This window comes from Homalodisca vitripennis, unplaced genomic scaffold (assembly GCF_021130785.1).
Source record: "Homalodisca vitripennis isolate AUS2020 unplaced genomic scaffold, UT_GWSS_2.1 ScUCBcl_20;HRSCAF=552, whole genome shotgun sequence".
NCBI classification, from domain to species: Eukaryota; Metazoa; Arthropoda; class Insecta; order Hemiptera; family Cicadellidae; genus Homalodisca; species Homalodisca vitripennis.
The window spans coordinates 2,823-74,911 of record NW_025776140.1 but is presented as its reverse complement, the minus strand read 5'-3'; the positions used below and the strand labels follow the sequence as shown (position 1 = coordinate 74,911).

General features: G+C 37.0%; 6 protein-coding genes across 6 annotated transcripts; 2 read left to right on the top strand and 4 right to left on the bottom strand.

Moving 5' to 3' along the window:
• Positions 1-12,303: 12,303 nt before the first annotated feature.
• LOC124370123 lies at positions 12,304-15,117 on the bottom strand. The gene is made up of 2 exons (XM_046828414.1): positions 14,707-15,117; positions 12,304-13,162 (listed from the first exon to the last, which is right to left on the bottom strand). Exons 1-2 carry the CDS (start codon positions 14,918-14,920, stop codon positions 12,465-12,467), a joined length of 912 nt encoding a protein of 303 aa, XP_046684370.1. The 5' UTR covers positions 14,921-15,117; the 3' UTR covers positions 12,304-12,464.
• Positions 15,118-15,201: 84 nt separating this feature from the next.
• LOC124370122 lies at positions 15,202-18,182 on the top strand. The gene is made up of 3 exons (XM_046828413.1): positions 15,202-15,623; positions 17,197-17,353; positions 17,517-18,182. The coding sequence occupies exons 1-3, from the start codon at positions 15,452-15,454 to the stop codon at positions 17,542-17,544; spliced, it is 357 nt and encodes a 118-aa protein (XP_046684369.1). The 5' UTR covers positions 15,202-15,451; the 3' UTR covers positions 17,545-18,182.
• A 10,190-nt stretch (positions 18,183-28,372) lies between these two features.
• LOC124370130 lies at positions 28,373-28,990 on the top strand. The gene has a single exon (XM_046828421.1). It carries the CDS (start codon positions 28,373-28,375, stop codon positions 28,988-28,990), a length of 618 nt encoding a protein of 205 aa, XP_046684377.1.
• A 4,178-nt stretch (positions 28,991-33,168) lies between these two features.
• Positions 33,169-33,498, bottom strand: LOC124370129. The gene has a single exon (XM_046828420.1). It carries the CDS (start codon positions 33,496-33,498, stop codon positions 33,169-33,171), a length of 330 nt encoding a protein of 109 aa, XP_046684376.1.
• A 4,322-nt stretch (positions 33,499-37,820) lies between these two features.
• On the bottom strand, positions 37,821-43,082 carry LOC124370128 (protein enabled homolog). Its single transcript, XM_046828419.1, has 5 exons — positions 42,932-43,082; positions 41,065-41,265; positions 39,551-39,618; positions 38,758-38,859; positions 37,821-38,075 (listed from the first exon to the last, which is right to left on the bottom strand). Exons 1-5 carry the CDS (start codon positions 43,080-43,082, stop codon positions 37,821-37,823), a joined length of 777 nt encoding a protein of 258 aa, XP_046684375.1.
• A 6,516-nt stretch (positions 43,083-49,598) lies between these two features.
• On the bottom strand, positions 49,599-57,129 carry LOC124370127. Its single transcript, XM_046828417.1, has 3 exons — positions 56,076-57,129; positions 52,002-55,295; positions 49,599-49,750 (listed from the first exon to the last, which is right to left on the bottom strand). The coding sequence occupies exons 1-3, from the start codon at positions 57,127-57,129 to the stop codon at positions 49,599-49,601; spliced, it is 4,500 nt and encodes a 1,499-aa protein (XP_046684373.1).
• Between the last annotated feature and the right edge of the window lie 14,960 nt (positions 57,130-72,089).

Sequence of the window (72,089 nt, the reverse complement as noted above, 5' to 3'; positions counted from 1 at the left end):
GTAAACAAATTGAATTGGTATAACATTGCAAAATATCAAACTCTGTCCCCAGAGTTCATTCAAGAAAATATACATTATCAATTAAAAGATCATATGTCTGTTCTTTGTCTCTATCAACACTTGAGTATAAAGTTTTTGGATGAAAATAAAGATACAGTTGATTGGAACAATATTATAGATAGCGGTTACTATCCTGTGCAAATTTTATTGAAATATGTGACCGAGATCGCAAAATTTAAGGAAGAGAATCCTGAATATGACGAAGTAGATCATTAAAAATGACTCTAATCTTTTTAATTATTTTACTAAAATTTTATATCTTTTCTTATAAAAACGTACATTAGATCGATGAAAAAATGATACATGATGTTTAAAATTTCTAAATTTTCTCTTATTAAATGGCGGACTACAGAAAATATGCTAGTGATATTGAAAGGGCGGAGTTTAAAAATTTCTATCCAATTAGTAAACAACATTTGAATGAACCGAATAAAAGAACTGAGTTTAATATTGATTTTGGAGATAACTTTTGCTCGTCTAACTTCCAGTTTTATATTTCTGGAACTTTAACAAAACAAGATGGTCAAGCATATCTTGGAACTGATAATGTTAGATTAATCGATAATTTTATACAGTTTTTATTTTCTAAGATTGAAGTAAGAAAACACAATAAATTGATAGAAGAAGTCGAAAACTGTGGCCAATTAAGCACTATTAAAGGAACTATTTCGTATTCAAAAAGTGATGTTATTTCTCAAACTTCTAATGGCTTTGAATCAGATTTTAAATTTGGTGTTTTTGAAGCAGCTGGAAATTTATCTCATTTTGGATTAGGATTTTTTGAAAATGTTACTATTCCGATCTATAAAGGAGGATTTTATCTCAGTTTTATAAGAGCAGAAGACGATGATGCGATATTAAAAACAAAAACTGGAAATGATATGCCAGTTGATGGCAAAATTACAATTACAGATTTTTTTATTAGAGTTCCAATGATTGATTATAAAACCACGAGTAAAATTAGGTTGATTGATGAAATTACAAAAAGTCAAAACATTATGTTTAATTTTCTAGATTGGCAATGTATTGAGCAAAAAGGTATTTCCGGAACAACTTATTCGTTCGATATCACAAATATTTATAGAAACATCTTCAATCCCAAGTTCATTATTATAGGTTTTCAAACAGATAGACAGAATAATCAAGAAAAAAATCCTTCAAAGTTTGATAGTTTGAATGTAAAAAATATCAGAGTAAAATTGAACGGTTCTTATTATCCAGATGAATTACAAAACTTAAACATTTCAGGAGGTCTTTTCAGAATCATGTATCAGATGTATAAAGATTTTAAGAAAGTTTACTGTAATAATAAGGAAATGTATTACAATCCTAAAGAATTTTTAGCGAATAGACCTATTTATGTCATTGATACAACAAAGAGTTTGACAAATATTTCTGGTTCAAAGAACGATATAATTATCAATATGGATTTTCAGAGTGCGGTTACCAATGCGGTTTGTTATGTTGTCGTTGTCTCTGATAAATTGCTTGAATATGATGTAATCAGGAGTAATATAAGGGAGATACAATGAGAAAAACTCGGCCATACTTCCTACAATCAAATCTGTTTTAAAGTAATGGCCAAGTGATCCCAATTGAACCTAAAGAATTTTGAAACAAGATAATTTTGAAATAAGATAATTTTGAAACAAGATAATTACAGATTGTAATAACTTTTAGTTGGTATATATTCGTAGTTAAAATATGCCTTAAGTTTGGTATCGCTTAAATTTTTATTAAAAATATCTAATTCTATGTTACTTAAACTACTTACATCTATTTTATTTTTACGGGCTAATTTTATCCTGTTATATGTATATAAAGAATCTAAAGATATAATATTTTTTATCTTGAATCTAGTCATAATATGTTTTTGAATGTTAGAAAGGTTTGAAATATTTTTGTTACCCCAAATGGTTATTGCATAATTTAGAAAAGACATGACAAATGCTGAAAATACTGACTTTTTAAAGTTTTCTTCTTTACATACATATAACGGTTTCAAAGCTTTTTTAATTTGTTTTTCTATATGGTTAATATGTTGATTAAAATTTAAGTCTAAGTCTATGATACAGCCTAAGTACTTATAACATTCTACCTTTTTTATTGGTAATTGGTCATTAGTTCTGGAGAAATCTATATATTCTGTTTTTTGAAAGTTTAAAGTTAATTTATTTTGTTGTAGCCAATTATTAATTTTCGTCAGGTCCTCGTTTGTTTTTTTATATAAATCGTTACCTTTAACTATTAAGGCTGTGTCATCGGCAAAGAGTACTAATTCGCCATGTAAATTAAGGGTTGTTATACTATTGATATATATTATAAACAAAAGAGGACCAAGACAACTTCCTTGAGGAACTCCACAGGTGATTTTTTCTAAATTTGAAATTTTGTTGCCAATTTTTGTATTACAGAACCTGTTATCAAGATAACTAGCAAATAAATCTAAACATTTACCTCTAATTCCTAAATGTTCTAATTTGTATAGTAATATCTTAAAATCTACAGTGTCAAAGGCTTTCTTAAGGTCTAGAAATGAGATTAGTGTATTTTGATCAATACTGTTAACAACTAAATTGATTGCTTCCTCTGTATTTTTGTTAACTCTAAAGCCAAATTGTTTTCTTGATAACAGGTTGTATTTTTCCAAAAAGCTATATAATCTCTCATACAAACATTTCTCAAATATCTTGCCAATTATTGGTAGTAGACTGATTGGTCGAAAATTGGATGGATCTGATAAAATTCCTTCACTTTTGTAGATTGGGCTGATTGTTGCTATTTTTAATCTATCGGGAAAAATGCCAGTTTGAATACTTAAGTTAAAAATGTATGCTAGTGGTTCACTTATTATGTATACAAGATTTTTGATTAGTTTGATTGGAATTTTATCTGATGCACTTGCTTTATCATTCTTTAAAAGTTTAATTTTGGTCTCAATTTCTAGTTTGGTAATTTCAGAGAGATATATAGAGTTCGGATTTGATTTCATTTTTTCGTTTTCTAGATCTGGAATCTTTGAAGCCAATTCTGAAACCAATGTTTGCAAAGAATTTGTTCATTGTATTTAAATCACCTGTGTATCTGCAAGGTTTTTTGGATTTATTTAAAAATTTGTTTATAATATTCCATTTGGTTTTTGAATCAGATGACATTTCAATCAGTTCTTTATAATAGTTTTCTTTTAAAATATTGCTATAATGTTTAATTTTCGATTTATAAAATTTTGCTTGTTCAAATCTCTTTTGTCTATACAGTTTATTTCTAACTTTAACGGCGGTTTGAATGCCAATTGTAAGCCAATTTTTGTCATCTGAATGAATTTTGAATTTTGGTTTGTTATTTTTTAGAAAGGTTTTTGAAATTAGTTCATGAAGGTGTTGATAAGCGCTATTTACATTATTAAATCTATAGATTAAGCTTAATTTCTTTAAGAACTCATCTGTGATCTTCATTCTTCGTGAGGGTTGCGATGACGTGGTTGGAGGGTGCAGAAAGGGGTCGAGTGATGAAACAAGGTGTTGCGGAGTGTTGAGGCAGTGTAGCCAGATGTTCAGAGTGTGAGGCTGCGGTTGATAACAAGTCCTTGACCGTCGGCTGCTTCAGGATGTTGCACAACACTGCAGATCACGTCATGGTGATAACACGTCCGCTGCTTCGAGATGTTGCACAACGCAGATCAGTGACTGTAGACCACATCATAGTGTCGCTTGAAGTAATGAAATAGGCATGATTAGAAAATGTCTTGATGAACTGAATGATTCACACTGTCTTGAAGGAAGAGATGTTATGATGGATGAGTCTTAAAGATGGTGTAACGTGGTTAAAATTGTAGAATATAAAGCACTGAACTTGTCACTACGGATTAATTTCACTAAGTCTTGTTCCAAGTAGAGCTGAAGATGAAGAGAATGCGATATTAAACCAGTAAACAGTGAACTTTTAACATTCCTGGATCAAAAGTATAGAGTAAAATTTAAATATGACTGACTAGTGTGAGGTCTGGACGGGAAAGGCTGTTCTCCTGTGTGCCGCGCAGTGCTACCAACATTTCTCGCTCAACGGTAATGCCAACATATTCTAAATTCAACATTCGAGTATTATAAATTCCACAATTTATGTTGTCATACTGTCATGAAAAATTGCTTGAATACAGTTTACCATAGTTTATTTAAGTAAATTGTATTGTGAATTGTTTTTACATATTTATGGTGTATTGAACAGTATTTGTATTGATTTTTGGGCTGTCCCAAAAGTGGTCCAGAACCGCCATATTATTATCTACTCATATATATATATATATATATATTTCTTTTTTTTCTTTGGAGCAGCATCTCCACTCTTCCCTTTATTAAAAACCCTGAAGAAGTGGTCCCGGATGTGTCTCCATTTGTTCTTTATCTCCTTTACTGCAACAAAGAGCACGCCTTAGGGACTTTATATTATTATGCTGTGTGTTTATTAAGGGAATATAACACTATAAAATGACAATAAAAATTTGTAAGTTGTTTGTTAAATGTATTGACAATCAATACCTTTTTTTAGGTATTTGTAAACTGGAATGGCATTTAGAAATCTGCAGTATGAGTTCTACAGAGGCAGGAGTACGATTTCACAGATAGTGCGAGAAACCTGTCAAGCAATATGGCTCCATCTCAAAGCACAGGAAATGCCAGAACCAACAACGTAAATGTGGCTGACAAATGCAGAAGAATTCTACAATAAAACAAACTACCCAAACTGCATCGGAAGCCTAGACGGTAAACATATACGATGTATAAATCCAATAGAAGGTGGGTCAAACTTTTTCAATTATAAAAAATATTTCTCTATAGTGTAGAGGCTTTAGTTGATGCCAATTTGAGATTTGTCGCAATTGACGTTGGTGCGTATGGAAAGGAAGGAGACTCGCCGATTTTTAAGGATAGCAAGCTAGGGAAAAAATTTTATTCTGACTCTCTGAACTTACCACGACCCTCTCCATTACCTGGGACAGTTGGCAACCCACAACCATACGTAATAATTGCTGATGAAGCATTTAAGCTATCTACTAACCTGTTAACACTTTCACTGCCGCCTCCTAATTTTGACAACTTTCTTACACTGCCGCCCATTTTTAACGATTTTTTAAATATATATAATTTTTTAAACTAATTATAAGAAAACCATAGGACTTACATTTTTTTAAAGCTAAGTTCTTCCTCTTTCTACACAGATGCTCATGCATAAATATTTTCAAACAGAAAGTCTTGGTTGAAAACTTAAAAACATAACGTTTTTTGTAAAAAATAAAAAGTTGACCAAAAAACATCACCATGTACTAGTCTGTAGCATAATAATATTTTTTTATTATTTTTTTTCTGTATTTAGAATTGTCATTACTAACACTATAGCTACACATGTTTACAATTAACAATTTACTTATGCTGAAATATTTTTTTTAGTGTGGAAAGTCTTGAAACATGGTTCTTTGCACATGGCAATTTTGCACTCGCTACACTGATATGAAGTGTCTCTTCTTGCAGCCTTGCCTGATTGTTTTTTAGTTATCAAAGAGCATACCTTGCACCTTTTTTGAGCTCTTTTCTTTCCTTCAGGCACTGGAATCTTTTCTAAGAAATTGCTTCCCAGTTTGTAGTCCTGCTTAGATGCCTACCGTTAGTATTTGGTGGAACATCTTCTTGAACAACCATCTCCCCACATAATTTTTTCATGAATTGTGTCATGGTAATTTTTTTTTTCCTATATTACTTTATTGTAAATAATGTTACAATTAACTAGGCACATGAGTATTACATGAAAGAAAAAGCTTTCTCCACCATTTTTATTGATTTATGATCAAAAGCTCCGTATGACATGCGCTGGTCAGACAAGTCGACACCATACTTGTTCTTGTTGTAGCCTACAACACAGGCTGGCTTGGTCATTTCTTTGCCTGTTTTGTTTGTGTAGGTTACCATTTCAGCTCTGTGTCTGGTGCTGAGCATATGGACATCTTTTTTGTCCCTCCAACATATGGCTAAGATGTTTTCCATCCCTACGACACAACTGAGCACCTTTCTCTAATCGGGGTTTTTTCAGTTCTTGTGGCAGCCCAATTCTGTTTGGCATTACAGTTCCTACAATACCTGTATTTTAGCTGTTCTAATGCTGTAGCTAAAGTTGGACTTGTGTAATACCTATCTGTATAGAGTGTACGCCCTTCGCCAGCAAGATTACCCAGTAAGTTTATTACAATCTGTGTAACAACATTGCTTTGCCCACAATAAACCTGAAAATTCCAAATATAGCCAGAGGTACTCTCAGACACCATATATAATTTTATTCCATACTTGCTAGGCTTTTGGGGCATGTACTGTTTGAAAACAAGTCTTCCTCTGAACTTGCACATCCCCTCATCAATTGTTACATTTTCCCCTGGGCGGTAAGTTTCCTTGAAACGTTCAGCAACGTGATCAATCAGTGGCCTAACTTTGTATAAGGGGTCATAACCGGGTTCTCCTTTTTTAGGCTGGACTGAGCTGTCACTCAAATGAAGGTTAGAGAGAATCAAAAGAAATCTGTTCCTTCCCATAATATTAGGGCAATAATTGCACGAGACAACAGGGATCAGTGCTCCAGTGATCTTGGATCTGTGGTCTGCTGCTGAAGCTCATATGTATAATTATTGCTAGAAACTTCTTTACTTCTAGTAGACTAACACTCTTCCACTCAGACATCCTACAAGAAGGTGAAAGTGCCTGTTTTGCCCTCAATTGTCTTATTTTTTGAGAGGCGTAATAGATTTGTTTGATGTTTCAATAGGGTTATTATATCATTGTCAATGAAATGAGAAAATGTGTCACTTACTGAACATCCTTCTTCCAGAAACTGTACCTGTCTGCAGTTTACCTTGCCCAACAAACACAGGAATGTTTGGAGTCACATCATTGTCAGTCCAGTTATATGTATTTGTAGGTCTAGCCTGAGTCTTCGAACAGTTGGCCTAGCTGTACTGTGCCCCAATGGCCTTCCACGGATGGCTCTAGGCCTAGGGGCTTTCTTCCATGGCTTCATCTTCAGAGCCTACAATAAACAAACTAAATTACTCTACAATAGGCCAGGACTATTATAAAGGATTGCAAAATAAACTTTATTGGACAAAGGAAAACAAAATAGCCTACACTATCAAACAAATTTGTTGCAGTAGGCTATATTAGCCTAAAAGATTGTCTGCACTGCCTAACAAAACCATATCTACTTACTAGATTCATGATGAAGTATATTTTCATGACTACTAGTTTTCAATTGTACTTGGTCTATTGGGAGTTGTCTGATAGGCCTAGCCCACTTGTTCCAGGAACATCATCAAAATCTTCATCAGAAGCTGAAAATAAACAATAAACTGTAAAATTTCTGTAATAAACCAATTATTTACAAAACACAAGAATAAATGTTTTTATTACTAATTTGCTTATATTTGTTATTTGAGTAAAAATACAATGTCAACAAACTTACTTGCATCTCCAAGAAGTCCATCAGTAGTAAAATCGGGATCATTATCTGTGTCATCTTGGAATAAATCATCACTTTCACTGTCACTTGAACATCTGAGTAACTCTTCTAGAACTTGATTGTCTTCAATACTGTTACGATTCATTGTATTTACTCACAAAACAATCATAAACAAACGTAATAGCAAGCAAAACAATAACGACGCAGACGACGAACTACGGTAGCAGAAACGACAACAAATAGCCGACGCCCGACGCGAAGCGGGTAAACAAACCACTTTTTTTCCGATGTTACAGATGACTGCCAACAACATTTCATAGATTATAATACATAGAGTAAGAAACAAAAAACATCGAATTAGCGAATGACTATCAATGCCGAATTTCATAGTCGTTTAAAATGAGTTTTTATTACTGTAAAAGTCGGCGCCGTCCAAATGACGTTGTCGGCAGTCTATAGAACTCCTTGCGCGACGTCAAATTACGTTGTCGGCAGTGAAAGTGATAACACCTTATCCCTCTCGCGGATTAACAGCAAGAAAGAGGGTATACAATAACCGGCATTGTAGAGCTAGAAGAACAGTAGAATGTGCATTTGGTATTCTGGCCAACAAATGGAGAGTTTTCCATACTCCTATTTTAGTAGGTCCCGATTTTATCGATGACATCGTCAAGGCTTGCTGCATTCTGCACAATTTTGTGAGGGCAAGAGACGGAGTTAACTACGAAGATGCAGAAACACATCCCTTTCAAGATGTCCGAAACATGGGACAAGGACTCCGTGGTCAAGGACATGATGTTCGAAACGCATTGGCTGACTTTTTCATGGGTGTAGGAGCTGTATCTTTCCAAAAAAAACTACATGTATTAAGTACTGTTCTCGTACCTACTTACAAACAAATATGTATGACTTTTAAATAAATAATTTTTGTATGTATTTCGTATTTTATTAATTTTAGCCTCATTATTACAGCTGGTAAGCGTAACATTTGACGTATAGAAATATTTGTTATCTATTTATGTATAGAAATATAAGGAATTTCATCAACTTCTGGGGGGAATAATGAAGTTTTGGATTGGTAAGACTGCTACACTACAACTACAACATAAAGGCTCTTACCTCTGTCATCTCTTTCATTCAGTGTTGCACAGTTCCAGTCTTCATACATGGCGATCCCGATCTCAATCCAAGCTCTGTTACGAATGTTTTTATCAGAATATTCTGCTGCGCTTTTGTCCCATAACGCCGAAATACCGTGGACACATTCTATAAATTTGTCTGTATCAAACATTATCGCAACTTTACACTACCCTCGAGAGTAAAACACGATACACAAACCAGCAGCACACCACAACAGCTACACCACTGACACACAGACTTGACTGGAATCGGGACCCGGCGGCCGGCACTGTGTGAGCACGCACGACAGATATAAAGTGTTTTGTATTGCCAAACCGGTTTTCACCGGCTGCAGGGCTCCCGGTCGCCGGTAGCATGCTTGCCGGTCTGGACCGGCACGCTTTGTGCCGCACAGCACTGGCATTGTGTGTGCGCTCTTCAACAAACTACATGTTCTCATCAATCCCGGCCGGGATGCCGTTCACCGGCATCCCAGTAACCGGGACTGTGTGTCCCAGGCCTAAGATTACATTGCCGACGACGCCGTACCGGTGCTGTGCTGTTGACATGTCGTGTAGTGTGAAAACGCCCTTAGTCGCACTCGGTCAAAACGACAGACGCACTGTTTGCCCACTCTCAAGGTCACTCCGACTCAAACTGCTTTGCTGCCACCCCCACCCCTGCATTGTGTACATCCCCACACGAGCTCCTCACGCCTGAGTTTTAGTGGGGCGATCAAGGCAGGCGGAGAGAAAGAGTGGGGGCAGAGCCGAGCAGTACCGATAAATCCCGAAAATTTCTGACAAACCCTGTACATGCGGCTGATAGCGACCTCAGTTCGGAACGGTTCTGATTTCTATTATCTTACGAATTAATGAGTCGTTTTATATCCGAATTAATTATTCGTTTTATATCCGAATTAATGAGTCGTTTTATATCCGAATTAATGAGTCGTTTTATATCCGAACATATCTCCAAAACATAGAAATTATATCGAATTAATTATATTAATATTGAACTTCTTTGTAACTCCAAAGACACTTTACAAAATGTGAGATGGTGCACAACGAATAAAATGTCATAATCTTTTTGTGCTATTGGAATATATTCAAATTAATAGGGCAAAAGCAACATATTATAATGTGGAGTCCTTAATTGGTAGTAAATAAATTAATAATTACGCTACAAAATCTGTAATAAGAGTTATGTAATAGCTGTAATAAACTAAGGGCATAAAAAAGAAACTTGCGAGAAATATTCAACCAAAAACATAATTATAGAAATATGACAAAATCAATGACAACTACCTGACTTAAATACCTAACATAACACGTAACATCATTAATAAATACAAAATTTTCCTAATTATATTATATTACTGTAACTGACAAATTCAGTTTAAGATCATATATGAGTATATTTTTGGTTTACAATTTTAAACACTTATATTTATGTAAGAAATATTACACTTATATTACAGAAATATTTATGTAATACAGATGATGAAAATAATTTAGTCCTACTGATCTCTAATGCTACGAATATACAGATTTATGATACAATTTACAATTACACAAATTTATATAATTTATTGAAGTCTGCCATTGTCACTCAGAAGGCTTAAGTCTAGGCAAATCTCTAATTTTTTCTCCTCTGTGAGGCGTCTCTGCGAGGATTTTTTGTTCCTTTTCGTGGAAAAATAACTTCTCTGTTTGGTAATATTGGTATTGCCTGATTGCCTTCTGTTAAACTCTTCTTCCTAAAACATAAATTCAATAAATTTGACAGAATTTTCCGTGACATAGTTTTGAGCTGCTATTATATTTATTTGATTAAGGCAGTTGGAAATTGCAATGAACCAAATATAATGTTACGAAACAATTTTATTGGTTTCAATTTTAATACAAAAGCTGCAATTAAAAAACTCAACTTAATTGTTGATTTTGTTTTTGGAGACTCTGAAGATCATTCTTTAACTACTATGCTAAGTAGGGCTCTTTTTAATCCTCCTGGATGTTTAATCCACCCTCAAATGTTTTATAGCTACGCCACTGAATGTAACGAGGTTACTTTGTTACATTAGACTTCCTTTTTGGTCTTTCGATACTCCGTTGTATTGGTTTATTTTTATGTAGACAAGAGTAATTGTCTGCCATTAATTACGTTGTAAAATCAAGGTTCAATGAAATAAATTTAATTGCGCTGCATCCTACAACATCCAGCTTTGAAAATGTAATTTAAATATACGTATACTAAACTACAGAAAGGGGTTTGAAAATACAGTGATACATTTTAATAGGTTTGCCAGGTACTGAACTAAATTAAATTCAGGGGAGTACAGAGCGAGAATGCGCGGACTGCTCATTCCACTATTCTAATACACGGGCTATCTGTAGTTGGCGGGAGGGGCCCCTCAATCCCCACTCTTTCTGTTCGCCTGGCTTGATCGCCCCATTAAAACTCAGGCGTGAGGAGCTCGTACATCCCCACCAACAAAGTCATGGCGGGAGAAACCAATCTGTCTACAACTCATTGTTTAGTGAATGAAAATGGAGGGCGTCGGTCAAAATGACCGACATGCGACTGATGACGGGTTAAATCAGATAATGAAAAGAACGCATGCGTCACTCCGCGGGAATGTTCTCAATGTCACTGCTCAGTCGCGACTGAACGTACACGCCCCAACAAGCGCGCCACGTCTTTCTACAGATGGAGGGGTAAAGCTACACGCGGGCTCAAGGCTCAACCCATTCTGACCACTATTCTAACAATAAATATACCTACTTGTGGAGTGTCGCTCCGCCGCGCGTGCGGTCGGGGGTTATTAGCTTGGGGGAAGACATTGAAAGTGCGGGCAGTGTCAGTGATAGCGATGCTGATTGCTCCGGCAGTTTCGAAGAACAAATCACCGATGACAACGACTGCATGGCTGGGATTACTCCTTTAGTGGATGATTAAAGTAAGTCTAGTGTATACAACACAGAAATAATTTATTCATAAGTGTTTATTATTCATTAAATATTTATTCATAGTAATATTTTATTTTGTTAACCAGCAATATCTTGGAGTCGTGTAATTTTAAGGGAGTACATTGCCTAGATACGCGCATCAGCCCAATGTCTGCAGTAGTGGTAGTAGCTGCCAGCCGCACCTGCCGTCCCGCTCCTCTTAGGCTACGGCCACACTCACCGTTTTTGTCGCTGCGTCAGAATCGCAACGATAGGAGAATCTCTGTTTGGCCCGGCCTCCACTTGCGATTTGTTGTCGCGCGATTGTTTTGTCGCAGTCGCAAAACTTAATTGAGGTGCATCCACTTGCGACAGAATCGTTGTAGATTTTGATCATGGATGACATCGAAGCAAGTGTTGTGATCGCGCTTTTACTTCGTGCTAGACGTAAACGGCGAAAACATAATTACTGGGTTCACCCAATAACAAGTCAGCGATTACTAAAAGGGCAGTTTCACAAGTTATTTGAAGATTTGAGTGAACATCCTATAAAATTCTTTCAGTATTACCGAATGACGAAAAATAGTTTTGATGAACTTTTGAGAATAATTGGTCCATCAATTACATATAAAAACACAAAATGGAGATTGTCTATACCACCAGAAGAACGTCTATCAGTGACTTTGAGGTGAGTAATAATTACAGAAAATCAAATTATCTTATTTGTTTATCTATTAAAAACTCTTTATTAAATCAAAACATTTTAAAAAACACAAGTACAAATTAATAAAAATCAAATGTTATAGGAATAACTAAGGGTTAGTAGTTTACCCATTAAAAGAGTTACGATAAATCAAAAAGATCACTTCCACTTGCAGAGGGTGATGACAAAACACTTCCTGCAAAATCGTTGTAAAAATTCTGCATTGGCCCAGTATTTTGTGGATACACAGGTTGGTTAGAATTATGTCCGTAAGCAGAATGGCTATGCTGTGGCTGTTGTGTATGTTGGGAAGAGCTGATGTAACCAGGGCGTGGATTAATGTTTCGAGCTTGCCTCATGACGTTTAAAATTTCTATCTTAGCATAATGCTTTTGCTCTTCATTTAATTTTCCTAACATTGGAACCAACATTAAAGCGAAGTGTTTATCTTCATTACCCTCGTCACTTTGTCTTGCTTTCAAAATGTTCAATAAAGATGTCTCATATGAGTTTGCATTTTGTTTCTTACTATTTTTACGCCTTTCACGCTCGGTCTGTGCATTAATGCCAAGTGAGCATCTTGCAGTAGAATTACCTTCTTGAATGTCATCAGATGTATCATGTGGTTGCTCTGGTTCATATCCATCCGTTTCATTGAGGGAGATATTACTAATAGTTTCTCTTCCTTTTACAAAGGGAACCAAAAACAGCAACGCATCAAAATGGATATACTTTCTTCTTTTTGTTGCTCCTTGGCCTGATGTGGTTTTTCGTTGTGCTGCAATTTCCCTCAAAAAGCAGTCCTTTAAATTCTTCCACTTTTTTTGAACGTCTGTACCTGGAATACAAATTTAGTATTAACCCCCCTAGAATAATTAAAAATTATATTTTATTGATTTCAAATGTAAAACCTATGCCATAACTTCATCATAACACTTTTGATATAGTACCTCCTTATTTTCAGAATTTATTATTTTCAGGTACCTTGCCACTGGGAACAGCTTCATTTCGTTACACTTTGAATATTTATTGGGTGCCAGCACAATTGGTCACATCATTAAAGATACTTGCTCAAAATTGTGGACATGTTTACAACCAATACACATGCCTACCAAATCAGAGGAAGATTGGAAGGAGATAGCAAAACAATTTTACTTGCGAACGAACTTCCCAAATTGCATTGGTGCCATTGACGGCAAACATATAAGAATTCAGAAGCCAAATCACTCTGGATCTCTTTTTTACAATTATAAAAATTACTTTTCGATTGTGTTACTTGCTGTAGTAGACGCAGACTATTGTTTTACAGCAATCGATGTAGGATCTTACGGTAGTAACAGTGATTCAAATATTCTGAAAAAACTCCGCACTAGGTGCAAAGTTGATTGATGGCAAACTGAACATCCCTCAAGCTCAAACTCTTCCTAATGACGAAAATGGAAAACCTATGCCATTTGTTATAGTTGGAGATGAAGCATTTGCTACATCAAGAAATATAGTGAGGCCTTATCCCAGGAAGAATTTATCCATGAAACAAAGAGTATACAACTACAGAATGTGCCGTGCTCGAAGAATGGTGGAATGCACGTTTGGTATTTTAGCCAACAAATGGCGAATTTTCCATCGGCCATTGAATGTCCAAACGAACTTAGCGGATGACATTATTAAATCATCCTGCGTTCTCAACAACTTTGTAAGAAGAAAAGATGGTATTCGAGTTGAAGATGAATGCTATGAGTGTCCGCTGGTATGTATACAACAAGTCGGTGTACGGGGTACCTCTTCAGGTATCGAAGCAAGAGACTACTTGGCAGATTACTTCATTTCACCTCAAGGCTCATTACCTTGGCAATACGACCATGTTTAAATCAATAAGAAGAAGTTGGCATAATAATACATGGAAGTGATTTACAGAAGAAACCTCTGTTTAAAAAATTGTTTAATACATGTTAAGAGTAACTAAAGTTTAATAATTTCATTATTAATCATTTATACAACCATATCTTGTTAGCCAAAACTACATTTTGGTTTAAATAAATTGCTAATAAAACTATGAACGATGTTTTATTTACAGAAACCTATTAGGTAGACCCTATTAAAATGAAATATTGAAAAAATGTTTCTTGTGAAATAATAATAAAAAATAAACAAAACTGTTGGGAATAAATTAAAAAAGCATACAATATTTTAATAGACGATAATATAATAGATTTATAAGATAATACAATATCAAAGACGAAAATAAATTGATAATCGGGAACATATAGAACTGCAATGAATCCGATAAGATATAAATTATAAGTTAGTGTAGGCTACATTTTTTAGATATCCTGTAGGTGGTATTTTTAGCCAATTAATGCTATCATATTTAAAATCACTCACCTTTATGTTTCTTTTCTTTTGATGTAAGGTCATTCCAGTTTTCTATCACTTTACCACACACTTCAGTCCACAGTTTTTCTTTTATATTTCGGTCACTGTACTCTTTTAATTGTTTATTATAAAGAGCCGGTCTCTTTTCTACTTCACTAATTAGCAAATCAGTATCAATGACTGATAATACTAATTTACTAGTAGAGGTTTCACTGTCAGACATATTTATTTAGTTAACAAACAGCCACCGCTCGACAGTACTCAGTCAAAAATGCGACTAAATAATCGCCAGTGGATGCATGTCGATGCCTGTCCGTGTGACTCATTTTATTTCCGCGACAGTCGCGTCGCGGTCAAAATAGGTCCAGTTGCGTTTTTTAAATCGCAGTCGCATTTCTGTCGCATGTGGATGCGCCTGCATTTAAAAACAATAGGTTCTATTTTTGCGACTAAACAATCGCGCGACAACAAATCGCAAGTGGAGGCCGGGCCTTTAGAATGGAGTTAAATGGGAGCCGGCCACACTGGCCGTCCTGCGACGACGGCAGCGATTCGAACGCAACATGTAGCGTTTTTCGGTCGCTGCGACGAAAACGCAGCTTATGTTATCAAATGAAGGTGGCCACACTCGCCGTTCCTGTCGCAACTTGTCCCTCCCCACTCTTCTTACTTCCTATACCATTTCAGTCACCTCACTCTATTTGTGACCTCTTTGACAAGTGTCTTCTTTGTTGTAATAATTCTATTAGTTAAAATGTTTGACACCGAACTATTTATTAACGAGGTGAGCATCCGTCCTCCACTTTGGGATCTTAAATTAAAGGACTACAGTAACCGTGATTTAAAATCTAAGCTATGGATTGAGGTGGCCAGGATAGTGCTTTCGAACTGGGAGCAGATGACTAATGAGGAAAAAAATAAAGAAGGTGAGTAAAATTTTAGTACTTGAAATAATAATGAATTTATTTTCATAAAAACAAGACCATTTACAAAAAATAAGCAATGACTGAAAAACTAACCTAACCACATTTTCCAGTAATTGTGCAAGTAGAGAGAATATTTAACTGCTTAAAAAAATTTACTCCAGTCTTCCGTGAAAAATCGTAATCGCTCCCTGTAGCGTACAAAATAAAATGTAGGACTGTAAGGTTTTACAGAAATTACTATAATTTTAGCACAACAATTACTAAAACTATCAATGTTATGCACACATTACATGAAACTGAACAGCATTGAATATTATAAATAAAAAATAATATAAATATGATGTGTTCATATCTAAGGGAGTTTCAGTTTATAAAGCAGTAATGTACACTTTTATCAAGCTCATTTACAAAACTTTCCTATATTATTAATGGCATACTTAAGAGTAAGTTATTTAAATCATGTCAAATTGCCAAGGAACGCTTCCAGCGGGGGATGTGAAATAATTGGCGAATCTATCGCGGATTGCTTTTGCAGTCAAAGGGGCGCCGCCAGTGCCCAACACGGGTATGTCTTCTAAAGGACAAGACAGGGTGTCTTCAAACTGAAAACCGTCTCTTACACGTACAAAGTTGTGTAAAACACATGCGGCTTGAACAACCTCTACAACAAATTCTGAGTCCAAACAAATAGCACCATGAAAAACTCGCCATTTGTTAGCAAGTAAACCGAAAGTGCATTCAACAAATCGACGAGCTCGTGAAAGCCGATAGTTTAAACAATATTTTTTGTGTGGTTACATTTCTTTTAGCATATGGCCTAAGAACATGTTGAGTCATTGAGAAAGCTTCATCTGCTACAATGACGAAAGGCATTGGGGTGTCATCTTCAGAATCAGGCAATCTTTGATCATTTGGTATACTAAGTTTTCCCTTAACTAGCAGATTGTGCAAGGCAGACTGTCTAAAAATATTAGAATCACTATTTTTTTCCGTAACTACCAATATCAATTGCAGTAAAACAATAGTTTGAATTAACCAAAGCAAGCAACACAACAGAAAAAAAATTGTTTGTAGTTGAAATACTCCGAGCCACTTCCTTGAGGATTCACTATTCGGATATGTTTTCCGTCCAAGGCTCCTATGCAGTTTGGAAAATTTGCACGAGTATTGAAGCCATTGGCAATTTCTTCCCATTCTTCGGTATTTGGCAGTTTCATAAACTTTTCTTTCATAGTAGCCCATAAAACCGTGCAAGTTTCTCTGATGAGTTTACTTATAGTCGATCTACCAATTCGGTATTCAAACGCGAGAGATCTGAACGTGTTTCCTGTAGCAATAAACCTGAAACAAATAACAAAATCTGTAGATATATATTTTTATCTCACAGTAATAAGACACTGTGTTAGTTGTTCAAGTTTATTATTGGGGACTTGAACATAAAACCCAACCCCCCCCCCCACCTGAAACGAAACAAATCTAACTTTTTGGACTTTTCTGGTTGGTTAATGTAATTTACATTACTAACATGTATCCTTGATAAAGTATATAATTGCATAAACTGTCTTTATTACAGTAAAGGAATTGCAAAAAAAATGGAGATCACTACGAGATTGTTTTGCGAGGGAGATGAAAAACTTGAAATTACCTAGTGGCAGTAGCCAAAAGAAGAAGAAAAAGTATGTGTACTTCGATCAACTGCTGTTCCTCACTGCGAACAACACTGACAGGAGGTAAGAATTAATAAGAAAATATTAGCAAATCTGTTAACCTAACCTAACCTAACCTAACCTTTTTCAACTTGTTTTTTTTAACAGGTTTAACTTGTTGTAGGTAAAAAATTTGAGAGTTTAACTTTTATCCTGAACTCAATGGTGAAGAGCTATTTTCTTGCAGGACAACCACCAATGTTCCTGATGAGTAACCCGACATTGGAAACGAAAATGCGGCTACTGAAGAAAACAACGAAGATTTGACTGAGGTAGTTGCTTCAGAACCAGCAACACCTAACCAAGTAGCGCCCAACCAAGCAGCGCCTAACCGTATCAACAAAAAATATCGACAGACTCCCTTTGAAATGGCCGTACTTAAACATTTGACAAATGCAAGCAAGCCAACGGATGAAGAAGAAGAAGCTGATAAGCACTTTCTACTATCCTTTTTGCCTATGTTAAAAAACCTTCCTGTTGACAAAACATTGTGGGTTCGGATGAAATTTACGGAAGTTATGCAGCAAGCCTTGGCAGTAGAACGCTATAACCCTCCCCCTGCATTTTTTGCCCACTCAAGTCACCAGTGGCAGCAGCTACCAAACGTCCCTAATCATCCCCAATATAACTACCCTAATTGGACGGATGCTTCTCCAAGAGAGCGCCAGGCTAACATTCAGTCCCCTACACCCTCTGAATCGCTTAGTAACAATAATTCGGATGTGTTTAGTGTTTTTGAAGAATTGTAATTGGACTGGACACCTTCATTGCAAAAGTGTTAATTATTTTTACTGCATTATTTAAATGTAAGATTACATAACCTCTTGCATTACAAATATTACTTGTTTGATTTGATATTTTGCTATCTCATTTACCTACAACAACAAATACAATTATAATCTATTACAAATAACTATTAAAGTAATGGATTTAAAATTATAATAACATGAAATTTGTTCTGAGGTTAAGTGGTAGAGACGACTGAACTTCGCCTCCTTAAATTTTCCTTTTCCATTTCAATATAAAGTAGGAACGTGGAATAATTGATAACGTTGAAGCATTTAATATATTTTGTCAAATGTTATTATAATATCAGAGTAATTGTCACATTTTGTTACGTACCTCAAAGTTACAGCTAAGCGTTCCTCTGCTGGTATACTCAGACGTAGTCTGGTGTCTTGTTTTGACAGATCATCTCTCACTAGAGCTAATAGTTCATCAAACGATGTGGCACTCATTCGAAAATAAGAGAAGAACTTTTCATTATCATTACGCAAAAAACTCATTAATGTATAAAACTGGCCTTGGCTCAAACGCACTGTGTTCATTGGATGAATACCAAATCTTCTCTTTCTTTTCTTTTTCAAATAAGATCTAACAGCTAACACTAGTAATAAGTCTGCTTCACTTAGAGAAGACATCTTTGCCACTGAGATCTGCGTTTTTGACGGCGAGTGTGGCCCATGTCTGCGATTCTGACGCAACGTCATCGTCGCATGCGATTCTGACGCAGCGACAAAAACGGTGAGTGTGGCCGTAGCCTTAAGCATGGCGCACAGTGCAGACGCGCCGCGCTGCGCCGAACCGCACCGCCTTTTGGAAAGTTCCGCTGACCGTCGCACATACTGGGCGCGCCGAACTCCTTCCCTCACTACAGCTGCAGTGCTATCAGTTAGTGTGCAGTCGTATGGTTATGTTGTGTCGTTTTGTTTAATAATTTACATTTTGTTTAATGAGCAGCTCTGAAGATGAAGATCTGTTTTTATTTTGTCTTCTTCAATCAGAAGAGGAGGAGAAGAGACAAAAAACAATGTGGGTTCATCCTATAAATGAGAAAAGGAAAAAATACGGGGAATTTCACCACCTTTTCTCCGATTTATTAAAGGACAAACGGAAATTTTTCAAATATTTTAGAATGTCCCCCGAAAAGTTTTATGAGCTATTGAACATGCTTAGGCCTTTAATTGAAAAACAAGACACATATTTTAAAAGACCAGTTTCACCTGAAGAAAGGCTTGCGGTTTGATTAAGGTAAGTTTTTAACTAAGTCTTTACTAAATACCAAAATATGGATAAACTTACAATAAAGTAGTTTTTATTAAATATATGCAAATAATGTTTTGTAACTTTAAATATTTTCAGAAACCACAATTTACTCATTAAATTTTTTTCTTCTTCGGTTAGAAAACATAACATCAAATGTGTTTCAGCAATAAATTATTATTTAACAATGTATCGCTGTTCAGAGCTTTTTTAATAAACAATAGGCTATTTGTTTCAAAAATGTAATGTATTTTATCTGTAAGAAAGCAAAGTTTCAAAAATAACACACAAATTATGCATACAGTACTTCCTACATATTACAATAAGTTTTAGCCAGGGCGCATATTGCCACACGTGGCACGGCCCGGGCAGCGCAGCACAGCACAGGGCAGCAGCGGCGAAAAATCTGCGTCGCACAGTTTACCTCGCATATTGGGAAGCAGTTATCATACAGCAGTTCAGTGTCTTGTGTGTTTGTTGATATAGTTTTGTTTTATTATAATAGTTTAACATAACAATAACAGTTACCTTGTTTACCTAGTTTATTACCTTGTTTAAAACCTTGTATGATGAGCATGTTGTCAAAATATTTGGATTTGAGTTCTGACTCAGATTCTGATGCCGACCTAGATTTATTATTACTACTTCATCAGAGAACAAGAAAGAACAAGCGTAGAAACAGTGACTACCTGAAAAAAAGAAGTTCTCATGGTGAATTTGTTCTGACAAAAGAGTTGTGTAGTGAAAGGTTTACGAACTATTTTCGTCTCAACAAAGCGGAATTCCAAGAAGTTCACAGCCTGGTCCAACCTCTTATTTCTTCCGAGGGATGTAATGCTCAAAAACCAATTGGGAGTGAAGAAAAACTAGCAGTATTTCTAAGGTAAGTTTTTATTTATAAGTATAACACCAATATGAAAACGTGTAAGTACAATGAAAAAATGGAAAAATCATATTGCCTTACTGTAATAATCTAAAAACATTAGGTGTTAAAGGTATTGATAAAAGAGACCAGTGAAGACGTTGGCAAACTGGGGTTTTCAGGGGCGTAAGGCGAGGTCGACGTTGAACGATGTCCTAGAGCTGAAGAAGAGGTAGAAGTTTCCGGAGACAAGACGTTTAGAGAACGTGACCAGTTGTCATACGTTAACTGACGATCCTCATACATAGGCTGATGAACTTGATGCCGGGGCTGTTGTGGGGAATGGGTAGGTTGTTGAATGTTCAGCAAACGTGCTTCCTCGTCGGTTACTGACAGAAAGACATTCCTTCTCACAATATGCTGGGATGAAGGAGGCATTTTTTTTGTTAGCTCATACATCGACATGAAAAATAGATGTAAATCATCTGAAGGAGCTATTTTTTCATCCAGTGTTTTTTCTTTCTTTAGCCCGCTCTGTTGCCCTCTGCTCACGCTGTTCAATAGCTTTTACTATTACGGTGTCAACTTCATGATTTTTAAATTTCTTTTGTGGTCTTGATGGTGGTGGCGATAGATTATCTGTAGGTTCCTTTACAGACAAATCAACTGAGTTAACTCTTTCAACGTCGGCTGTGTCTGGCTGAGACTCTTCATCAACTATCCCGGTAATGTTATTTTCGACGTCCTGGTTCTCTTCTGTCTGCTGTGTTTCTGGTTGTCCTCGTAGTTGTGGTTCAGAGTTGGGGTCATCATTGGTAAAACTTGTTTCTCGATTTTCATTAACCATGTATTGCAACAAAAATTCCATTTGAGCTTGAAACCTCCATGGTTTAATATCTGTTGCTGCTGCACCACTTTTCATCATACGCTTTTGCCGGCGTAGAGCATCTCTATGGTTGTTCCTTAATTTCTTCCACATAGATTTTACCTCTTCAACTGAAAAAGAGAGAGAAAACTTAATACTTATTTTATTTATAACGATAAACAGGTAAGGGGATTCCACACTGGAAAATGACCATTTACCAAAAACAATTTTGTTGCATACGTTTGTTCCGCTAGGCTAAACCAGAACTATCTACTGCAACTATTAAGTTATCTATTGCATGAAAGTAGCATATATATTTTTTTGTTGTAGGTATCTGGCTTCTGGTGACAGCTACAAAAGCATCGGCTACAGTTACCGGATGGGAGATAGAACAGTAGCTAACATTGTGAATGAGGTCTCCGTCGCAATATGGACAACTATGCAGCCGGATTATTTGCCACAACCTACATCAGAGACGTGGCTGTCGATTGCGTCTGATTTTAATTCAAGATGGAATTTTCCTCACTGTGTGGGGGCGATTGATGGGAAGCACATTGTTATAAAGAAACCAAACAAATCTGGATCATCATACTACAATTACAAACACACTTTCTCCATCGTCCTAATGGCAGCTGTTGACGCTACATCAAAATTCACTTTCATCGATGTAGGATCCATGGGGAGATTCAGTGACGGTAATATTTTTTCAAGTTGCGAATTGGAAAAAAAATGGTAAGAGGAAGTCTTAAACTGCCCTCCCCTTCTGAACTTCCCTCCTTTCAACATAGTATGCCATACGTGTTTGTAGGGGATGAGGCCTTCCCGCTAATGTGCAACTTGATGAGACCCTACCCAAAGAAGCAAGTTACGGACAACCATGAAAATAAGGTGTTCAACTACAGGCTTTCACGGGCCAGACAAACTGTTGAGTGTGCTTTTGGAATTCTAGCATCGCGATTCCGCGTATTCCAAAAACCATTCGAGATTAAAGTTTCTAGCGTTGTCAGTGTCGTAAAAGCAGCTTGTTTGCTACATAATTATCTGCGCAGAAATGCTGCAGTAAATGTGGATAGTGAAGATGTTTCAACTGGACAATTACCAAAAGAGCAACTGGTTCCAGTATCAAGGAATCGAGCAAGAAGTGTACAAGCAGCTTTTGCAGTAAGACATAAGTACACTGCATACTTTAACTCAGTAGGAAGTGTGGAGTGGCAGGATGAACGAGTCTCTGAAGGACAATATTAAATTCATGTTTGTAGTTAGTCTACGACTGGAGTTAACCCACTGGAGGTTGTATCTTCTGATTGTCCATACTGTTAGAAATATAAGTCATTGGCATGTTATATGGCTCATTTAAAAAATTGACATCCTACACAAAGTAGGCCTATCCTTCATTGTTTTAGTTTTACTTTTATATAAAGCCTTTTTTGTACACAGAATTATAATTCTTTCATACAAATGTTTACAATAAAACTAAATTTTTGTGGTAAAAAATTTAATGTAGTAAAATAATTTCTGTTCCTGACATTTTATATCTCAAAATAACTAATTTTTACAACATTTTACAAGAATCGTGTATTTATTTCTAAATAATATTTATGTAAATGTATTTATCCCTATCCCAAAATATTAATAATATCACTGTAGTACAGAAAAGTTATTTATGTGATATATAAAACAGAAATTCGGTGTAGATAACCTGAAAATAATAAGATACATAGATTTTGTTAGGGTTAACTAATAACAAGTCCCTTACCATCTGCAATGTTGAGTTCTTTTGCGATTTTCCCCCAGATTTCTTGCTTGTATTTAGTCTTCATATATTTTCCATCACTGGTATCATACAAAATACGACTTGGCCCACCTGTTTTGTTCCCCTTGCTGCAATCACTTTTGGCGCCTCCAGCACAGTACTTATTCCACTCTCGTCTAAATTTAAAATTCTTGACGGAGGAACTTCTACTTTTGCGAACAAAGCTTCTAGGTTGTCAAAATACGTTCCCACGTTGTGTTTATTAAAGCTAGTGTTCCTGGACAGACTAGTCTTTTCTGCTTGGCGAAGTGAAAGTCCTTGATGTCTCTTCATAAAATGGTTTAGCCATTCTTCTCCTGATAAGCCTGTAGTACGCCATTTAGCAGGTATGCGTTGATCGAGATTCAAAGCCAAGGCATATTTGAAGGCTAATTCCCTGGCCATCATGTAAGTTAGGCCATAGTTCATTCTGGACCTTTCAATGCAATAGTCTGCAATTTTTTGTTCTTGTTCAGGTGTAAATACTTGTCTTTGAGAGTATTTAGTGTTATAAACAGGGGCCATATCTTCTATAGTAACCTCTTTTACTGGCTGGTGCTCATCTTCAACCTCTTGAAATAAAGTTACATTTTCATTGCCCACAGGCTCATTGACATGATCCTCATTGTTAAGCTCATCAACTCCATTACCATTGTTAGGCTCATTAGCTATAAGACTATTCTCATTGTTGACTTCCTTTTGCTTTACTTTGTTGAGTCTGAAATGTAGGGTCGACTTTTTAAGCCCATGGGCTTCGGCAGCTTCTCTAATGGATCGGTAGTTACCATTTCTATAGTCATTTAATGCCGCTACTATAGATTCTTCAGAAATATTAGCCCTGTCTGTTTTCTTTATATACTTCCTAACCATCTTTAACCTGGAAAAACAAAAAAACAGTATGTAGCAATGACAAAACATAAAATAATGTTTTGTCCAATTGTGCCCCATACTTTTGTCCAAAACTGCCCCGAGGTAGGTTAAGATATAAAAATTGAAGATTACAGAAAGGAAGTGACATAACCTCAAAATGAATGAATTCATTGCATAGTCAGTTAAACTAACAATTTCAAAATAATAGACACAATTGTTTCAGGATAATACTTACTGTGAAAGAGATAAGTTTGTGAATATGCAAAATCACTTCATTTTGGGTAAAAAACATAAAATATGAACTCAATTTCTAAGAAGATGTGCCACAATAACCAAACTTTCCACAGTGAAATGTGACCGTCTCAGGCATACCAAAATGGGAAATTGAAGGGAGACAAAAATTTCCCTCTAGCTATAAAAGGCATTGTCCAATAGTGCCCCAGTCCAATAGTGCCCCGGTCTCCCCTACCGTTTCTGAGAGTTCACTGTCCGTTATATTATCACACTCTTATAAAAACTGAAAACGTCAACTCTAAAGTAACTAAAAAAAAAAAAAAAAAAAACTAAGAGAAGATCTACTATTATTATTGTAAAACTATTAGTAATAAAATGTGGTTTTAAGTATTGTAAACAAACAGCAAAACAAAGATGTAGATGTAAACACAACTCACGGTCAGCTGACACTGAAAATCACCCGACATGCTAACACAAAAGCAGGCGTACCAACCTCATAAGATATCAACACAAAATTTTCAGGACACATGTACAAAGACATGGTGGATCGTTTTCTGCGTTCTCCGCAAAAAGGGCACATAGCGGTATGTGCCCTTCTTGCAGCTACCGCCTCAATTCATCCATCCATTCATTCGTTCAAGAGTCTGTAAATCATTGAATGCTTTCAATAATTTCAGTCTAAAATTATAATATTAATTAGTATTATTATTACTTTTTTCAGATACTTGGCGACAGGAGCTTCATTCAAGAGTTTATCATTCTCATTTCGTCGTGTTGGTGCGTCCACAGTTAGCAAGATAGTAAAAGAAACCGTTGTGCAAATATGGAATGTATTACATCCTATTCATATGCCACATCCCACAAAAGAATGTTTCGTCCAGACAAGCAAAGACTATTATCAATTATGGAGTTTTCCAAACTGTTTAGGATGCATTGATGGAAAGCATGTCAGAATTTTGTGCCCACCGAATTCAGGAACAATGTTTTATAATTACAAAAAGTTTTACTCAATTGTTTTATTAGGAGTTTGTGATGCAAATTATAGATTTCTTGTAGTTGATGTCGGGGGATTCGGCAAACAGAGTGATGGAGCCACTTTTACTTCATCTGCCTTTTACCAAATGTTAAAAAATAATGAGCTTGATATTCCGGATGATGCTTGTTTACCTGGAACTAATGTCAAAACGCCTTTGGTTTTTCTCGCAGATGAAGCTTTCCCCTTATCTATGCGTGTTCTAACACCTTACAATATGGACAATCTTAATGATGAAAAAGCAGTCTTTAATAAAAGGCACACAAGAGCTCGAAAAAGTATTGAATGCACGTTTGGAATCTTGTATTAAAAATGAAGACTATTATCTAAGAATATTGAAACAGATCATAAAACTGCAGATATGACAATTAAGAGTGTATGTGTTTTTCAAAATACTATTATAGATCGAGAAGGCTTTGAGAGGCATTTGACAGAGGTCAAAACAGTTCAACCCAAGAATATTCAGGTTCCAAGAAGGCAGCGGCAGAGAGGTCGTCAGTCAAGTGATGCTCTTCTTATGCGGGACACATACACACAATACTTTAACGAAAATATGATTCATTTTCCGAAAGAATGAACAAAGTAGCCTATTATTGTAATTATAACTTATAATGAATATACTGTACTGTACTTCAAGCTTATTGCAGTAAAATTGGCTATATATCTACTTAAATGTATAATGTTTAAAATACAATTAATAGATACACAAACGTACCTGAACAATTATTTTCTGCTCCAACCTCCTTCCAAAGCTTGTCCAACGTATATCTATTATGGTGGTCACTCAGTTGTTGGTTCCATATAGCTTCACGATTCCGGATCGAAATAACAAAGGCCTCCACGTTCATTTTTGTAGATTATGTTACAATAATCACTTGCGCAGGAAGCCCCGAGTCAACTGGAGCTGCGCTGCAAAGAAATCGTTTATGATTTCACGAGCGGCGAGTCAAGATTCATGTCGATGCATGAAGCGCTTCTTGGCGCCTCACTATGTTCGGGTCAACCTAAACATATTGCATATTTAATGACGCGCAGCTTGACTCACTGCTTGACTCTTCACTCGCTGCTCCACTATGTTTTTACCCTAAAGGGTCAAGTACACGGGGCGAGTTTACAAGCTACAAGCCGGCTTTTTTACAAGCAGCTCGTAAACTAGCCCAGTGTACTCACTGCACTCGCTTAAAAGCTGCTTTTAAAAAAGCTCTTGAAAAAGTTTACTCTGCCGGCGACTTTACACGCCACTCGCCGGCTTTTGAGCGATTAAGATTGTAAACTAGCCAAGTGTACTCACAGTAGCTTGTGGATTGTCCAGAAGCAACGAGTAGAACGGTCTTGAAAATGTCGGAGGAATTAGTTCTATCGGGAGTTTTAGTTCTATCAAAAGTGATTAAAAAAGAGTTAATTAGGCGACAAAACGCGAAACGGAAGAAGAGGAAAGTGTGGGTGAAACCGTGGGTAGGAAGACGTACTGAATATGGTGCATCACATACATTACTGAAAGAGCTGAAGAACGAAGACAATGCAGCCTATAGAAATATGTTAAGAATTACAGGTGAACAGTTTGATGAGTTACTGGAAATGGTTCGCGGAAAGTTGTCAAAGCAGGACAGAATGGCGATTCCAGTAACCACAAAATTAGAAATAACATTACGATATTTAGCGACTGGTGATTCGTTTAAATCTTTGGAGTACCTGTTTCGAGTTCCAGAAACAACAATATCCAGGTTCTTACCACATGTACTTACGGAGATTTGTTGCGTGCTTCGTCCATTTATTAATGTAAGTGTAAATATTTTATCTTATTTTTATTTTCAAAACTTGCATGAATGAAGAACATTTTGCCCTTGTATTAAGTAACGTTGGTTTGAAATATGGAAAAGGATGGTAAATATACACTTCTCAATCTCAAAACTTGTATTTAAAAATTTATCTTGAACAAAATGAAATGCTTTTGATACATAATATATTAATTAAATGTTTACAAACGTATTTATCATTGCTCTTTTCAATATGTCCTCTTCCTCGTTTGAATAACAAACGGACGCTATTGATTGAGGAGATTGCAATGAAGGAAATTTGTCATATTGATGTTGAACTGATCCATCGTCCAATGTGTTTAACTTACAACGAGTGATACAATTTTGTATCTCCTGCTGTAGCAGGATGGCTGCCCGATTAGGTAGCTGACGCATTTCTGATGCGACATACCTGCCAAACAGGTCATACGGCTTGTCCTCAATAGATTTGTTTGCTATATATTTGTTGGATAGCTTGAGCTATTTCTTTGTCTGGTATACTATCTGATTTTTTTAAACCTTTTTTTCGGCTGCTCAGGTGGCTTCATAATTTCAGATGATTGAGCAGTGATTTTTCCCCCGATGTCAGGCTCATCTTGGTCAATAGAGTTCCCTTCCTCATCTTTTTCTGCAATATCAGTTTGGCTTGCATCCTAAAAAAGGACAAAAACTGCTAATAATTTTATGTAATTTTTATGCATTATTTATAGTCCAGTCAATGACAGTAAAAATACTGTATTACAGTAGAACTTCGATAATTCGGACCTCTATAATTCTTAGTTCCCCAAAATTCGTAGTAAAACCTCGGTCCCTTGAAATAACCGTTATAATTCGTAGAAAAACAATGCATTTCGGTCCCCTCCTTATTTCGTAGTAATTTCGCTGCCCAGATGGTCTCAGTTCGTCGTAACTTCTATAATACGTAGTAATGTAGGCCAGAACATGCTATAATTCGTACTTGAGCCTCATTTTCGTTCATGTTGTTTAGGATTGTAAGCATCATACTAGGACTTAGGACTGAAAGCATCATGTGTATCGTTATTCAGTACCATAGTTGAGTTCCAAGAACCGAGTACGAGTGTCTCTAGCCGAGAAAAAAACAAAAGATAATTCGACCTCCTATTCGAAGTAAATCCTCGGCCCCTTTAACTACGAATTATCGAAGTTCTACTGTACCTCCTAATGTTTTAGAGTAGCATTGATTTTCATGAAAATTTGTAATTAGCTTCTGAATCAAAATTCCCCAATGTAAAAACAAACCTTAATATAATACAAATATATAATTAGCTATTACAAAGAAGGAAATTAAAAACCGTCACTGACTGGACTAATACCGTAGCAAAAAAGTTGTTATAAACTATATTTCATTTTCAGGTACCCACAACTGTTGAAGAGTGGAAAAAAATTGAAAAGGTTTTCCTCCAACGTTGGAATTTCCCTAGATGCTGTGGAGCGATTGATGGTAAACATGTTCTTATTAAAAGACCTCCAGGTTCAGGTTCAGTATACTACAACTATAAGAAAACCTACAGCATCATACTACTCGCTATGGTGGATGCTGATTATTGCTTCACTTACGTTGATGTAGGAGGAAATGGAAGAGCCAATGACAGTGCAGTGTTCAGAAATAGTTCTCTGAACATTGCAATGGAAAATAAAACAATTGGGTTTCCTGAGGACCATGTTATTATCGGAGATGATGCTTTCCCTCTTAGACCCGATCTTATGAAGCCTTTTAGTAAACATGGATTAAGTGATGAAGAGAAAATTTTCAATTATCGCACATCCCGTGCCAGGAGAGTTTCAGAGAATGCTTTTGGCATACTTGCCTGGCGTTTTCGAGTGTTCTCAAAAGCAATTGAGCTGAAACCCGACATCATCGATAGAGTTATTTTGGCTGCTTGCAGTTTGCATAACTGGTTGCGAAAGACTTCCCCAGGCCACTATATGCCACAAAAAGCACTGGACAGAGAAGATTTAAACACAGGAGAAGTAACACCTGGTCAGTGGAGGTTACATGCCAACACCTTACGACCAGTGACCTCACTGGGCAGCAACAATCCAAACAGAACAGCAATACAGATCAGACAACAGTTCATGAAATATTTCTCTGAAGAAAATCCTCTACCCTGGCAATGGGAGAAACTTGGACTAAAAAGGCCTTAAAGAATGTATTTAAAATATTTTTTGTAATCAAATTTAAAAATAACATGTAAATACATTTACTTACCAAATTTGATTGACTGCTTCTTGTTGCCAAAACCTCACTCAGGAAACATGCATCGTTGAACCAGGTTAGTTTTGGCACATAAACGTCATCTGCCCCACATCCACTCTTTTTACTTTTCTCAATTTGATTTAACTCCGTTCTGTAGACATCTTTAATGGACTTAATTTTTGCCGTAAGTTGCTTTTTATCCATTTGCCCCAACAACTGATTTTCTTCCAGTTCAGACATTAGTTGTTTAAACACCATATCCCTCAACGATTTGTTGCAGTAATTTTTATCTTTAATGTTAAAATTTTTATCCACAATTTTTTATCCACAATGCCGGAAACTGTTGATACAGTTGTAAAAACAACGAAATGTTATTCGCATTCCACTTCATTTTGTCAACAGGAAACCACTACGAAACAACAAACAGCAGGTATATTTCTACACGCCAGCTACTTGGCTACTGAGCGAGTGGAATGTATATGTGTACTCGACAACTAGCGCACTCGCCAACTCGCCGGCTTGTAGCTTGTAAACACGCCCCGTGTACTTCAGCCTTGACTAACAACTCACTACTGCTAAACCGCCGGCGGTCATACGCAGCTTGCCCGCGGCGTGCACGCTACTTGCAAATACGCAAGTGTGCATCGAGCCTTAACCACCCCGGCCCGCACTTCTCCTCAAACTCCTCACCCGTTCATGCGCGAACCGTTTCATGTCTGAGTAATCTATCTGTACGCCTAAAGCGGGCTACACACGGTCAGTTCGGTGTGTCACTTCGGTGTGTTCACTTCTAACTGAACGCAACAATCGCCTCCACACGCTCACTTCTGTGTGTCAGTTCGACCTGCCATCCACGAGTCGCCGTGAACGCCATTAGAGTTGAGCCTGTGTTTTTATTTTACGTTTTTATGATACATGTTTATTTTGACCGTGTGTAGACCACTCTGTGTTTGATCATGTATTCACATGATGAATTATTGTTTATGTGTAGTGCAGTAGCATTTGTTATAGTTAAAAGAAGAAAGCGCAGAATCAAGCCCAATATATGGCTTTAAAAACAAGCTAAATACTCATTACTCACATATTAAAATTTTGGATTAGCTGCGATTCCATTCAAAAGACCGGCACAATTGCATCAGGATGGACGAGGATACATATTTGGACTTATTATCTCGTGTTTCTCCTCTGATTAAAAAACAAGATACGAACATGCGAACAGCAATAACGCCTTACAGCAACCCTCCGCTATTTAGCAACGGGAAGGTCATTGGAAGACTTGAAATTTTCAACCTTAATTTCGCCACAAGCACTGGGCAAAATTATAGAAGAGACCTGCAAAGCCCTGTTAAAAGTGTTAAAGAAGGAATTCTGCAAGGTAAGTTATCAAAGGTTTTGATTTAAAAAAATGTTTTATTACATATATTACTCATGTAACAAATAATGTCTACAAGGTAAATTTTATCAGTAACATGTAGATAGCCTACACTTACGAATGAAAATTATAAACTTCGTAGAAATTGAAAAAAAAACGCCTTAAGGTTAAACATCACTCCTTTTAATTCCTGGCAAAAGTTTTAAATGTTCAAAAATTTACAATATACGAGTGTGGCTCATATTAAAACGTCACACATTATAAATGGGAAAGGCAAAAATAAAATAATGTTCAGTTTTGTGGTGTGTTTGGAACATAATTAGAATAATACTGACATAAGTTCTGTGCGCCAGATGTACCTGGGAACTGGGTTGGTAAACTCTGAGATTGTGATGTCTGCTGTTGATAGTTGGGTTGTGTAGGTGGGAAAAATGCATTGGACATGTTAAATGTCGATATTTGTTGTAAAGCGCCAACCTCCGCATCGAAAAGTGCATCATTAATTTCCTTTTCTGCGTATATGCGCTGTTGGGGTAAAGATCGAAGTTTCGCAGCAACATTTTTTCCAAACATATCGAACCGGTCTTCACGTTTAATATCAGCAAGCTTATCACCAACAGTGGCCAATATTTTATCTTCTGCCTTTTTTTGGCGCTTGAATTGACCTGGACCTGTACTTCTAGAAATGCTGGAAGAGCAGGAAGACGGACGTGTAGATAGTGTCCCCGGGCTATCGTTTTGGCTGTTTAATAACTGGGATGACTCATGCTGCGTCGAAGCAGTGATAGCTGAATTACCGGCGTCATCAATATCAGAATCCTAAAAAGAGAAAATAAATTCAATACTAGCAATCCTGGTGCGGAAATTCCGTAATATGCCCCAACTTGTTGTATGACCATGTAAGTTAGAAATGGTGCGTTTTATTTGAATATTTGCGTGAATTATATACTTTCCATACATACCTCACAAATAAAAAAAATGTTTTTTTTTTTTCAAAGTGTAGAAAATAACGCACTGATTCCGAAAGTGATAAATTTTGGTGACGGAAATCTATGGAAAACCCTGGAACATTGGAAAAAACGTTAATTTGAGTACCAACATGAGCAACTTCAGAAAAAAATCTGTTTTTCAGATTTTCCGGGGTTTCCCGACGTAAAAAAATTATCATATTCGGAATCAGGGCGTTATTTCCTACAGTTTGAAATTTTTAACTTCTTAGGTCGTATAGAAACTATAAAGTTACCAAATTTGCCTTCTTTGTAAGTAATTAATGCCATGTTTTTAATTTACAGTTCCCCAGTACCGAGGAAGAGTGGAAGGAGATTGGAAGAGGGTTCTATGAACAATGGAACTTCCCTAATTGCGTGGGAGCCATAGATGACAAGTTCCTATAGTTCCTCCACCTGGAAGTGGATCATTCTTTTTTAACTACAAGAAGTTCCACAGCCAAGTCTTACTGGGTGTCGCTGACTACGACTACAAATTGATCTATTTTAGTTTTGGTGTACTCGGACGGGATGGAGGTGTTGTATCGTATTGTGATTTGTATGAAAAAATGGTGAAGAAAACTCTAGGTCTACCACAACCAAGTTTGGCTGATGGCACATTGTTGCCATATGTGTTCATTGGTGACGAAGCATTTGAACTGAGAGAAAACTTTATGAAGCCATTCAATGCGAGTGTGTTGAACTATGAGCGACGAATTTGTAACTACAGGTTCTCGCGAGCACGACGAATTATCGAAAATGTTTTTTGTATTTTAGTTGCTTGGTTTGGAGTTTTACAAAAACCTATCACCTTCCGTCTCGATCATATCAGACTTTGTGCTTGCCTGCTGTGCTCTGCACAACTTTTTGCGAGCAACGTCACCGAACAAGTACACCCCTTCTGACTGCTTGGACGAAGAGAGTGAAGGAGTCCTGATTCCTGGACTACGCGTGTAGACCGCTTAACCTTTTCCACACTATCGAGAAAAGACGCCGGCTATTTATTTTCATTCGTAATAATAACGAAATAACAGCCCTCTATATATAAAGCTAAAAATTTACCGGTATATTTTGAGAAAATTTGCCGGCCCTCAAAATTTGCCGCCCTGTGCAGATGCACATACTGCACATGCGGAAATCCGGCCCTGTTTCCAACGATGTCATGTAAGTTGTCACTTGAAATATCAAGGCCTAGGTTAACCCTAGAAAGCTAAGGTTCGTAAAAAACACGTTACAGCTAAACATTCGTCAGGGAGACTACCATTAGTAAAAACATTTTTATTTTACATAAAAAGGGCTTTAATGAGAAAAAAGTATAAAAGCTTACTTACATCAAATATAATAGTTTTTTTCAAGTGCAGTCCACACACCACTTTCCTTGGTGTTCGCCACACATTGCCTTTGAGCAGCGCCGGCAGAAATGGGAGGTCATTCGTCGGTTTTTTGAAGGACAAAATGCACAAATTTTTGTTCCCTGGACAAGTTGAGGATCTATTTGGGCAGCAGGAATATCAACTTCCAGGATGCTGGCGATAGATTCGCGTAGACGCTTTGGCAAAGTTGTGATGCGATTTCGATATTGAAGCCAAAAGGCTTGACAAGTTCACAGTGCAATTTTTTTGCAAAATCACGTCTCGAAACTGGCTTTGAGCTCTGAGCAACCATGGTATGTGCGTAAATTATGTAGCAATTGACTAACATTATGTTAATCGTGCCATAAAAAACGCACAATGGCCATCTTCTAGTTTTTTCGGCTGCACGACATGTGTCAGCTTTCCGGGATGACCGTTGATGGCTGGTTGACATCATTAACGGTTGATGTCTTGCGTTGGCACATCTGGTCAAGACTGTCAACGGTGCCTTTGGTTGCATTGTAACATTCGATAATCTCTGGCTTCTTGCTCCTTGGGTTGATGGATGGTTGTTCATGAGTAGTTGAGAGCAACAACACGACTCTCTTACTCTTTGCTTTGTACGACACCATTGTTTTATGTCCGTCAAAACAAAACATTGAAGACCCAACCGGTCGATCTCCAGTTTCTTTCATCTCTGGAGATATTTCAGGTTTGTTCCGACGTAGAGTTACAACTAAAGTCATATTAATTGGTGGATTTAGAAATTGTGTTGATAATGAGATCAAAGTGAACCAGTTGTCCATGATGAGGTTCCTATTTGAACCTTAGACGCATTGTGTCAGCTCCTTTACGAAGAACTCGGCTTGTGGTGTATTTCTGGGAGTGGTTCCTTTACCCAAATATGGCATCGCATTTATCATGTATTTATAACCTGTATCACAAACCATCACAATCTTGATCATTTGCTGGTTTGTTAGGGATATACATACGAAATTTACAACGACCTCTGAATGCCAACAGCTATTCATCAATTGTTAAGTATGATCCTGGTTTGTAACTGTCTCTACAAGACGCCACAAACATCTCCCAGACTTCCTTTATTGGAGCGAAGCGATCTTGCCTGGTGGTGGTCCATGAGCTACAGTTGGTGGTGAAGCAGGACGAACTACGGCTGCTTGAGGTACAGGCACTAGTGGTGAAGCAGGACGAGCAACAGCTGCTCGAGGTCTAGGCACTGGTGGTGAAGCAGGACGAGCTAAAGCTTCCTGAGGTCTAGACATTGGTGGTGAAGCAGGACGAGCTAAAGCTGCCTGAGGTCTAGCCACTTGTGATGAAGCAGGACGAGCTAAAGGTGCATTTCCTACCTGAGGAATGTCTGTCGGTGGAGGATGACCATGGAAATTCCTTTTTACTTTTAGATACGGACGTATACGCTTGACCTGAGTTTCTCAATTGTTTGACTACATTTTTTTTCTATTGCGTTGGTGCTTGTTTCTTTCTTTTTACTCTCTTTTCCTTTTCTGTATTATTTGTCTCTCCATTTTCTTGAATAATATTTTGATTGCCTTCTGTTTCATGTTTGTGTTGGTTTTCAGGTTTCACAGGGTTTGTGTTTAAGGTTTCCTAACAATACGTTATTAGGTCTTACATTTTCTTCATCACTGAACTCTGAAGAGCTTTCTGATTCTGATCCAGATTTCACTTGAGGTTTAAAAGTAGGGTCAGCATCACTATCATCAGAAAAAAGATTATTTTCAGCTATGTCAAAGCCATTCAGATTGTCCATAAACGTTGTTGTGCAGAGCTGAGCTTCATCTGTGTTTGGTAAAGGTATGACTTCATCTGCTGTATTTTCAGGTAACACTTCTTGAGCAAATAATTCATCAGGAAATGCTTCTTTGGGAGAGTCTTCTTGAGTAAATTCAACAGTTTTCAATTCCGTGAACGTTGGTCCTCATGGTGTCTGAAAAATAAAAAAAATTGTTGAAGTTGCTCATGTTGGTATTCAAATTAACGTTTTTCCAATGTTCCGGGGTTTTCCATAGATTTCCGTCACCAAAATTTATCAGTTTCGGAATCAGTGCGTTATTTTCTACACTTTGGAAAAGAACATTTTTTATTCGTGAGGTATGTATGGAAAGTATATAATTCACGCAAATATTCAAATAAAACGCACCATTTCTAACTTACATGGTCATACAACAAGTTGGGGCATATTACGGAATATACGGTAAATATATATTTGGTTGTGAAAATTGTTATTTCAGAACTAAAAGAGTGCATAAAATAACGTTTAGTGAGTGAAAAACAATAACAAACTACGTGAAATGAATTTTAGCCAAGTCATTTTGCCATAGCCTACACAGATTCGATAATTCATCAAACATATTTCAGTAAATATAAATTTATTTATTCTAAAATATATTTATTTGCACTACTGCAATATCTAACAACTCACCACACACTAAACGCAACACTAAAACACAAATAAAACTTACTAATAAACACGACTCGTCACATAAACAAATCAGACGGCATCGACAACATGGCGGTCACAATGAATTGCATCATCTTCTTTTACGTTCCAAACTACGAACTTGGTACGTTTCAAATACAATACAAAGAGGAATAAAACTATAGTATTCCTTAGGCTTTTTGACGTTACAACGTCTTAAATTAGGTTGCGGCTCGAAGTCACTCATGAAAAAGTGTAACGCCCGGTAACGTTACGATGCCCGTCCAGTGGGTCCGCCGCACGGGATCCGCACGGGATAAAGCAGATAACTATGTTTATTCGTGAAAATGTGGAGTGCCTAGATTCGTCATTTACAACAACTACAACAATAAAGGTAAATAATTGTACACTGATATTTCATTATCGTAAACTATGATTGATTGATTAATTGTTAGATTGACACAAAAGTTGAGAAACTGAGTTTATAGGTTATGTCATACTATTGACAAATGTTGATAGTGTTAAGTAAATTATTAGTTTAAATCACTCTGCAATCAATCGTAATTCAGTCGATTGAGAAGAAACAGCGCGTATTGCTAGTCAAACATTTAAAATAACAAATTATAACCTCTAACCTGTCATAACAGTGCGACCAAACAAACGAACTAAACCGACCAATCACCACGCGCGGAGTTAGAATTTAACTGTGTTTAGCAAGAATTTCAAATTCCAATTTTAGTAAATTTTTTATTCAACTTTACCATTTACAATAACAAATTTTAATTAATTTCAAATTATGTACAATGTTTTAGTAAACAAAATATATTTCTATAGTTAAAATTTGTGCAATTCTTATTTTCATTCAATTCCTTGTTCCTATTGTGCAATTTAATAATATTCATATCAATAAATATTCTACCGAAAAAAAGACGTTGTCACGTAAAATCTTCGCCCGTAAAACCGACTTTACAGGCAACCATAATTTTTTCCCGAATCCAATGGTGCATGACTCGAATCGATACGTTGCCGAAATATACTGTAATGATTGATTATGCAAGGGAATGTTCCAGAATGGAAGTTATTCATCAAAATTTTGATAAACAACACTTGGAGGGTTAACAGTGTCACAACTTAAACTGCTGTGCACAATACGCCAATTTTATTATCGAGAAAAATGGCACAATTAAAAATAAAACGTTCAAGGAAGACCAGGTTTTGAAGAAAAACGGCACAATTCAAAACTATGTCCGAACTAGAACAAAATAACCCTGTAACTTTTAGTCAAAAGTGTACCATTTTGAAATAATACTAGTAGATTTGAAGAAAATGAACTTACCTTTTCAGGAAAACTGGCATATCTCAAAATGTGACGGTTTAGTGCAAACTTTGAATAGTTGTTTCACTCAGTACTTCACAACAAAACTGACACAACTCTAAATATGACTGTTTTGAACATAAAACATTACACAACACATGACGCAAGTACAAATGTGACAGTTTTCATAATAAAATCTGACATCATTCCACCATATAGCTCTGTTGTACACTAAATAATTTGACTAGTGACAGTCTTCCTCATGGACAAACAAGAAAAACAGCTGGTAAAAAAGTGACACATCTGCCATCTAGGTGGATATTTGTGGAACTACAGTTGTGACATTTTTCCACAGCAAAGATACAGTATTTAGGAGTACTTTAGCGGAATAAAACTAACTTGAAACAATTTTGAGTTGTGACACTTTTCTTCTGCGTGAGCGAGTGGTTCCTTCTTCTTCAGACATAAAGTCATCAGATAAACTTTCATTCAAACATTGTAGAATACGTTGTTCCTGATCCGTATCCATTTTGAGAGTTCACCAATAACTATATTACATAAATATTTACAAATTTATCACATACAAAAACACATAGAAACACTATACTTTCGTACACATGACGAGCACGTAAAACACTAAACTATCGTCGGTAAGACGATTATAAAAACAACGTACAAGCTAACGTTTCGTCTCCACGACTACGCATTCGATATATTGCACAAACTATACGAGCGAGATGGCTGCCAAACTACTCACGGACCCGGCGGAGGGTTTGCTGACCTTACGTGGAGGGGGGCGCGTTCAAACAACTTAGCGCGGCACACTCGACAAACTGTATCGCGTGGTCACAGTGACGACGCCTTAGCTTTCTAGGGTTTGTTGTATACCTTCATCTTCATCCTCAATAATCTAAAATGAGCTCATTTTTTAATATGAATAAAAAATTGTTTGATTTAGCATTTTTTAAATAAATAATAATGTTTTATTATTATTAATTTTTTTTTTTTTTAACCAGATAAATCAAAAATGTTATTTTCAAAATAAGACATATCTCTTATATAAGTTGCAAAACAAGATACATCAATTAGTTCAAACTAAGACACATCAAAAATTAAAATGCTATTAAAGCAGATAATGAAACAAATAAAATTTTGAAACTTCGGGAAAATAATTGACTAAATCAGTAAAAACTATAAAAAAATTATAAAAGTATATAATTATTAAAACAAAGAATTAATTTAGTTTTTTGTGTTTCCTGAAAAATTTGGTTCAAGTGATGTGTCTTGTTTTGATACTAGACGACTGATATAGTCGGCATCGGGGGCTCTGGAGTCAGCTGTAGAGAGTCTGTTCGCGGTGACGGTGACGGTGGTGGCGGCGCCGGTAGTGACGGTGGCGGCGGCGGCGGCGGTAGTGAGGGTGGTGACGGCGGCAGCGGCGCCATCGGCGGGGGGACGGCAGTACAGGAGTCAGGAGCAATCTCAACCTTCTTGGCCGCAGCAGTCAAGGCGCCCAACCCGTCAAGAGCCTCCACGATGAGTCTGGCCAGCTGCCTAGTTCACATCTAGGACAGCGATGTGGTGCCTAGCAGCCAGTTCTTATATATAAGCATTCACGAGGGTATTTATATTCACGGGTAAACTTCGTGGATAATCGAGAGTTTACTGTAACTATTTAACAGTTTAGCTAGTTCAATACGTCAGTAATTATATGCACATACTTCACACATGATTAATCACATAAATGTCAAGAAATAAAACAATATCGCACATGCACGAGAATAGTGGCACAACTAAAAAATAGTCATTTTTCAGAAGAAGCAAAATAAACTTTAAACTTACCTTTTGCACTATCTAGACTAAACCTATGTTGTATTATTTATGCCTAATAATTTTTTTATACTTAAAGTAACTAATGTCATTGTTAATAAAATTGGTTTTGAAGTAATCAACTAATAACTTTAATAAAACAATATTTTTTAATAAATAATTTTGAGTTGTGCCAGTTTTCTTTTTACCATAAAATAGCATTTATGAAAATGGTGAAGCTTTATAACACTTAGGAATAGTGAATAAGTAACACCCAATTTAAACAATAAAAAATATTGTATTACTAGATGTACAAGACAGTATAACATCAATTATTTGTCAGTAGTTAAATGAATACCATAGGTGTAAGTTTAACCCTTTGCACTCGAATGGCCACTGTCAGTGGCCGTGCCCTACACTTACATAACTTGCATTATTTCTCGCTTGCACAGATCTCTCAGGTCGCATGGCCACCGTGAGTGGCCGCTCACTCGTCTGTCGCAACTCGGCCGCCATATTGGCTGGCTGGTGTCATCAGCTCGCAATTATTTTATCAACATTCACCTGAAATGGACGTACAAGGCATTTCAAGACATGCAAACACATTTGTTTGAAAACTTTGTTTTAGTTATATCAATGAAGTTTATTTAAAATAAAGATGTTTTTTCTGGCTTAATAATAATTGTTATTTATAAAATTAAAATATACATGTTAATAATTAATTAAATGAAATTGATTAGAGCTTACATGAAATCTTTGTTGTATTGAAAACACTAAAACTACAAACAACAAAGTATTGTTTTAGTTATATCAATGAAGTTTATTTAAAATAGAGATGTTTTTCTGGCTTAATAATAATTGTTATTTATAAAATTAAAATATACATGTTAATAATTAATTAAATGAAATTGATTAGAGGTTACATGAAATCTTTGTTGTATTGAAAACACTAAAACTACAAACAACAAAGTATTGTTTTAGTTATATCAATGAAGTTTATTTAAAATAAAGATGTTTTTCTGGCTTAATAATAATTGTTATTTATAAAATTAAAATATACATGTTAATAATTAATTAAATGAAATTGATTAGAGCTTACATGAAATCTTTGTTGTATTTAAAACACTAAAACAATAATAACTATCTGGTGTATTTTTTTAAACTTTGAGTTTTTTAGCTGTGTGGTATTGCTCAAAACATGGTCCAATGCACAAACCAGGCTGTACAGTGCACGTTTTGCATATGTACTTGGTACGCTTCCTTGATCCACCAGCACTTCGGTCACTGCACACAAAACAGTCCTTGATTTACCAGGCCCCATGGGCCAAATTATGTGCAACTTTCCGTTTAATCTCTCTTCATCCTGTATGTCTGATGGTCTTCCACGTTTCTTGACATTTCTGACATCAGAAACAAGTCCTTTAATGAGCTCCTTTCGAAACTTTCTCTGTCTGACTTTTTTGTCTTGGTTCATGTTGAACAACAAATACGCGTTTACGATGGCTGTTTCGACCAACCAGAAAAAAAATTTTCCTCCACCACTTTAGTGATTTTCTGGTGAAACTGTATGACGAAATATATTGGTTGGCAATGTCTACACCTCCCATTGATTCGTTGTATTTACATACAACAGTAGGCTTGTTCACCTCTTCTATTACCCCTCTTTTAACAACACGCCTCACAGTTTGTGTGCTACTATCATACAAAGTGCTCAACATTGTTACTTCATTTGAATCCTTCCATAGCAAAAGATTGTACTTGTCGTCTTTTCTGAAGGCTTTAATTTAGCCCTTCTTCAACTTTACTTGGGTAACTTCTCTTCTATTACTCCCCTTCTTACTTTTTTTTGGTCTAACTTGCTCTGGTAAGCCTTTTCTATTTCTCATAATAGTGCCAGTTAAATGGATTTTCATTTCATAGAGTGCCTGAGCCAAATTCAAATTAGTGTAATACCTGTCGGTAAACACATGTAGGCCTTCAATGTTACCATAGGTTTCTTTAATCTTATTAACACGATGTAAAACAACTCGACTGGTGACACCTAAGTCTTGCCGAATCATTTTGTCTGTAGTGCATTTTCCAAAGTATGGTTCCAGGGCACAAATGTAACCAGACTTGGATTCAGATAGAACAAACACCTTTATCCCCCATTTGGTGGGTTTGTCTTTGTTATAGACCTTGAAAGAAATTTTCCCCTTAAATCCAACAGTACTTTCGTCAATGCTGACTTTTTTTCTGGCACATAGTATTCCCTGTACTTTTTGTCTAAGTACAGCACCACATTGCGTTCTTTCCCAAATCTTGTCAAGGTCCCGTGGATTGGGCCAGTTGGAGGAGGACTTATGTGGAGATTCCAAAATATCTGTAAAACTCTCTCTTTTGATAATACGTCTTTAAAAAAAGGCTGGTAGTCAATCCAATCCGTGGAGAAATAGTCACCGAGTTCTGGCTTAGGGTTCATTGCCATGTTTATTAGGACTCCTAGGAAAGCTTTCATTTCTATCAGATCTACATCTTTCCATGACCACCACATGGATCGTTTCTGCAATGGAGTGTTTTTTTTTTTATTTTTTTCATTCGCGTATCTATTAGTTTCTTTAACTATTTCAGATATGAGATTATCTGTAAAGAAAAGCTGGAAATATTCAAGGGGCGAAGTTGGATTTTGCCCTAGTGGTGGTTTGTAACCTGAGTCATTTGACCACTGAAATTTAACAAAGTTTGTATCACCTTCAGTCCATTCCCACCACACCTCCTCTTCTTCTCTGATTTCGTTCTCCTCCTCTTCTCTAATTTCGTCCAACTGTTCTTCTTCAACTTCTGTATCTTCTTGAGTTCCGTTTCCAACATAACCTAGTCCATCACTCAGTTCACTGTTAATCAATGCCTCGTACTCTTCACCTAAGTTTGAGTCAACATCACTTTCGTGATCTGAATCAACGTTTCCACAATCTGAATCTGATTCAAACACATGTCTGATGATTTCATCGGAATTTAAATTAAAGTCTTTATCCATATTGCTGCACTTATCAAACTTTACACACAGCGATTAGCACACGATAATTGAAACAGAAAGTCTCCTATTTCAATCACAAGGATCAGATGTTTAAATTAAAGTCTTTATCCATATTGCTGCACTTATCAAACTTTACACACAGCGATTAGCACACGATAATTGAAACAGAAAGTCTCCTATTTCAATCACAAGGATCAGATGTTTAAATAAAAACAGCTGGTATAGAGTCAAGTTGGCCGCCAATAGAACAGAGATTATATAATAGGCAGAAAGTACCGCGCTTTTCTACCTAGTTCAAGAGATTCCCTATAGGTCGCAGCACAATTTAGTGTAACTAGTATAATTTAAAACATCCAAAAAAATAGTTTCCATGGATACAAAGTGCAATGGCCATTCCCAGTGGCCATGCGAGCGTTCAGCGGATTATGTATTGGCCACTCACAGTGGCCGTACGAGCTAGGAAGAACAAGACTGTAATATGAAAGCGGAGCCGGTATAAACAGTAGCGCGGCCATTCCCAGTGGACATACGACTTGTAAGGAATATTTCTAAAACTCTATTCGAGTAGAAAGGGTTAAAGATTTGTAAAAAAGTCCTGATAAAACCTTGGAACCAGGTTAGAATCTATCAAACTCATTAAGTCAGATTTCTTTCTTTTACTTATAGGGATTTTATTTTGGTATGCTTTTTCCATTTGTATGTCTGTCATCGGTTTATGCTTCCTCTTCTTTTTTGTTTGGTGTTCTCTGAACTCCTTATCTTGATGTGAATTCTTAAATAAAATCTTGCTTGGATTAATTTTCTCAATTCTAATAACAATTGCTTTACTCAACTTGAATTTGTCAGATGCTTCATCATCAAGTTCATCATTGCTGAGGGTATTACCTTCTTTATTTAAGTTTCCATCACTATTATTCCCTTTTTTTACATTTTGACTTTTCTTGAGGCGTTATGTACCCACAGTTCAAAAATAACTTTTTCATGTCAAAAAGGTCATTATGACACATCTCATGTACATGGAAAGGAGTTCCTGTCTTTTTGGCTGCTCTAATAAATGAAACTTATTGAGAAGCGTACGTATTAATTAAATCTTCATTTTCACTTTCATCATTAAACCATGAAAGAAAAAATAAAATATAGGACCAATTGGACTAAATATTTATTGTTAAAAAGACTTACATTGATTTCGTTGCACCTGAAAAGAACACTCTTTACATAACATACATGAAAAGTTTTTCGGAAAGTCATTGGTCCAAGCAATACCGTTTCAGTACTCTTTATCTTGAACTGTAGCATCTCACCACTTGTTTTCTTATATCAATTATAAAAAAATACAAAATACAGGCCTGATGCCGTCATGGACAATTAAAAGTATATGAATCAAAATTCTACCAATCTTTTCAATAAAAAATATTATATTTAAAATAAAAAAGGTTCTGAATTAATATTTTAGTTATTTAATTATTTTCTTGTTAAAGATTTTAATACCAAGAATCATGAATACTTTATTCCTTTAAGCATACAACATGCAATTATTGGTATTGGCCTATAAGTTCTGATCAAGATTAACATTTTACTTGCCTCCAAAAGGTGGACGATATTCATCACTGTCGTTACTGTCATCACTAAATAAGGGCTCTTCGTAATTTCCAGAATTCTTGAATTCCTTTAAAAAGTCAGCAGCTTTAGTTTTTGCTGCACGAGGCTCCCTCACTTCTCGACTTGTTGCCATCTCTACTAATTTTGAAGTCCGGGAACTTATAAAAGCCTTGCTTGTACTTGGTTGCAGCTCCATTTTTTTAAAGCAGTAGGAACCTACAACACATTTACGTATCGATTAACCAACTTAATCTCGATAGTGTAATACTACAACTGTAAAAATAAAACAAACAAAAAATAGTGTTAGTATAGGCCTACCTTAGATTAAGTCCAAAGTAGGCTACAGTAATAGGTTAGTTTATTATGGGTAGGAACAGTTAGGATAAGGTTATACTAATTTATGTCCTTTGTTAGCTTAAGTAATAATAGGCCTATACAGTACGTTATAAAATTTTAGATGAAAAATCAACTATTTATCAGAAAACAGGGGAGCTCTCATTTTTCAAGTTTTTCCTCCCAACATCCCTAAAACATGACCTAACCTGACGTAGCCTAACATGACTCTAAACTTACCCAGCCTATAAAAACCAACCTCATAACATAACCTGACCTCAACGTACCAAAATTCAGGTTGAGTTAGGCTGGGTTATAATATTAGGTTAGGTTAGGTTAGTTAGTGTGGTTGTAGGCCTATAACATTATTAACACGTTCGCTACCGAGCGCTGCATATGTGCGGTAAAATATAAAATAAAATAGACTATCGGTAAAATACGGATCTTTACTAGAAGACTGAGAATAATGTGTGTGACTTTCACCACAGACCACAAGAAATTTTAATTTAAATCCATATAATACACTTTAAAATAACCTTAATTTAACATACCTTTGTGATTCTACAGGTTTTTAAAATGTTTTGAGCCTTTTTACGGCGCCGCAAATGTGCGGCGCTCGGTCCATGGCATTAAAAACTCTAGGTTTTTTGAGAACCAAGCGCGATGACAATGCATACTATATTCACATTTATTGTAAGTTCAAGGCAATATTTATAAAGTAAAGCTAAGTTTGATGGTAAGTGGTATCTTTCCTCAGACAGATATCTATATGCACTTCCTATTACAAAAGTGTAGAACATTCTAGTGAAAAGAACAAAGGCAAAAAATACCAAACTTTTTACAATATAAAGCATAGGCTATAATTGGACAATCAATTGTATAAAGTAGGCGACACTGTTACAGATGTGTACATTTACAAAAGTAATGTTATTAGCCTATTATGCCCAAATTAATACTAAACTGACAATTAGTTTATGCATCTCATAAATTGTTTGGGCCTACTTTTCATGAAATTTGTTGAAACAAATTGGCATACATAGGCCAATTAGTTTGTTGTCTTTGTCCTTGCAAACAGAACAAGCGTAGAAAGTGTCCTTTCTCTTCTGTTGTTCAACTCGGCAAATTTTGCATCTCAGTCTTTTTTGAACTTTTACGGGTAAGTGACCTCCTGAGGAGCTAGCACGGAAAGGACGTTGCACTTGTTCCACTTGAATAAAATGTTTAATTATCACGTCCCTAAAGCTGAGGTATGTCATCTTGCCACTTAGCTTCGAAAAGATGTAGGCACTGTTCCAGAGTGCGATATCCATGAGATGAAAGAATATCTTCATATACCAGCGTAGGGATTTCCTTGGACTGGAATAGTAAGATAGCATTTGATCGCTTTTGTCAATGCCGCCCATTCCTTTGTTATAAGCTACGATCATAGAAGGCTTCTTAGTAACTGTTCCTCTTTTGTTTGTGGTGTCTGTCATGTCAGGCCCATGTGCTGTAGAAATACTTAGCACATTACGTTTGTCCCGCCATTTCATGACGGTTACTTCGCTCTTTTGCCGGCTGATAAATTCAACCCTCTTCAAGTTAGCCTGAATAACTTCTTGTGGGTTACCTGACCTGCCAGCTTGCAGGGTCCCACATATGTTGGTTTGGTTTTTGAACAGGTCTTCAGCTAGCTCAACGCTATTGTAAAAATTGTCTAAGTAGACAATATGGCCTTTGTGAAGAAAGTTTTGCATTAGTTTCATCACCACCTCATATGTGTGACCCTTTCCTTGGTGTTGTAAGGTTCCTTTGCCTTCATAAATGATTACGTTTAGAATGAATCCGTCTGATGTACATAGTTCATACAATTTAACTCCGTATTTGTGAGCCTTGTTTTTTATGTACTGCCGGAATGATAACCTTCCCCGAAACAAAACCATCGCTTCATCGAGGGACAGTGATTTTCCGGGTTTGTAAGTATCGTTAGTATTTTGTAAGAGGTGATGTAACACTTGGCTAATTTTGTGCATTCTGCCATCAGTAGGATCTGTTTCAGAATCATAAAAACACAAACATTGTATAATGGTTTCATATCTATTGCGAGACATTGTATTGCCAAATATGGTATGTCCGTATAATGGGTCATTTGACCAATAGTGTTTCAGTGTGGGAAATCCTAAATTGCCCATAAGCATGGTTAGGCCTAAGAACTTTTTTAGTTCATCTTTGGTAACATTGACCCATTTGTTAAGAAGTGAATATTTAGGAAGAGGGTTTCCTCGGTAGACTACAGCTCGTTTGTTCGTCCAATGGACAATTTTATCTATAATGCCTCGTCCACACCTAGCGAACGTTCGGTGAACATGTTCGTTGAACATGGTTGCAGTCGTGATCTGACAACGAACATTTTAAAAGTTCGTAGACATTTTGTTCGACGAACAAAAATTTTTGTGTTTGGACGAACAAACTAGAGTTCCCTCTGAAAAGGCTCAGTCTAGCAGGAGTAGTGTGCAGTGATGGTTGACCGGGATCTGGTGTATCGTCGTAAGCGACTAGCATGTGTTGCCGCGGCTTTCGTTGTGATCAACCAGCATCAACCCCTTCCTCGCAGGTGGTGGCAAAGACAACTATTACAGAGAAGGTATGAGTATAGTGGCCAAGATTTACGCTCAGATTTACTTCTGGATGTTTATTTACAAACTTTACTCCAGTTTCAAATGCTGATTTTGAAGCATTGGTTCTCATGATTGGGCCTAAGGTTGCAAGAGCAAATACTAACTTCCGCCAAGCAATAAGTGTTAACGACCGCTTAGCTGTTACTCTTCGTTTTTTAGCGACAGGAGATTCGTACCACTCTCTTATGTATTTGTTTAAATTATCAAAACAAGCAATATCCCTGATTGTCCCTGAAGTATGTGCTGCTCTAGTTGACTGCCTCAAACAGTACGTGCAGACACCTTCCAAAACTGAAGACTGGGAGAAGATAGCAAGCGGATATAAGGAAACTTGGCAGTTTAATCAGTGTCTTGGAGCTCTAGACGGAAAGCATATTAATTTACAAGCACTAGAAAATAGTGGATCTACGTTTTTTAATTATAAAAGTCAACACAGTATTGTACTGATGGCCCTAGTAGACTCCAACTATTCGTTTGTATACGTTAATGTAGGGTGTCAAGGCAGGATATCAGATGGGGGCGTATTTAAGAACTGTGAACTTTGGAAAATTGTGGAAAACGGAACTGGTTTGCCCAAAGATAAACCATTACCCGGAAGAGTATTTGCTGTCCCCTATGTAATAGTTGCAGATGATGCTTTTGCTTTACATCATCATATTTTAAAACCGTTCCCCGGACACCAAGAGAAAAAAAGTAAAAGAAGAGTATTTAACTATCGATTGTCTCGAGCTCGAAGGTGCTCTGAAAATGCGTTTGGTATTGTAAGTTCTGTCTTCAGGGTCTTAAGAAAACCTCTACTCTTGAATCCAGAAAAAAGTACCCTTGTTACTTGTGCTTGCATCTATTTGCACAACTTTTTACGGCAGAGCAAGTGTTCAGTTAACATTTACACTCCTCCTGGTTCTTTAGACAGTGTTGCGCCTGATGGAAGTATTATTCCAGGACTATGGAGGAATGATACAGATGGACTACAGTCATACTACCCACTTCCTCGAATCGGAAGAAAATCAAGTGACTTTGCAAAGGCCGTGAGAGAAGAGTATGCTGAGAAGAGTATGCTGGTGGCATACAGATAGTATGCCACCATCTGAGACAAATTGTCTCAGATGGTGGCAGTGTTGCGTGGCAAAACGACTACACTTAAATTTGTGACAAGGCCTACAGTTTGCACAGACTATAATTATTAAAAACGTTTGAGTCAGATTAATCAAACTGTTGTAAAATACTGTTGTAATCTAATTTTTAGATTACTTTACTTAGATTACTTTTATTTTACCGTTTTTTCGTATTTTTTATAACTTTAAACTCATTTAATCCACGTAATCCTTTTTAAGTCTTCCACCTTCGCTTGTAATTCCACCCTCCGACGAGGTGGAATTACAAGGTGGAAATACAAATATGTAAACAACACTAGTCGTTTTAGTAATTCATTTTTCTACAAATGGTGTCCATCGTTGCTAGGATAAATAGATAAATAAGGCGTTTTTTTTAGATTTTAAGCTCACTTATGGTTCTTATTTAACAATTACAATTACAACAAAGTAGAAATGCATTAAACTACGTTGCCTTTCCTGGTTAGCTATTAATATAAATACAATAATCAACGCGATTAAAAACAAAATGTGAAAACAGGTATACACGAAAAAAAACATTCACTCATCACGCACACCCTCTAAGCCCAAATACCATCAGTCTCCATTGCCGCAGTTAGTGTCTGGCCACCCATGTAATAGAAAGTGATAAATTGGGCGATCTTGTACAGTGAAAGAACACTCTGACGTCACATGCTAAATTCAATGATTTTTAATATTAAAAGAAGGAGGTAGCTCATTTGAATGATTTTGGAATTTTTTGTCTCTCCAGGTCTTTGTGACGATTATCCTTATACTTAAAGAGTTGCGGTATATTATTCTTAGCCACATTAACTGTCTATATCAGAGATAAAACCAACCTTTACATCCAACATGATAGGGAAGTAGTGGGATACCATCTCGTTGAACACGCGCTTGTCATACTGAAGTCCAGGGCCGACCATTCAGGAAAATAGCCAGGCATGGAGTTCATTATACAACTTCCTAAATGAGTCCGGTATAAATCTAAGTAATCCTTTTTAAGTCTTCCACCTTCGCTTGTAATTCCACCCTCCGACGAGGTTGCACTGTGTAGGTGTCGGTGTGGACTACTACCTCGCCGTCCACATTGGGTAGACCTTCCCCAGTAGTCTTATATCCACCATTCCATAAAGGCGCTGCATAAACAAAATGATTAATTAACGTTACTAAATACTAATCCATTAAAAATACACACTAAATAGCAATGAAAGTTACATATTTTTATTTAAAAAATCAAAACATTATCGGTACTTTAAACATTTGTGTAATAACAAGATTATTAATACTACATAAATCCATATGGGATACTGATCTATAACTGGAAACTGGTAAGTAGTCATATCAGGTTTAAAATATTATTGAAATGTGATCATAAACTTTTCTTTGTTCAAAATATATTATTGATGACGGATAATTGGAAAGGAATATTTCAAACGTCAATTTGCTTTTTGTCAATTTTGACTTTGGCAAGTTTATCACAACGGAGACGTCGAACTTTGGGTATGAATAGACATAGCGCAGGTTCAATTCATGTGACTGTTATACGTTTTATCGGGCATTTGTAAACAGGCAAAATAAAGCTACAACGGGATCGGCCTCTTCCTTTTTTTAAAGAAAGAAAATCCCCGTGATGTGATTTATGCTATTTTGGCCCTATGCGCCATTGTTATGTTTTAGGAGCTGCAGTCCCCCTCAAAATCACTTTCAGGAAAATAGCCAGGCATGGAGTTCATTATACAACTTCCTAAATGAGTCCGGTATAAATCCACGTAATCCTTTTTAAGTCTTCCACCTTCGCTTGTAATTCCACCCTCCGACGAGGTGGAATTACAAGGTGGAAATACAAATATGTAAACAACACTAGTCGTTTTAGTAATTCATTTTTCTACAAATGGTGTCCATCGTTGCTAGGATAAATAGATAAATAAGGCGTTTTTTTAGATTTTAAGCTCACTTATGGTTCTTATTTAACAATTACAATTACAACAAAGTAGAAATGCATTAAACTACGTTGCCTTTCCTGGTTAGCTATTAATATAAATACAATAATCAACGCGATTAAAAACAAAATGTGAAAACAGGTATACACGAAAAAAAAACATTCACTCATCACGCACACCCTCTAAGCCCAAATACCATCAGTCTCCATTGCCGCAGTTAGTGTCTGGCCACCCATGTAATAGAAAGTGATAACTTGGGCGATCTTGTACAGTGAAAGAACACTCTGACGTCACATGCTAAATTCAATGATTTTTAATATTAAAAGAAGGAGGTAGCTCATTTGAATGATTTTGGTATTTTTTCGTCTCTCCAGGTCTTTGTGACGATTATCCTTATACTTAAAGAGTTGCGGTATATTATTCTTAGCCACATTAACTGTCTATATCAGAGATAAAACCAACCTTTACATCCAACATGATAGGGAAGTAGTGGGATACCATCTCGTTGAACACGCGCTTGTCATACTGAAGTCCAGGGCCGACCATTCAGGAAAATAGCCAGGCATGGAGTTCATTATACAACTTCCTAAATGAGTCCGGTATAAATCTAAGTAATCCTTTTTAAGTCTTCCACCTTCGCTTGTAATTCCACCCTCCGACGAGGTTTTACTGTGTAGGTGTCGGTGTGGACTACTACCTCGCCGTCCACATTGGGTAGACCTTCCCCAGTAGTCTTATGTCCACCATTCCATAAAGGCGCTGCATAAACAAAATGAATAATTAACGTTACTAAATACTAATCCATTAAAGATACAAACTAAATAGCAATGCAAGTTACATATTTTTATTTAAAAAATCAAAACATTATCGGTACTTTAAACATTTGTGTAATAACAAGATTATTAATACTACATAAATCCATATGGGATACTGATCTATAACTGGTAAGTAGTCATATCAGGTTTAAAATATTATTGAAATGTGATCATAAACTTTTCTTTGTTCAAAATATATTATTGATGACGGATAATTGGAAAGGAATATTTCAAACGTCAATTTGCTTTTTGTCAATTTTGACTTTGGCAAGTTTATCACAACGGAGACGTCGAACTTTGGGTATGAATAGACATAGCGCAGGTTCAAATCATGTGACTGTTATACGTTTTATCGGGCAATTGTAAACAGGCAAAATAAAGCTACAACGGGATCGGCCTCTTCCTTTTTTTAAAGAAAGAAAATCCCCGTGATGTGATTTATGCTATTTTGGCCCTATGCGCCATTGTTATGTTTTAGGAGCTGCAGTCCCCCTCAAAATCACTTTCAGGAAAATAGCCAGGCATGGAGTTCATTATACAACTTCCTAAATGAGTCCGGTATAAATCCACGTAATCCTTTTTAAGTCTTCCACCTTCGCTTGTAATTCCACCCTCCGACGAGGTGGAATTACAAGGTGGAAATACAAATATGTAAACAACACTAGTCGTTTTAGTAATTCATTTTTCTACAAATGGTGTCCATCGTTGCTAGGATAAATAGATAAATAAGGCGTTTTTTTTAGATTTTAAGCTCACTTATGGTTCTTATTTAACAATTACAATTACAACAAAGTAGAAATGCATTAAACTACGTTGCCTTTCCTGGTTAGCTATTAATATAAATACAATAATCAACGCGATTAAAAACAAAATGTGAAAACAGGTATACACGAAAACAAACATTCACTCATCACGCACACCCTCTAAGCCCAAATACCATCAGTCTCCATTGCCGCAGTTAGTGTCTGGCCACCCATGTAATAGAAAGTGATAACTTGGGCGATCTTGTACAGAGAAAGAACACTCTGACGTCAAATGCTAAATTCAATGAATTTTAATATTAAAAGAAGGAGGTAGCTCATTTGAATGATTTTGGTATTTTTTCGTCTCTCCAGGTCTTTGTGACGATTATCCTTATACTTAAAGAGTTGCGGTATATTATTCTTAGCCACATTAACTGTCTATATCAGAGATAAAACCAACCTTTATATCCAACATGATAGGGAAGTAGTGGGATACCATCTCGTTAAACACGCGCTTGTCATACTGAAGTCCAGGGCCGACCATTCAGGAAAATAGCCAGGCATGGAGTTCATTATACAACTTCCTAAATGAGTCCGGTATAAATCCACGTAATCCTTTTTAAGTCTTCCACCTTCGCTTGTAATTCCACCCTCCGACGAAGTTGCACTGTGTAGGTGTCGGTGTGGACTACTACCTCGCCGTCCACACTGGGTAGACCTTCCCCAGTAGTCTTATGTCCACCATTCCATTAAGGTGCAGCGTAAAAAAATGATTAATTAACGTTACTAAATACTAATCCATTAAAATTACACACTAAATAGCAATGAAAGTTACATATTTTTATTTAAAAAATCAAAACATTAACGGTACTTTAAACATTTGTATAATAACTAGAACATTAATACTTTTTTTTTTTTTTTTTTTTTTTTTTTTTTTTATTAGGGCCATAAAACACAAGAGGTTATCAATGGCCTCTAGATTCAAGACAACAGCTCATGTTGTGGCGTTGTCATTTGTTGGTAGTACGTATAAGGTCGTGAGAACATTAAATAAGATAGTTTAAGTCTAAGCAATAACAAAGTATATACTATATACTAAATAACAATGCGACAAACTCAACAATCAATGTTATTGTCAGAGTGGCTGTAAATGGGCCACTATGACAACAGTTAAAAACGAAATAATAGGGAAATAGATACTGAATAATTTTATAACAAAACAAGAACATGGTGGAGCATGGCTGTAGGTGGGCCATCTTGATTCTAATAGCTTAGGATCTAGGCAACAAGAGTAATAAATCTATTAAATACTAAATAACAAGCATAAACCTGGGAACAAAACAACGTAGGTATCAAAGTATGGAGGGATAAATAATTAAAATTAAATCTTGCTTACTAGGGAGGATTCTGTTAAAACGGCGAAGAGCCTCCTCACAACAGTTTCGTCATCACCTAGCACATCCCTTAACGAAGCTGGCAGATTGATAGCTCGACGGCACCTTGAGTAGCAAGGACAGTCGACCAGCACATGCTTCACTGTAATAACAGTGTCGCATGTGGCGCAAATCGGTGGGTCACCTCGATTCATAAGGAAGCCGTGAGTGAGCAGTGTGTGGCCAAGACGAAGGCGACACAACACCACCTCCTCACGCCGACTCCGGCGATGAGCTGTACCCCAAGGTCTTGTGCAGTCTTTGATGATTCTTAGCTTGTTGTTGTAGACCGCCTGCCATTCGGAACTCCACATAGCTTTTAACTTGGCTTTCACCACAGGAGTGATGTCTGATGCCACCATCCGTAAGGTGAATGGTTGGAGCTCCAAAGCTTCTTTTGCTCCTCTGTCTGCCAGCTCGTTGCCATGGATGCCTACGTGTCCGGGAACCCAGACAAAAATAACAACCACTCCCTCCGACTGTAGCTTGTGTAGTGAGGACCAGATACTTCGAACCAAGATGTTCTTAGAGTACATGTCGCCAATTGCTTGTAGACTACTAAGAGAGTCACTGCAGATTACCAACTTACCAGTTCTAGACCACGTAATGTTCAGGGTCTTCTGTATAGCTGTCAGTTCAGCCGTGTAAACAGAGGAGTCGCTGGGGAGTCGGAAACCGTATCGTCTACCCGCAGTAACAAAAGCGCAACCTGTCCTCGGACCATCCTTTGATCCATCTGTGTATAGCACATCGCACGGAGAGAGTTGTTGTAAGATTTGACGGAATTCTTGATGATATATGGTGTCCGGTGTCGTATGTTTTTTAAAGGTGGAGAGGCTCAAGATTATTTCTGGTGGAGTTACGGACCAAGGCGGGACATCGCACTGATGCAACTCCCTGACCTCGTAATCGGTTAGACCTATCTGAGAATTGTATGTTATAGCTCTTACACCAATTGGTGCAGGGTGCCTCGGTTTAGTAATGAACTGATCGTGTAGTGAATTGTTTAGGACCCAGTCGTAGGCGGGATTTTGAGGTTTGGACATGAGTGTGTGGACGTAATTCAATGAAAGTTGAACTCTTCTATGACTAAGCGGAGGCTCTCCTGTTTCGGCATATATACTAATCACAGGGCTAGATCGCAATGCTCCCGTGGCCAGTCTTAGAGAAGAGTTGTGGATTGAGTCTAGCATCTTGAGTGCATTAGGTCTCGCTGATCCATAAACCTGACATCCATAGTCCAAGCAGGAGCGTATAAAGGCTTTATAGAACCTGAGCATGCAGGTCCTGTCTGCCCCCCAATTCGTCCCACTCAGAGCTCTGATAAGGTTTAGCCGCTTAAGGCATTTAGACTTAAGACTTTTAAGGTGTGAGATCCAGGTAAGGCGGCGATCGAAGGTTAGGCCTAAGAATTTAATTTCTTCACAAGGCGTAATTCTCTGACCCTTTAAAAAAAGTGTTGGTTCATCGACAGAGCGCAACCTAGAGAACACCATGCACCTCGTTTTTGGCAGAGAAAAGGTGAAACCAGTTCTACCGCACCACTTAACAAGGCGATTAATAGTGAGCTGAAGAGCACGCTCCGTTGCAGACAGCCTTTTTGCAGTAACAAAGATGGCGAAGTCGTCAACGAAGAGAGAACAATGTACCGGAGGGGCGACACAAGAGGCGATATCATTGATGGCAATAGCGAACAGAGTACAGCTCAGGACGCTTCCTTGCGGAATTCCATTCTCTTGAATGAAAGGGTCAGAAAGAGTTTTTCCTAGCCTCACTTGAATAGATCTATCCATCATAAAACCGTTAATGAACGCCAGCATGTGGTTTCCAATTCCCCAAGATACCAGTGTATTTATGATACCTCTTCTCCAAGCAGTGTCATATGCTTTCATTAAGTCAAAGAAAACGGCAGTCATTTGCCTTCTTTGGATGAAAGCATTCAGTATGGCCGTTTCCATTGTTATCAAATGGTCAGTAGACGATCTCCCCTGACGAAAGCCACACTGTGGGGCAGATAGGAGATTATTTTTCTCCAAAAACCAGACGAGTCTCCGATTGACCATGCGTTCGAGGGTCTTGCAAAGACTGCTCGTTTGTGAGATAGGTCGATAGCTCCCAGGAGAAGTGCTATCCTGGCCCATTTTGTGCAATGCAATAACATGTGATCGACGCCAAGACACAGGGAATTTGTTTTCTATAAATATTCTATTGTACAGAAGGAGTAAATCATGTTTAATACCAGCTGGTAGGTTTCGCAGCATTGCATAATGTATGCTATCGGGACCTGGAGCGGAGTTGGAGGTGGCCTTTAGTGAAGAGTTTAGTTCGTGGAGAGTGAAGGGATGATTGAGAGGAGAGTCGTCGTGTAAATTCAGATTAAGGGGGAGCGATTCTTTTATGGCTTTGAAATTTTTAAACTCGCGGTCGTAGGACGATGTTTTGGAGATTCCCGCAAAGTAGGAGGCAAACCTATTTGCGATCGCCTTGGGCTCGGTAACAAAATCATTTCCATGTTTTAAACCTAAGATGGGGGGTGGGGAGTGATTATTGCACACAGAGCGCAGTTTTCTCCAAACGTCTGACACAGGAGTAGTTCGAGTAATGTGGTCGGTAAAGTTTAGCCAAGATTGGCGCCGACTCAGTCTGAATACTTGTCGAGCCTTCGCTCTTGATCTCCTGAACCGCTCAAGATTTGGCTCAGTCGGAAATGTATTAAATATTTTTAAACATTTTCTTCGGTCTTTTAGGGCTTTTGAGCATTCATCGGACCACCACGGCACATTGTGCCTCTTTGGTTTCCCCGAAGTTTTGGGAATGCTCTTTTCGGCCGCTAAAACCAGTGATGATGTAAATAACGATGTTGCTGCGTTTATATCAGTGTTTTGGATGTTTTCGGTTTGAGAACTTATGCTCTTTTTGAATTCATCCCAATTGGCTTTGTTAATTATCCATCTCGGAGTCTTGGTCAACGGCTGGGTAAGGGATTCAATAGCCACAGCAATCGGGGCATGGTCGCTTCCCGACAGGTCGGATAGGACAGACCAATGGACTCTGGTGGATAAGGCAGGACTACAGATCGACAAGTCAATAGCAGACCACGCGCCAGTTCTGGGGCACATATAGGTGGCCGACCCATCGTTGAGGATCACAAGTTGTAATCCGTCGCACAACCCGGCAACCATGTTACCTCGCTGACCGCAATGGCCGGAACCCCAAGAGAGGTGATGAGCGTTGAAGTCGCCAACAATCAGAAAGGGAACTGGAAGCTGAGCAATGAGATCACTCAGATCATCGCGAGCCACAACCAGAGGGGCTGGTGGTAAATACAGGGAGCATATAGTTACTGTAATAGGGAGTGATACTGTTACTGCAATTGCTTGAAGATTGGTATTGAGGTTTATCTCTCTGGCATTTAAGGAGGGTTCAGTTAGTATCGCAACACCTCCACAAGCAATGGCTTGGTAGTAGTCGCGACGAAAAGTGTTGTAGTCCTTTTGATTAAAATGTATGTGTGGAGCTAATTTGGTTTCTTGTAGGCATATTACTTTGGGCCTTTTCGTGTTTATAAGGATCTTTAGGTCTTCTAGGTGACTTCTCAAACCGTTAATATTCCATTGTAGCAACATGATTTGTTTTTATATTCAATCGTATTTTTATTTATAAGTAATTATTTTCTTTTTATGGTTTGCAGTTGGGCGGAAGGTTCCCTGAACTGTCTGGAACTCCGACTGCAACTGCAAAGGGTCATCGATCATATCTTCGTCAGGAATTGACTGTAGAGAGGATTTAGATGAGGGTGAATTTCTTACCGGCACCTTCGTCCTATTGTCTACTTTTTTCTGAATCGACGCTTTGAGCTTGGACGAAATCTGTCTTTTTTCTTCCAAGGATAACTGTGGTTTTATGTTCTGTTGCGATCTGTCTTTGGAATGTGATGCGACTGCTGAATATGTTTGGGGCTGATTCTGCTTTGAGCCGGTTGTAAGGGCCTTTTGAGTAGATATTGTTGGCGACGATAAAGAATGCCCTCCTCCAACGGCAGCAAGCTGTTGCACAAGAGTGGCAACCTGCTCGGTTAGAGTTCGGAGCATACCCTCCAAAACTGAGCAGGATGAACATTGAGTAGGATGGACCGGGGCAGCAGCGGCTTCAGAGTAGGATACTCCCTTTTTGGGAGTAGGGGCAACCCTTCTCCTATACTCCCTGCGAGCCTCGTTGAAGGAAAGTTTATCGAGGGTCACTATCTTAAGAATTTCTTTTTCCTCTAAATATACTTTGCATTCTCTAGAGGATGATAGGTGTTTCCCTTTGCAGTTTACACACTGGATGTCGTTTTTACAGCCTTCCTCGTTATGGCCCTCTGTGGCGCAACGAGAGCAAGTCTCTGAATTGGTGCACACCTTGCTAGAATGCCCAAACCTTTGGCACCTAAAGCACCTCTGAGGGTTTTTAAAATAAGGTCTTACTGCCAAGGACAGGTATCCGGCCTTTATAGTAGACGGGGGCTGAGGCATAGCAAAAGTCAATATCAATCCAGCTGTGGGAACTTTTTGACCGTTCTCAGTCCTAAATATCCTAACCACGTCCGTTACCATCGAATAATGCAACTCTTCTCTGAGCTCATCTTCACTGCAATCGATGAGATCACGGCTAAAAACAATTCCCTTAGAGGAGTTTAGAGAAGGATGTGGTTTGACGTTGATCTCGACCTGGTCAAAGAAACGTTGCATTTGCAGGAGCTTCTTGGCTTGACCGCAATTCGCAGCCTCCACCAAAATTGTTCCGTTTCTCAACTTTCTGATTGACTTTGGTTGTCCTGCTGTGTTGACAAGGGCCTTATTTATAATGAAGGGACTGATCTTGCTCAAAGACTTGCCTTCTTCCTTGTGGCTTATTATTAGGAATAATGGTGTGGGGATGGCATTGTCAAGTTCTTCACTGTGAGGTTCTTCTGTTTTCCGTTGCTTGGTTTCAACTTCTGTCGACGTTTCGTCAGAATCGCTAGCGTGACCGCGCTTTCTGTCCGGATCGTAAAGGTCTCTTTCTACAACTCTAGTTTGCCCTGCGGGGGGGTTTGATGTAGCCATAAAGTTGTATACCAGCGCATCGTGTTGAGTAGTGCGGGCCGATTGACCGGGAACGGGCATGCCCTCGGGCGTCTCTCAAACCGTAGCTTGTGGGACAACCCTACCCCAGTTCCCTGGGGCCCGGTTTTTATCGTTTACCAAGCTGGGTATACGCGCACAACTTGGACTCGCACGTGGCAGCAGGGACTCCGACACCCCTGCCTACTGAACACTTCCTGACCAAGGACCGAAGTGGCTGGCTTCTGAACCAGTACATGACCTACGCCTCGGCAGAGACAAGCTCACATCAGCTCTCACCGACACCAGATAGGGCATCTAGTGCCGGCTTAAGCACTCCCAGCGAGCCATGCACTGGAACGGTCAGAGGACGGGTACTTATAGACCCTGGAGGGGGATTTGGTAGGAATTAGGGAATGGTTAGGTGGGAAGAGGCAGTTTAACGTCATACCCAGGACGGACATTAATACTACATAAATCCATATGGGATACTGATCTATAATTGGTAAGTAGTCATATCATGTTTAAAATATTATTGAAATATGATCATAAACTTTTCTTTGTTCAAAATGTATTATTGATGACGGATAATTGGAAAAGAATATTTCAAACGTCAATTTGCTTATTGTCAATTTTGACTTTGGCAAGTTTATCACAACGGAGACGTCGAACTTTGGGTATGAATAGACATAGCGCAGGTTCAAATCATGTGTCTGTTATAAATTTTATCGGGCAATTGTAAACAGGCAAAATAAAGCTACAACGGGATCGGCCTCTTCCTTTTTTTAAAGAAAGAAAATCCCCGTGATGTGATTTATGCTATTTAGGCCCTAAGCGCCATTGTTATGTTTTAGGAGCTGCAGTCCCCCTCAAAATCACTTTCAGGAAAATAGCCAGGCATGGAGTTCATTATACAACTTCCTAAATGAGTCCGGTATAAATCCACGTAATCCTTTTTAAGTCTTCCACCTTCGCTTGTAATTCCACCCTCCGACGAGGTTGCACTGTGTAGGTGTCGGTGTGGACTACTACCTCGCCGTCCACACTGGGTAGACCTTCCCCAGTAGTCTTATGTCCACCATTCCATAAAGGCGCTGCATAAACAAAATGATTAATTAACGTTACTAAATACTAATCCATTAAAGATACACACTAAATAGCAATGCAAGTTACATATTTTTATTTAAAAAATCAAAACATTATCTTTACCATTAAAACTTTAAACATTTGTGTAATAACAAGAACATTAATACTACATAAATCCATATGGGATACTGATCGATAACTGGTAAATAGTCATATCAGGTTTAAAATATTATTGAAAATGATCATAAACTTTTCTTTGTTTAAAAAATCAAAACATTATCGGTACTTTAAACATTTGTGTAATAACAAGATTATTAATACTACATAAATCCATATGGGATACTGATCTATAACTGGAAACTGGTAAGTAGTCATATCAGGTTTAAAATATTATTGAAATGTGATCATAAACTTTTCTTTGTTCAAAATATATTATTGATGACGGATAATTGGAAAGGAATATTTCAAACGTCAATTTGCTTTTTGTCAATTTTGACTTTGGCAAGTTTATCACAACGGAGACGTCGAACTTTGGGTATGAATAGACATAGCGCAGGTTCAATTCATGTGACTGTTATACGTTTTATCGGGCATTTGTAAACAGGCAAAATAAAGCTACAACGGGATCGGCCTCTTCCTTTTTTTAAAGAAAGAAAATCCCCGTGATGTGATTTATGCTATTTTGGCCCTATGCGCCATTGTTATGTTTTATGAGCTGCAGTCCCCCTCAAAATCACTTTCAGGAAAATAGCCAGGCATGGAGTTCATTATACAACTTCCTAAATGAGTCCGGTATAAATCCACGTAATCCTTTTTAAGTCTTCCACCTTCGCTTGTAATTCCACCCTCCGACGAAGTTGCACTGTGTAGGTGTCGGTGTGGACTACTACCTCGCCGTCCACACTGGGTAGACCTTCCCCAGTAGTCTTATGTCCACCATTCCATTAAGGTGCAGCGTAAAAAAATGATTAATTAACGTTACTAAATACTAATCCATTAAAATTACACACTAAATAGCAATGAAAGTTACATATTTTTATTTAAAAAATCAAAACATTAACGGTACTTTAAACATTTGTATAATAACTAGAACATTAATACTACATAAATCCATATGGGATACTGATCTATAATTGGTAAGTAGTCATATCATGTTTAAAATATTATTGAAATATGATCATAAACTTTTCTTTGTTCAAAATGTATTATTGATGACGGATAATTGGAAAGGAATATTTCAAACGTCAATTTGCTTTTTGTCAATTTTGACTTTGGCAAGTTTATCACAACGGAGACGTCGAACTTTGGGTATGAATAGACATAGCGCAGGTTCAATTCATGTGACTGTTATACGTTTTATCGGGCATTTGTAAACAGGCAAAATAAAGCTACAACGGGATCGGCCTCTTCCTTTTTTTAAAGAAAGAAAATCCCCGTGATGTGATTTATGCTATTTTGGCCCTATGCGCCATTGTTATGTTTTATGAGCTGCAGTCCCCCTCAAAATCACTTTCAGGAAAATAGCCAGGCATGGAGTTCATTATACAACTTCCTAAATGAGTCCGGTATAAATCCACGTAATCCTTTTTAAGTCTTCCACCTTCGCTTGTAATTCCACCCTCCGACGAAGTTGCACTGTGTAGGTGTCGGTGTGGACTACTACCTCGCCGTCCACACTGGGTAGACCTTCCCCAGTAGTCTTATGTCCACCATTCCATTAAGGTGCAGCGTAAAAAAATGATTAATTAACGTTACTAAATACTAATCCATTAAAATTACACACTAAATAGCAATGAAAGTTACATATTTTTATTTAAAAAATCAAAACATTAACGGTACTTTAAACATTTGTATAATAACTAGAACATTAATACTACATAAATCCATATGGGATACTGATCTATAATTGGTAAGTAGTCATATCATGTTTAAAATATTATTGAAATATGATCATAAACTTTTCTTTGTTCAAAATGTATTATTGATGACGGATAATTGGAAAAGAATATTTCAAACGTCAATTTGCTTATTGTCAATTTTGACTTTGGCAAGTTTATCACAACGGAGACGTCGAACTTTGGGTATGAATAGACATAGCGCAGGTTCAAATCATGTGACTGTTATAAATTTTATCGGGCAATTGTAAACAGGCAAAATAAAGCTACAACGGGATCGGCCTCTTCCTTTTTTTAAAGAAAGAAAATCCCCGTGATGTGATTTATGCTATTTAGGCCCTAAGCGCCATTGTTATGTTTTAGGAGCTGCAGTCCCCCTCAAAATCACTTTCAGGAAAATAGCCAGGCATGGAGTTCATTATACAACTTCCTAAATGAGTCCGGTATAAATCCACGTAATCCTTTTTAAGTCTTCCACCTTCGCTTGTAATTCCACCCTCCGACGAGGTTGCACTGTGTAGGTGTCGGTGTGGACTACTACCTCGCCGTCCACACTGGGTAGACCTTCCCCAGTAGTCTTATGTCCACCATTCCATAAAGGCGCTGCATAAACAAAATGATTAATTAACGTTACTAAATACTAATCCATTAAAGATACACACTAAATAGCAATGCAAGTTACATATTTTTATTTAAAAAATCAAAACATTATCTTTACCATTAAAACTTTAAACATTTGTGTAATAACAAGAACATTAATACTACATAAATCCATATGGGATACTGATCGATAACTGGTAAATAGTCATATCAGGTTTAAAATATTATTGAAAATGATCATAAACTTTTCTTTGTTTAAAAAATCAAAACATTATCGGTACTTTAAACATTTGTGTAATAACAAGATTATTAATACTACATAAATCCATATGGGATACTGATCTATAACTGGAAACTGGTAAGTAGTCATATCAGGTTTAAAATATTATTGAAATGTGATCATAAACTTTTCTTTGTTCAAAATATATTATTGATGACGGATAATTGGAAAGGAATATTTCAAACGTCAATTTGCTTTTTGTCAATTTTGACTTTGGCAAGTTTATCACAACGGAGACGTCGAACTTTGGGTATGAATAGACATAGCGCAGGTTCAATTCATGTGACTGTTATACGTTTTATCGGGCATTTGTAAACAGGCAAAATAAAGCTACAACGGGATCGGCCTCTTCCTTTTTTTAAAGAAAGAAAATCCCCGTGATGTGATTTATGCTATTTTGGCCCTATGCGCCATTGTTATGTTTTATGAGCTGCAGTCCCCCTCAAAATCACTTTCAGGAAAATAGCCAGGCATGGAGTTCATTATACAACTTCCTAAATGAGTCCGGTATAAATCCACGTAATCCTTTTTAAGTCTTCCACCTTCGCTTGTAATTCCACCCTCCGACGAGGTGGAATTACAAGGTGGAAATACAAATATGTAAACAACACTAGTCGTTTTAGTAATTCATTTTTCTACAAATGGTGTCCATCGTTGCTAGGATAAATAGATAAATAAGGCGTTTTTTTTAGATTTTAAGCTCACTTATTTTTCTTATTTAACAATTACAGTTACAACAAAGTAGAAATGCATTAAACTACGTTGCCTTTCCTGGTTAGCTATTAATATAAATACAATAATCAACGCGATTAAAAACAAAATGTGAAAACAGGTATACACGAAAAAAAACATTCACTCATCACGCACACCCTCTAAGCCCAAATACCATCAGTCTCCATTGCCGCAGTTAGTGTCTGGCCACCCATGTAATAGAAAGTGATAACTTGGGCGATCTTGTACAGAGAAAGAACACTCTGACGTCACATGCTAAATTCAATGATTTTTAATATTAAAAGAAGGAGGTAGCTCATTTGAATGATTTTGGTATTTTTTCGTCTCTCCAGGTCTTTGTGACGATTATCCTTATACTTAAAGAGTTGCGGTATATTATTCTTAGCCACATTAACTGTCTATATCAGAGATAAAACCAACCTTTACATCCAACATGATAGGGAAGTAGTGGGATGCCATCTCGTTGAACACGCGCTTGTCATACTGAAGTCCGGGGCCGACCATTCAGGAAAATAGCCAGGCATGGAGTTCATAATACAACTTCCTAAATGAGTCCGGTATAAATCCACGTAATCCTTTTTAAGTCTTCCACCTTCGCTTGTAATTCCACCCTCCGACGAGGTTGCACTGTGTAGGTGTCGGTGTGGACTACTACCTCGCCGTCCACACTGGGTAGACCTTCCCCAGTAGTCTTATGTCCACCATTCTATAAAGGCGCTGCATAAACAAAATGATTAATTAACGTTACTAAATACTAAATTATTAAAGATACACACTAAATAGCAATGCAAGTTACATATTTTTATTTAAAAAATCAAAACATTATCGGTACTTTAAACATTTGTGTAATAACAAGATTATTAATACTACATAAATCCATATGGGATACTGATCTATAACTGGTAAGTAGTCATATCAGGTTTAAAATATTATTGAAATGTGATCATAAACTTTTCTTTGTTCAAAATATATTATTGATGACGGATAATTGGAAAGGAATATTTCAAACGTCAATTTGCTTTTTGTCAATTTTGACTTTGGCAAGTTTATCACAACGGAGACGTCGAACTTTGGGTATGAATAGACATAGCGCAGGTTCAATTCATGTGACTGTTATACGTTTTATCGGGCAATTGTAAACAGGCAAAATAAAGCTACAACGGGATCGGCCTCTTCCTTTTTTTAAAGAAAGAAAATCCCCGTGATGTGATTTATGCTATTTTGGCCCTATGCGCCATTGTTATGTTTTAGGAGCTGCAGTCCCCCTCAAAATCACTTTCAGGAAAATAGCCAGGCATGGAGTTCATTATACAACTTCCTAAATGAGTCCGGTATAAATCCACGTAATCCTTTTTAAGTCTTCCACCTTCGCTTGTAATTCCACCCTCCGACGAGGTGGAATTACAAGGTGGAAATACAAATATGTAAACAACACTAGTCGTTTTAGTAATTAATTTTTCTACAAATGGTGTCCATCGTTGCTAGGATAAATAGATAAATAAGGCGTTTTTTTTAGATTTTAAGCTCACTTATTTTTCTTATTTAACAATTACAGTTACAACAAAGTAGAAATGCATTAAACTACGTTGCCTTTCCTGGTTAGCTATTAATATAAATACAATAATCAACGCGATTAAAAACAAAATGTGAAAACAGGTATACACGAAAAAAAACATTCACTCATCACGCACACCCTCTAAGCCCAAATACCATCAGTCTCCATTGCCGCAGTTAGTGTCTGGCCACCCATGTAATAGAAAGTGATAACTTGGGCGATCTTGTACAGAGAAAGAACACTCTGACGTCACATGCTAAATTCAATGATTTTTAATATTAAAAGAAGGAGGTAGCTCATTTGAATGATTTTGGTATTTTTTCGTCTCTCCAGGTCTTTGTGACGATTATCCTTATACTTAAAGAGTTGCGGTATATTATTCTTAGCCACATTAACTGTCTATATCAGAGATAAAACCAACCTTTACATCCAACATGATAGGGAAGTAGTGGGATGCCATCTCGTTGAACACGCGCTTGTCATACTGAAGTCCGGGGCCGACCATTCAGGAAAATAGCCAGGCATGGAGTTCATAATACAACTTCCTAAATGAGTCCGGTATAAATCCACGTAATCCTTTTTAAGTCTTCCACCTTCGCTTGTAATTCCACCCTCCGACGAGGTTGCACTGTGTAGGTGTCGGTGTGGACTACTACCTCGCCGTCCACACTGGGTAGACCTTCCCCAGTAGTCTTATGTCCACCATTCCATAAAGGCGCTGCATAAACAAAATGATTAATTAACGTTACTAAATACTAATCCATTAAAGATACACACTAAATAGCAATGCAAGTTACATATTTTTATTTAAAAAATCAAAACATTATCTTTAACATTAAAACTTTAAACATTTGTGTAATAACAAGAACATTAATACTACATAAATCCATATGGGATACTGATCGATAACTGGTAAATAGTCATATCAGGTTTAAAATATTATTGAAAATGATCATAAACTTTTCTTTGTTTAAAAAATCAAAACATTATCGGTACTTTAAACATTTGTGTAATAACAAGATTATTAATACTACATAAATCCATATGGGATACTGATCTATAACTGGTAAGTAGTCATATCAGGTTTAAAATATTATTGAAATGTGATCATAAACTTTTCTTTGTTCAAAATATATTATTGATGACGGATAATTGGAAAGGAATATTTCAAACGTCAATTTGCTTTTTGTCAATTTTGACTTTGGCAAGTTTATCACAACGGAGACGTCGAACTTTGGGTATGAATAGACATAGCGCATGTTCAATTCATGTGACTGTTATACGTTTTATCGGGCATTTGTAAACAGGCAAAATAAAGCTACAACGGGATCGGCCTCTTCCTTTTTTTAAAGAAAGAAAATCCCCGTGATGTGATTTATGCTATTTTGGCCCTATGCGCCATTGTTATGTTTTAGGAGCTGCAGTCCCCCTCAAAATCACTTTCAGGAAAATAGCCAGGCATGGAGTTCATTATACAACTTCCTAAATGAGTCCGGTATAAATCCACGTAATCCTTTTTAAGTCTTCCACCTTCGCTTGTAATTCCACCCTCCGACGAGGTGGAATTACAAGGTGGAAATACAAATATGTAAACAACACTAGTCGTTTTAGTAATTCATTTTTCTACAAATGGTGTCCATCGTTGCTAGGATAAATAGATAAATAAGGCGTTTTTTTAGATTTTAAGCTCACTTAATTTTCTTATTTAACAATTACAGTTTACAACAAAGTAGAAATGCATTAAACTACGTTGCCTTTCCTGGTTAGCTATTAATATAAATACAATAATCAACGCGATTAAAAACAAAATGTGAAAATAGGTATACACGAAAAAAAACATTCACTCATCACGCACACCATCTAAGCCCTAATACCATCAGTCTCCATTGCCGCAGTTAGTATCTGGCCACCCATGTAATAGAAAGTGATAACTTGGGCGATCTTGTACAGAGAAAGAACACTCTGACGTCACATGCTAAATTCAATGATTTTTAATATTAAAAGAAGGAGGTAGCTCATTTGAATGATTTTGGTATTTTTTCGTCTCTCCAGGTCTTTGTGACGATTATCCTTATACTTAAAGAGTTGCGGTATATTATTCTTAGCCACATTAACTGTCTATATCAGAGATAAAACCAACCTTTACATCCAACATGATAGGGAAGTAGTGGGATACTATCTCGTTGAACACGCGCTTGTCATACTGAAGTCCGGGGCCGACCATTCAGGAAAATAGCCAGGCATGGAGTTCATAATACAACTTCCTAAATGAGTCCGGTATAAATCCACGTAATCCTTTTTAAGTCTTCCACCTTCGCTTGTAATTCCACCCTCCGACGAGGTGGAATTACAAGGTGGAAATACAAATATGTAAACAACACTAGTCGTTTTAGTAATTCATTTTTCTACAAATGGTGTCCATCGTTGCTAGGATAAATAGATAAATAAGGCGTTTTTTTTTTTAGATTTTAAGCTCACTTATTTTTCTTATTTAACAATTACAGTTACAACAAAGTAGAAATGCATTAAACTACGTTGCCTTTCCTGGTTAGCTATTAATATAAATACAATAATCAACGCGATTAAAAACAAAATGTGAAAACAGGTATACACGAAAAAAAACATTCACTCATCACGCACACCCTCTAAGCCCAAATACCATCAGTCTCCATTGCCGCAGTTAGTGTCTGGCCACCCATGTAATAGAAAGTGATAACTTGGGCGATCTTGTACAGAGAAAGAACACTCTGACGTCACATGCTAAATTCAATGATTTTTAATATTAAAAGAAGGAGGTAGCTCATTTGAATGATTTTGGTATTTTTTCGTCTCTCCAGGTCTTTGTGACGATTATCCTTATACTTAAAGAGTTGCGGTATATTATTCTTAGCCACATTAACTGTCTATATCAGAGATAAAACCTACCTTTACATCCAACATGATAGGGAAGTAGTGGGATGCCATCTCGTTGAACACGCGCTTGTCATACTGAAGTCCGGGGCCGACCATTCAGGAAAATAGCCAGGCATGGAGTTCATAATACAACTTCCTAAATGAGTCCGGTATAAATCCACGTAATCCTTTTTAAGTCTTCCACCTTCGCTTGTAATTCCACCCTCCGACGAGGTTGCACTGTGTAGGTGTCGGTGTGGACTACTACCCTCGCCGTCCACACTGGGTAGACCTTCCCCAGTAGTCTTATGTCCACCATTCCATAAAGGCGCTGCATAAACAAAATGATTAATTAACGTTACTAAATACTAATCCATTAAAGATACACACTAAATAGCAATGCAAGTTACATATTTTTATTTAAAAAATCAAAACATTATCGGTACTTTAAACATTTGTGTAATAACAAGATTATTAATACTACATAAATCCATATGGGATACTGATCTATAACTGGTAAGTAGTCATATCAGGTTTAAAATATTATTGAAATGTGATCATAAACTTTTCTTTGTTCAAAATATATTATTGATGACGGATAATTGGAAAGGAATATTTCAAACGTCAATTTGCTTTTTGTCAATTTTGACTTTGGCAAGTTTATCACAACGGAGACGTCGAACTTTGGGTATGAATAGACATAGCGCAGGTTCAATTCATGTGACTGTTATACGTTTTATCGGGCATTTGTAAACAGGCAAAATAAAGCTACAACGGGATCGGCCTCTTCCTTTTTTTAAAGAAAGAAAATCCCCGTGATGTGATTTATGCTATTTTGGCCCTATGCGCCATTGTTATGTTTTAGGAGCTGCAGTCCCCCTCAAAATCACTTTCAGGAAAATAGCCAGGCATGGAGTTCATTATACAACTTCCTAAATGAGTCCGGTATAAATCCACGTAATCCTTTTTAAGTCTTCCACCTTCGCTTGTAATTCCACCCTCCGACGAGGTGGAATTACAAGGTGGAAATACAAATATGTAAACAACACTAGTCGTTTTAGTAATTCATTTTTCTACAAATGGTGTCCATCGTTGCTAGGATAAATAGATAAATAAGGCGTTTTTTTTAGATTTTAAGCTCACTTATGGTTCTTATTTAACAATTACAATTACAACAAAGTAGAAATGCATTAAACTACGTTGCCTTTCCTGGTTAGCTATTAATATAAATACAATAATCAACGCGATTAAAAACAAAATGTGAAAACAGGTATACACGAAAAAAAACATTCACTCATCACGCACACCCTCTAAGCCCAAATACCATCAGTCTCCATTGCCGCAGTTAGTGTCTGGCCACCCATGTAATAGAAAGTGATAACTTGGGCGATCTTGTACAGAGAAAGAACACTCTGACGTCACATGCTAAATTCAATGATTTTTAATATTAAAAGAAGGAGGTAGCTCATTTGAATGATTTTGGTATTTTTTCGTCTCTCCAGGTCTTTGTGACGATTATCCTTATACTTAAAGAGTTGCGGTATATTATCCTTAGCCACATTAACTGTCTATATCAGAGATAAAACCAACCTTTACATCCAACATGATAGGGAAGTAGTGGGATACTATCTCGTTGAACACGCGCTTGTCATACTGAAGTCCGGGGCCGACCATTCAGGAAAATAGCCAGGCATGGAGTTCATAATACAACTTCCTAAATGAGTCCGGTATAAATCCACGTAATCCTTTTTAAGTCTTCCACCTTCGCTTGTAATTCCACCCTCCGACGAGGTGGAATTACAAGGTGGAAATACAAATATGTAAACAACACTAGTCGTTTTAGTAATTCATTTTTCTACAAATGGTGTCCATCGTTGCTAGGATAAATAGATAAATAAGGCGTTTTTTTTTAGATTTTAAGCTCACTTATTTTTCTTATTTAACAATTACAGTTACAACAAAGTAGAAATGCATTAAACTACGTTGCCTTTCCTGGTTAGCTATTAATATAAATACAATAATCAACGCGATTAAAAACAAAATGTGAAAACAGGTATACACGAAAAAAAACATTCACTCATCACGCACACCCTCTAAGCCCAAATACCATCAGTCTCCATTGCCGCAGTTAGTGTCTGGCCACCCATGTAATAGAAAGTGATAACTTGGGCGATCTTGTACAGAGAAAGAACACTCTGACGTCACATGCTAAATTCAATGATTTTTAATATTAAAAGAAGGAGGTAGCTCATTTGAATGATTTTGGTATTTTTTCGTCTCTCCAGGTCTTTGTGACGATTATCCTTATACTTAAAGAGTTGCGGTATATTATTCTTAGCCACATTAACTGTCTATATCAGAGATAAAACCTACCTTTACATCCAACATGATAGGGAAGTAGTGGGATGCCATCTCGTTGAACACGCGCTTGTCATACTGAAGTCCGGGGCCGACCATTCAGGAAAATAGCCAGGCATGGAGTTCATAATACAACTTCCTAAATGAGTCCGGTATAAATCCACGTAATCCTTTTTAAGTCTTCCACCTTCGCTTGTAATTCCACCCTCCGACGAGGTTGCACTGTGTAGGTGTCGGTGTGGACTACTACCTCGCCGTCCACACTGGGTAGACCTTCCCCAGTAGTCTTATGTCCACCATTCCATAAAGGCGCTGCATAAACAAAATGATTAATTAACGTTACTAAATACTAATCCATTAAAGATACACACTAAATAGCAATGCAAGTTACATATTTTTATTTAAAAAATCAAAACATTATCGGTACTTTAAACATTTGTGTAATAACAAGATTATTAATACTACATAAATCCATATGGGATACTGATCTACAGGGTGAGTTTTAAGTCCCTTCCCCCCTATTTTTTTTAAAAACCGTATAAGTTAGGAGGTTTAAACTCCGTACATATTCGTTAGACCTAAATATCTTGTTTTTCATGGGTTCATTGACTCTCCACCTCCAATGGGGGACGGTCCACGAGGAGTAAGCCGAGATTCTTAAATGTAAGCATAGGTTGATATGCACATCAAATTAAAGGTCTCTGTAAGTAGAATACAATGCCGCAAACCGGACCTCAAAAGGTTCATCCTAATGAAAATTACAGGGTGTTAAAATGTACAAAATAGTAATGTGCTATTATCTGCGTTTTATCGCACAACTTTTTAAAAGTTCATTTCAAAACAATTTTTCTATTGCTGTTTATTCTTTAAAAGAAACTTTATTTTGTTGTGTTTAATGATTTTAAGGGATCACTGGAAGTCCGAGATCTAGGAGTTAACTAAAGGATTTAATAAGAAGTCGATCATGTGTTGTGTCGCCTTGTAAGTATTTTATTTAAAGAATTGTTGTCTTACAAAGGTTTTGACCCATTTTTTTTATTTCAACAGCGATTCCGGTTCTAATATTGTACGATTCCGTACTAGTAGGTTGTTACTTACCCTTTTATTGTAGTAGATGCTCAAACTGATTGCCTGTTACTTCCTGACAGTAGTATAGTCTGTTAACAAATTCACTCCTTACACGTTTTAGAATTTCTGGTGTTACCTTCCTGCATTACCTAATTCTGTTCCGAAGATCTTCCACACATGCGACTGGTGTGCAATAAATCACAGACTTCAAGTGTCCCCACAAAAAAAAATCCAGTGGGTTCAAGTCAGGGGACCGTGCCGGCCATTCTATTGCCCTGCGTCGTCCTATCCACTTCTCACGAAAATGTACATTAAGGTAACCACGAACATTAACATCGTAGTGTGGAGGAGCACCGTCCTGCTGGAACCTTACTTCTTCTCGATTAAACTCCCCACCATTAGTGCGAATTATATTTTCTATTAATGGATGAATATTATTTTGGATCATATGTAAATAACTTTCTCCATTTAAATTTCCGTCAATAAACAGTGGTCCAATCACGTGGTTACCAAAGAGACCTGCCCAAACATTTACTTTCTGGGGATACTGGGTATGATGTTCTCTGTGAACATGGGGATTAGAGTTATCCCAGTATCGGCAGTTGTGTCTATTCACTAAACCATTTACGTAAAATGTACTCTCATCACTAAAGCAGATATTATTTACGGTTGTTGGATTTGCTATAATTAGTCCATAGTTTCACAGAACTGCAATCTTCTGTCCGGGTCATCTTCATTTAATGCGTGATGTAGCATAATTTTGTAGAGATGAAATTTGTGCTTCTTTAGGGTAGTTATTGCTTTGCGTTGTGATACCCCGATATTGTCTGCTATTTGTCTCGAAGAGGTTTGAGGATTTTTCACAACTGTACAAAGAACCTCAAAATCAACTTCTTCTGACAAAGGAGGACGGCCTGAATGTTTTGCATCAGTAACGCTACCAGTCTCTCTAAATTTTGTTATTAACTGCCTTAAATAGGTTCTGCTAACAGGTCTTTCTGGATGGTTTTCATTAAATCGTCTCATTGTTTCGTGGTAATTATTCCCAGAAGCGCCAAAAATAAACACCATGTCAACTTTTTCTTGAAGAGTGTGAGACATGTTTCTAACTTTAACAGCACTAAAACTAACAAGGTCAGTAGCCACACTGCAACTAACAAGGTCAGATACTTAATGGCCCAAGTAACTGAAACCAAACATAACAAGTCTCTGGGAATACCCAGATAACAAACAACTTTCACTTTTACAACGACACAGGGACTATGTCAAAGATTACATTTAAAAATGCAGACCACAGATTCTGTACAAAATTATTATTAACAAAATTACGAATTATACTTTTTTAATTCAGATTGTAGCACCGTTTCCACCGTTAAAAGGCAATGTTAAACGACACATCACATGACCGACTTCTTATTAAATCCTTTAGTTAACTCCTAGATCTCGGACTTCCAGTGATCCCTTAAAATCATTAAACACAACAAAATAAAGTTTCTTTTAAAGAATAAACAGCAATAGAAAAATTGTTTTGAAATGAACTTTTAAAAAGTTGCGCGATAAAACGCAGATAATAGCACATTACTATTTTGTACATTTTAACACCCTGTAATTTTCATTAGGATGAACCTTTTGAGGTCCGGTTTGCGGCATTGTATTCTACTTACAGAGACCTTTAATTTGATGTGCATATCAACCTATGCTTACATTTAAGAATCTCGGCTTACTCCTCGTGGACCGTCCCCCATTGGAGGTGGAGAGTCAATGAACCCATGAAAAACAAGATATTTAGGTCTAACGAATATGTACGGAGTTTAAACCTCCTAACTTATACGGTTTAAAAAAAAAATGGGGGGGAAGGGACTTAAAACTCACCCTGTATAACTGGTAAGTAGTCATATCAGGTTTAAAATATTATTGAAATGTGATCATAAACTTTTCTTTGTTCAAAATATATTATTGATGACGGATAATTGGAAAGGAATATTTCAAACGTCAATTTGCTTTTTGTCACAACGCGATTAAAAACAAAATGTGAAAACAGGTATACACGAAAACAAACATTCACTCATCACGCACACCCTCTAAGCCCAAATACCATCAGTCTCCATTGCCGCAGTTAGTGTCTGGCCACCCATGTAATAGAAAGTGATAACTTGGGCGATCTTGTACAGAGAAAGAACACTCTGACGTCAAATGCTAAATTCAATGAATTTTAATATTAAAAGAAGGAGGTAGCTCATTTGAATGATTTTGGTATTTTTTCGTCTCTCCAGGTCTTTGTGACGATTATCCTTATACTTAAAGAGTTGCGGTATATTATTCTTAGCCACATTAACTGTCTATATCAGAGATAAAACCAACCTTTATATCCAACATGATAGGGAAGTAGTGGGATACCATCTCGTTAAACACGCGCTTGTCATACTGAAGTCCAGGGCCGACCATTCAGGAAAATAGCCAGGCATGGAGTTCATTATACAACTTCCTAAATGAGTCCGGTATAAATCCACGTAATCCTTTTTAAGTCTTCCACCTTCGCTTGTAATTCCACCCTCCG

Excerpts from the sequence above, each read along its gene's own strand:
- LOC124370123 (XM_046828414.1), bottom strand. The coding sequence starts at position 14,920 with ATGTCTGACAGTGAAACCTCTACTAGTAAATTAGTATTATCAGTCATT. Across the intron at positions 13,163-14,706 it reads AAAAGAAAAGAAACATAAAG|GTACAGACGTTCAAAAAAAG; the intron begins GTGAGTGATTTT and ends TTTGTATTCCAG.
- LOC124370122 (XM_046828413.1), top strand. The coding sequence starts at position 15,452 with ATGTTTGACACCGAACTATTTATTAACGAGGTGAGCATCCGTCCTCCA. Across the intron at positions 15,624-17,196 it reads TGAGGAAAAAAATAAAGAAG|TAAAGGAATTGCAAAAAAAA; the intron begins GTGAGTAAAATT and ends TCTTTATTACAG. Across the intron at positions 17,354-17,516 it reads GCGAACAACACTGACAGGAG|GACAACCACCAATGTTCCTG; the intron begins GTAAGAATTAAT and ends ATTTTCTTGCAG.
- LOC124370130 (XM_046828421.1), top strand. The coding sequence starts at position 28,373 with ATGGTGGATGCTGATTATTGCTTCACTTACGTTGATGTAGGAGGAAAT.
- LOC124370129 (XM_046828420.1), bottom strand. The coding sequence starts at position 33,498 with ATGACTTTAGTTGTAACTCTACGTCGGAACAAACCTGAAATATCTCCA.
- LOC124370128 (XM_046828419.1), bottom strand. The coding sequence starts at position 43,082 with ATGGCAACAAGTCGAGAAGTGAGGGAGCCTCGTGCAGCAAAAACTAAA. Across the intron at positions 39,619-41,064 it reads GTGGTGGGAATGGACTGAAG|TGACCGAAGTGCTGGTGGAT; the intron begins GTGATACAAACT and ends TTTTGTGTGCAG. Across the intron at positions 38,076-38,757 it reads CGAGAAATAATGCAAGTTAT|CTGGCCAGACTCATCGTGGA; the intron begins GTAAGTGTAGGG and ends TGAACTAGGCAG.
- LOC124370127 (XM_046828417.1), bottom strand. The coding sequence starts at position 57,129 with ATGCCCGTTCCCGGTCAATCGGCCCGCACTACTCAACACGATGCGCTG. Across the intron at positions 55,296-56,075 it reads ATCCTGCTCAGTTTTGGAGG|CCCCTCTGGTTGTGGCTCGC; the intron begins GTATGCTCCGAA and ends ATTTACCACCAG. Across the intron at positions 49,751-52,001 it reads TTCGTTAAGGGATGTGCTAG|CGCCTTTATGGAATGGTGGA; the intron begins GTGATGACGAAA and ends TTGTTTATGCAG.